The sequence below is a fragment of the Pseudorasbora parva genome, chromosome 23 (assembly GCF_024679245.1).
Source record: "Pseudorasbora parva isolate DD20220531a chromosome 23, ASM2467924v1, whole genome shotgun sequence".
Classification (NCBI taxonomy): Eukaryota; Metazoa; Chordata; class Actinopteri; order Cypriniformes; family Gobionidae; genus Pseudorasbora; species Pseudorasbora parva.
In genome coordinates, this window is record NC_090194.1 from 28,266,887 (window position 1) to 28,327,834 (window position 60,948).

The 60,948-nt window shown below is 38.8% G+C and overlaps 2 protein-coding genes across 5 annotated transcripts in view; one reads left to right on the forward strand and one right to left on the reverse strand.

Moving 5' to 3' along the window:
- dscama (Down syndrome cell adhesion molecule a) overlaps window positions 1-6,662 on the forward strand; it is a 140,922-nt gene extending 134,260 nt beyond the window's left edge. For all 4 annotated transcript variants that reach the window (XM_067432777.1, XM_067432776.1, XM_067432778.1 and 1 more), the window contains 2 exons: window positions 1,156-1,458; window positions 4,985-6,662. In XM_067432777.1, the coding sequence (XP_067288878.1) occupies window positions 1,156-1,458; window positions 4,985-5,334 (653 nt within the window). In that variant the 3' untranslated portion in view covers window positions 5,335-6,662. The remainder of the gene's footprint in view (window positions 1-1,155; window positions 1,459-4,984) is intronic.
- A 16,650-nt stretch (window positions 6,663-23,312) lies between these two features.
- Window positions 23,313-53,281, reverse strand: pcp4a (Purkinje cell protein 4a). Its single transcript, XM_067433829.1, has 3 exons — window positions 53,125-53,281; window positions 27,686-27,734; window positions 23,313-24,087 (listed from the first exon to the last, which is right to left on the reverse strand). Exons 1-3 carry the CDS (start codon window positions 53,131-53,133, stop codon window positions 23,954-23,956), a joined length of 192 nt encoding a protein of 63 aa, XP_067289930.1. The 5' UTR covers window positions 53,134-53,281; the 3' UTR covers window positions 23,313-23,953.
- Between the last annotated feature and the right edge of the window lie 7,667 nt (window positions 53,282-60,948).

Consider the following 60,948-nt stretch of genomic DNA (forward strand, 5'->3'; position numbering starts at 1 on the left):
TTTTTAAAGAAATTGTGATTACTATTACTATTATTCTCAGGAATTACATTTTAAAATGTATTAATATAAGAAACCATTTCTTTCAAAAAAAAATCTTACCAGCCCCAAGCTTTTGAACTGCACTGTATCTCTGTCCTTATTTATTTTGAAAGGAAACAAAAGGGATAGTTCACCAAAAATGAAATTATCTCATGATTTACTCATTCTCAAGCCACCCTAGGTGTATATGACATTCTTCTTTCAGACGAATGCAATCAGGGTTATGTCAAAAAATGTCCTGGCTAATTCAAGCAAAAAAAAATCTTAGCCAAAATAAGTGCATCTATCCATTCTAAAAGTAATCCACACGGCTCCGGGGGTTAATAAAGGCTTTCTGAAGTGAATCGATGGCTTTGTGTAAGAAAAATATCCATATTTGAAACGTAATAAAGAAAAATACTTAGCTTTCGGCGAACCACCTTTGGTATTCAATGCAGTTCTCTTGCGCTACGTCCGACATCATCGTCATGCCAGTTACGTTTTTTTGTAAGTTAATACGGAAGGTGATCCACCGGAAGCGATATATTTTACTTTACAACATATTAAATATGGATTTTGTTCTTACAAAATTCCATCGATTCGCTTCAGAAGGCCTTTATTAACTCCTCGGAGCTGTGTGGATTACTTTTATAATCGATGGATGCAGTTTTTATACATTTTTTTTAAAATATAGTTTTGATTGTATACGTCTGAAAGAAGAATGTCATATTCACCTAGGATGGCTTGAGGGTGAGTAAATCATACATGGGGTAATTACATTTGTTGTGATCTATCCCTTTAACACTAATGGTTCACTTTATTTTACATACCTGTTCCATAGTATATACTATGTACTTATTATAGTTATAATAGTTATAATATTATAGTTACAATAACTGGGTAAACTAAAGTTTAGGTACTAAACCTGAACTTACCTCTAAACACTACCTTAACCCATGTAGTTACCTTATATTAACCAGTACTTATAAGTACACGGAAGTGCTCGTACTATAAAATAAAGTGCAACCACAATAATAATAAAAAGCATTTTAATTTAGCATTATTAAATTATGAGATTGAAATGACAAAGCTACGTGTTAGTACAATTTTTGATGAGTTGTGACCCACTGTGTTCAGACCGCGCTCGCAGCAGCATGGTCTCCACTGAGAGCGCGTCTTCTACGTACGAGGAGCTGGCCAGAGCCTACGAACACGCCAAGATGGAGGAACAACTACGACACGCCAAGTTTACCATCACAGAGTGTTTCATCTCGGACACATCCTCCGAGCAGATGACCGCCGGCACCAATGATTACACGGACAGTCTGACATCCAGTACACCGTCAGAATCAGGCATCTGCAGGTTCACTGCCTCACCACCCAAACCACAGGACGTCTGCAGGGTGATAAACATGGCCGTGCCAAAGGCCCATAGACCAGGTGAGACCACTGGTGGGAGGTAATGACTCTGAACTCTATTTAGAAAAAGTTAATGGAGCTAGCATTTAGGAGCAGCATTTTAAGTACTTATATGCTCCCTAAGGCTAAATAATGCTGCCTTGTAATGGTCCAGTCATATTAGCAAAATTTTGGTGAGATTTCGCTGATTAAAAAAGGTCCATTGTTAACACTGTGGCAATTAATGAAGCACAGCTGACATAGAAATTACTCTCGAGCCAGGCATCTTTCTGCTAGTGAACATGGCAAAGTCGTTTGATGAACTTGAACACATCCGAACATTTTGTAACTGCTGACCGCACAGATTCATAGTGAAATGTCTGGATTTTCACTGAGTAATAATATACATTCTGACTGCACTTTAAGACATATCCAAAATTGAAGGTAGAACCGGCCTAGACCGCTCAACGAGAAATATGTGAATTATGAGAATATATGAAATATTGTTTTAATGAAGTTGCAAACCTTATACACAGCCCAAATGCAAAGTATACATCAAAGTTAAGAATGAAGGAGACAAAACTGAAAGGGAGTGTGGAAAAACTGTGTTTTCTGATATACTAACAGCAAAGCTCTTTTTCATTTTTTGCTTCTGGATAAAAACAAGTTTGAAATTGCTTCACAGCCTGTACTTTTAACAAACATCCCACCGTCCACACTGATGACAGCACCGTTTAGATGTATATGTAAAGATGCTGCACGCTTTCCTTTCAATAACACATTGTAAACAATAAAATAAAATAAAAGACAACAAAAATAACAGCGGTGAGAAAACAGCAGTTAAGAAATCATCTGATCATAGTGATGTGGATATGTTTGCATGAGCTCAGCTCGTGCCATTTCATTTATCTGCTATTTAATTTCTTTATTTAAAAGGATAACACACATTAATCAACATTTCTGTAAATGTGCCAGTGTTAGCCAGCTTGCTAATTTTCAACTTTCAATATCAGCACATTAACACAGTAACAACAATATACTTTTCCACACAAAACCTTATGTAGGTACATGCAGGAATAAACAATAAACATACATAAAACACAGCCAACATAATGTAAATTTTAATAAAATAATAACAGGTTAATAAAATGGTAACTTACACCTTAAGTTGTTAACCAGCAGTATAGACTGTTAATGAAGTACTAATAGAATATTCCAGAATATTCCATATATACAGCTGGCTGCCTGGCAACAAGCAAAGGACATTGAGCATGTTAATAGCAGGTTAAATAATAACAACAGTAATAGTTACATGAGCAATTAACTACATATACTATATTGCTAAAAGTTTTGGGATGCCTGCCTTTGCACATGCACATGATCTTTAATGACATCCCATTCTTAATCCATAGGGTTTAATGTGGAGTTGACCCACCCTTTGCAGCTATAACAGCATCAACTCTTCTGGGAAGGTTTTCCACAATGTTTTGGAGTGTGTTTATGGGAAATTTTGACCATTCTTATAGAAGCACATTTGTGAGGTCAGGCATTGATGTTGGACGACAAGGCCTGGCTCGCAGTCTCCGCTCTAATTCATCCCAACGGTGTTCTGTCGGATTGAGGTCAGGACTCTGTGTGGGCCAGTCAAGTTCCTCCACACCAAACTCACTCATCCATGTCTTTATGGATCTTGCTTTGTGCACTGGTGTGCAGTCGTATTGGAACAGGAAGTGCCCTCCCCAAACTGTTCCCACAAAGTTGGGAGCATGAAATTGTCCAAAATGTATTGGTATTCTGAAGCATTAAGAGTTCCTAAGAGGAACTAAGGGGCCAAGTCTAACCCCTGAAAAACCAACCCCACACCATAATCCCCCCTCCACCAAACTTTACACTTGGTACAATGCAGTCAGGCAAATACCTTCCTCGTGGCAACCGCCAAACCCAGACTTGTCCATCGGATTGCCAGACAGAGAAGTGTAATTGGTCACTCTAGAGAACACTTCTCGACTTCAGAGTCCAGTGGCGGTGTGCTTTACACCACTGCATCCAACGCTTTGCATTGCACTAAAAGATGTAAGGCTTGGATGCAGGTCTGTAGCTTTTGACTGCGCTGACCCCACTCTATGATTTTATGCGGCTGAGTTGCTGTGGAATCTTCAAGTATGGCAATGCAGACGCACGTTTTGAGGTGCAAGTTGAGGGAAAAACTTAAATTAAAGGTGAACAACTGCACCCTCTCTTAAGCATAGGCTATTTATTTACCAAAGTTTCAGCTAGTAGCCTTTGTCAAGGTATAATTTTACAAAATGGAGAGTAGTATATAGAGAGCAGATAATCATACACCGGTGAAAATAATGACATCCAAATCATCCAATAATGAACTAATTAGCAATGAGTTGTTGTTGTTCCAAATTTGTTTCCACTTTGTTATAATACCACTAATAGTTGACCTTGGAATATTTAATAGTGAGGAAATTTCACAAATGGACTTTATTACACAGATGGCAACCCATCACGGTACCACGCTTAAATTCACTGAGCTTCTGAGAGCGACCCATTCTTTCACAAATGTTTGTAGAAGCGTCCGAATGTCTAGGTGCTTGATTTTATACACATGGGGTCGTGGAAGTGAATGGAACACCTGAATTCAGGGATTTGGATGGTTGTCCCAATACTTTTGGCAATATATTGTAGATTAAAAATGTTCACGTCTGATTTTCTTGAAGCCAGGCTTTGGGACTTAGTGTAAAGGAGTGATATGTGGTACAGTTTCTTATTTCAGTTGGAAGTGTGTTCCACAACTGAGAAGCCCTTAAAGAAAAGCATGACTGGCTGAAGGAGGTGGAGCTAAAAGAGGTTACACAGTCCCTTCTGCATAGTAAAAATACTAAGTGGTGGAGGAGCTTTTCCATTTAGGATCTTAAACATCAGACTGGCGTCAGTGTGTTTTGTTAATTTTATCAGCTGACACTTACACATTGTAGGCCTGCTTATACAGGGAGAGAATGGGCTTCAGTGTTACACCTTTAGCCTGAGACCAACAGCCATACAGCAATATGTTTTATTTAAAGGAACTGTATGTAAGAAATGTATTTCAGTTAATCATAAAATGGCCCTGATATGTCACTAGACATTAAGAAATCATGTCAAAATAATCAAATACTTCTATCACTGACAACAGTAGTCTGGCCAGGATATTGTCATTTAAAAGTTGTTGTTGCAGCCCTCAACTGATGTTGATGTTGACATGTTGCGTTTTGGCCTGAAGCTCCGCCCTCCACCTATCGACCAATCACAAATTAAGTAGTGTTTCGGCATCCGGGTTGCCAGCTCTGCTCTAGTTACCACAGCTACAGCTACAAACGTTCCTGCTGGATGCTACAGCCTATCTGGCAACCTAGAGTCAGGGGGGAGGGGGAGAGGGGATACACCGCTCTACAGTCATTTAAAAGGGATCGCTATACCAGTTTTGGCCACAATCTAACAAACACTTCCTTTAATAAAACCATTAGGAAATCACAGATAAAAATATGCACTCAATGTTTGAAAAAGTGTATTTTTCTTGCAGGAGGGGAGCTGGTCCACCTGCCTCCATACCTGCGGATGGACTTTCTTTTGAACCGGGGTGCGTCGGGAGCATCTCGTGAGGCGGCGATGGGCCAGGCCTGTTTGGAGCCGCAGAAGACCCGTTCACTGAAGCGCCCCGGCCTGCTGGAGCCGACGCCAATGGAGGTGCCGACCAGCAGGGACGTGCAGCAGTGGCAGCCGGGCACGGCCTCGACGCTTCCGCAGAGAGAGGCCGGAACGGACTTGGCGCAGGCTGCCAAAATCAGCACCTCCCAAGAATCACTGCTGGACTCCAGAGGACACTTAAAACAGAACAACAATCCCTACGCAAAGTCCTACACACTGGTATAACAAAGACCGGACAAAAATAAAACATCAAGAGCAAAAAGCGAACTCTTCATGCGCGGTTGTATATATATTTCCACTTCTACTCCTAACAGTTTCTTTATTTTAAGCTTTTTTAAACAGAAAATTCACTTCTTAAAGACGACTCCACACCAAGAGATTGCCAAAATGATTTTATTCTTCTTATTATTAATTACGATGACTATGATGATTTACTAATTTACTTATTTTAGCAGTTAGTGTGCACAAACTAATGACTGGGAACCCATTTTAATATTTTTTTTACTGAAATTTCTTTGTGTAATTAGTTTAAGATAAAGCGTGAGAGTGATTTCCATTGGTCCAAAAGTTGTCACCGTTCTGCTTCGGAGAAGTCCGTTTCCTGGGAGTGCATGAGAAAGAACCGATTTAAGATGAAGATGACAGTATGAATATCGACCGCGGGTCCAGCCCAGAATTTTTTGACAAAAATAATCAAATGTGAAGATTTCGTATTCTTATGAGTATAAATATATAAAAAAAATATATATATAAAATGAGATTTTTTTTTTATTTGTGGGTATTACAGGGAAATTTTTTGATTTGGTTAATAAAGTCCTTTAGTCATGTTTGCACATATCTTGTTTAACCTAGAAAAGCAAGTCTTGATTGATGATTATTTGTGTTCCATTCTTAAATGGTGCAATATGAAAATCCATGAACCACGTTTGCTCTCTGCTGTACTGTATCTCGCCCATGACGTGAGCTCCTGAGAGCCGGAGCGAATGAAATGACAGATTCAGGTGTAAATCCGCTGCAGTGAAAGCAAGGGTTGATTTAGCAGGCTGCATGGGGGGAGATCGGACCACCTACTGCACTGACAGTGTGACTCTTTCACCCCCTATGTAGTGCACTAGAAAGGTGTCTTCAAGGGCACGCTCTCTCTTGTCTTCATTAGATTTATTTTTGCTGCATTGCAGAGATGCTGCACTACAGGGAAAACTGAGACAATCTAAAGAGATCCCCTAAAAGAATAACAATTATGATGATATTAATAAAGAACCACAAGCAGTTCTATATGATTATGGGCATATGGTGGCAATTGTTATTGTTGCCGCTCTGCACCAAACTGTCTTGCAGGGAGAGTTGTGATGAAGAATTGAGATGATATTTCACTATATTTGATTAGATAAATCTATTGTCCTCACTATACTCATTTTACAAATGTTTTGTTTTTTCACCTTTCTTTATTTTTTTCCCCTCTTTTTTTGACAGAGTGCTCACAGTTGTGACACTCCAAAAAAGATTTTCCATGATAATCCTGTCGACTAATAAAAGGTTGATCCCCAAACGTATCTGGCAGTTTGGTTAACGCTTTTCATTTTGCTCTGGGATATAAAGGGATCTGAGCGTATGTGATGAACGGTGAAAATGAACAGCTTAATATCTAAACCGAGATGGGATTCCTGCACTTAAAGTAATAATTCACCCCATTTATGTCGTTACAAACCTTCAACATTTCTCCTTTTGTGTTCCATGGTACAAAGGAAGTCATACAGGGTTTGGAATGACATGAGAGTGAGCAAATGATTTTCATTCAGGGTGAACTATTGCTTTAATCACAGCAAAGACAGAATCGCAGTTTATCGGATCATCTGGATGAATAGGCCTACTAGAAACATTTGGTTTTGAAAATCATACTTAAATGAGATCCCGAAAGCTCAGCAGGAACATAATGAAAGTAAAGCCACGCATCATTCTGAGAGGAAGCAGAACCTTTTCTTCTCCGTGTTCTTCTCCTCAGCTATGGTGGCCCAGGAGGGAAACAGCAGATTATTAGCAATGGTCCAAAAGGGTTCTCCCTAGTCTCTTAAAGGACAACTCCGGTGAGAAATGAACCTAGGGGTAATTAACAGATGGTTACCGAGTAGATTGTTCTCTGGGATGCGTTTTCATGGAAATCGAATGTAAAGAGTTTTATCTTTAAAAGCAGATTAGCTTATAACATTAGTCTATGGGGCACACAGGGTGGTAAAATTAAATCGCTACTTAATACCACTAACAAGGCTCAAAATAGCCTCACACTAACACAGTAGCATAATGCGGGTCCCTACATGCAAACCGAAGCATTGAGAACTTTGTAAGAGTACAAACAGTTTAATAAGACGACACTTTATAAACATAGTGCCTTACGCGTTCACGGACAGGCGCCATCTTGGAAAACAGTCTCGACTCATCGAGCCACGAGCGCTCTGCTAAGTGATGAACTGTGACTTGGAATCTCATATGGTCCGTTGTTTCCAGAAGAAAACACTGAACACAACAGAGAAAATAAATAAATAAAAAATAAAAATGTCCATGTTATTACATTTCACAAACTTAATTCCTATCGACCAGCTCACTTAGAACAGCGTTCTTGGATCGATTAGTCGAGCCTCTTTTCCAAGATGATGCCTGTCCGTGAATGCGTAAGGCACTATGTCTATAAAGTATCTTCTTATTAAACTGTTTGTACACTTACAAAGTTCTCAATGCTTCGGTTTGCATGTAGGGACCCCCATTATGCTACCGTGTTAGTGTGAGGCTATTTTGAGCCTTGTTAGTGGTATTAAATAGCGATTTAATTTTACCACCCTGTGCCCCATAGACTAGCGTTATAAGCTAATCTGTTTTTAAAGATAAAACTCTTTACATTTGATTTTCATGAAAACGCATCCCAGAGAACGATCTACTCGGTAACCATCTGTTAATTACCCCTAGGTTCATTTCTCACCGGAGTTGTCCTTTAATGAGTCACTGGTGTGTTTTGGGGGTAATGTGCAATAAACCAATCTCATCTCCCATTCCCTGTAAAAGCCAGTTGCGCTCGTGCCATGGTGGATTCGCTATTTACACTGGGAAATTTGCGAGCGAAAAGACTGAACGCTTCTCCAGAGAGGAATCCTTTTATTTTTTGAAAATTTGGCATGTTTGTGTGCTGCTGTGTGCATTGTGCAGATACATTACTAACACACCCTTTAAATAACACAAAAAATACTGTCAGTGGCACGGTCGATTTCAGTTGCCTCAAAATTAGCCTGACGTGGTCATACTCAATTCTAATCAGAATATGAGTCTGATACTGCTCTGTTGGGCTGTAATTATGGGGTGTGTTTCAACCGAACCAGGAAAGACATCAATTGAATAGACCTGCAACCAATCAGAGCAACGAAGCAACGCATAATGTTAGTTGTCAAATGTCAACAGAACTCAACTGCACTGTGTTGACAAGTCTGCGTTTTTTTATTTGCGTTTGTTTTCCATGTCCGCGGGTTGAAGCAACCTCAATTATGTGATATACAGGTCCTTCTAAAAAAATTAGCATATTGTGATAAAGTTCATTATTTTCCATAATGTAATGATAAAAATTAAACTTTCATATATTTTAGATTCATTGCACACCAACTGAAATGTTTCAGGCCTTTTATTGTTTTAATACTGATGATTTTGGCATACAGCTCATGAAAACCCCAAATTCCTTTCTCAAAAAGTTAGCATATCATGAAAAGGTTCTCTAAACAAGCTATTAACCTAATCATCTGAATCAACTAATTAACTCTAAACACCTGCAAAAGATTCCTGAGGCTTTAAAAAACTCCCAGCCTGGTTCATTACTCAAAACCGCAATCATGGGTAAGACTGCCGACCTGACTGCTGTCCAGAAGGCCATCATTGACACCCTCAAGCGAGAGGGTAAGACACAGAAAGAAATTTCTGAACGAATAGGCTGTTCCCAGAGTGCTGTATCAAGGCTGTATCTTTTTGTATTAAAAACACTTTTCTTTTATTGGTTGGATGAAATATGCTAATTTTTTGAGATAGGAATTTGGGGTTTTCATGAGCTGTATGCCAAAATCATCAGTAGTAAAACAATAAAAGACCTGAAATATTTCAGTTAGTGTGAAATGAATCTAAAATATATGAAAGTTTAATTTTTATCATTACATTATGGAAAATAATGAACTTTATCACAATATGCTAATTTTTTGAGAAGGACCTGTATATTAAAAAAAACACTTGCGCTGGGTGTATCATAGGGTCCTTCATACCCTTTCATGTGGAATTCTGTTGTATTTATTTCCATTTTTGTTGCAAACCTTTTTTTGTGATGGTAATGCAAAGATTTGAATAAGCAAAATGAAAAAAAAAATAGCAAAACAGGAAGCTGCAGTATTATCTTTTACATTTTGTATTTATTTTTACAAAATGTATAGGCATATTTGGTCACTGAATATTCTGTTAAAATACCAGTTACTTACTAGTGTTAAATTATATTATGGACTGCATTTATATATATATATATATATATATATATATATATATATATATATATATATATATATATATATATATATATATATATATATATATATATATATATATATATATATATATATATATATATATATATATATATTTTATTCCCGATGACAACCAGTAAAAACTGATAACACAAACTCATCCAGGTAACTGTCACTGAACTCCGTGCTTTATGCTTGCTAGGAACGATTTCTCCTCATGGAAGTTTTGTGTTTGGTGAGCTAATGAAATATGTGACCACTGGTCACAAATCCAGTCATCAGTCACACAGGTGTTTTTGTGGCAATAGCCAACAATAAAATGTATGGGTCAAAATTATCGATTTTTCTTTTATGCCAAAATTCATTAGGATATTAAGTAAAGATCGTATTCATGAAGATATTTTGTAAATTTCCTACTGTAAATATATATGAAAAAATATATTAGTAGTAGTAATATTCTTGTTTGCGGTGGTGATGGACAGGCTGACAGATGAGGTCAGACTGGAATCTCCATGGACTATGATGTTTGCAGATGACATTCTGATCTATAGTGAGAGCAGGGAGCAGGTGGAGGAAAGTCTAGAGAGGTGGAGGTTTGCTCTGGAGAGAAGAGGAATAAAGTTTTGTCGCAGCAAGACAGAATACAGGTGTGTGAATGAGAGAGAACCAAGTGGAACAGTGAGGTTACAGGGAGAAGGGTCAACAGTCCAGAGGAATGGGGAGTGTGGAAAAGAGGTGAAGAAGCTTGTGCAGAGAGGTTGGAATAGGTGGAGAAAAGTGTCAGGTCTGTTGTGAGATAAAAGAGTAACAGCAAGAATGAGTAGTGAGACCAGCGATGTTGTATGGTTTGGAGACAGTTGCACTGAGGAAAAGACAGGAGGAAGAGCTAGAGGTAGCAGAGCTGAAGATGTTGAGGTTCTCTTTGGGAGTGACGAGGATGGATAGGATCAGGAATGAGTACATCAGAGGGACAGCACATGTGAGATGTTTTGGAGACAAAGTTAGAGAGGCCAGGTTGAGATGGTTTGGACATGTTCAGAGGAGGGAGAGTGGATATATCGGTGAAAGGATGCTGAGGTTAGAGCTGCCAAGCAGGAGGTCAAGAGGAAGACCAAAGAGGAGGTTTATGGATGTAGTGAAGGAAGACATGAAGGTAGTCGGTCTGAGAGAAGAGGATACAGAGGAAAGGAATAGATGGAGGCAGATTATTCGCTGTGGCGACCCCTGAAGGGAACAGCCGAAAGAAAAAGAAGAAGTAATATGCTTTGCTATTTGGATAACTTTAAAGGTTATTTTCTCAATATTTATTTTTTGCACCCTCAGATCCCAGATTTTCAATAGTTATATCTCGGTCAAATATTGTCATATTTTAACAAAAATGAATGGAAAGCTTATTTATTCAGCTTTAAGATGACGTATAAATAATAATAAAAATGTACCCTTATGACTGGTTTTGTGGCCCAGGCTCACATATTACACCTCAATTAAAATCAATATTGTGTGTACAGTTTTTTTTTTATGATTTCATCCGGACTTTCTCGTTTCATACAAACCCAGGTTCGCTATGTTGAAAAAAAATACCAGCATTTGCTGGATAGGTATGTTTTTGAAGCATGGTAGCAGGTTTGAGGTGGTTTATGCTGGTCCTGATCTGGTTATAAGCTGGTTTCTTAAGACCAGCACTTGACCAGCTCATGACCGGTTAAAGGGATAGTTCACCCAAAAATTAAAATTATGTCATTATTTACTCACCCTCAAGTAGTCTATGTTGGCTCTATCTGCTTAGTTACAAACATTCTTCAAAATATCTTCTTCTGTGTTCAGCAGAACAAAGAAACTCATACAGGTTTAGAACAACTTGAGGGGGAGTAAATGATGACAGAATTTTCACTTTTGGGTGAACTATCCTTTTAAGGACCAGCTTAAACCAGCTGTCATGCTTCAAAACATACCTAACCAGCATATGCAGTTTTTTCAACAGATGTTTTGAATAAACAGAATAAACCCCTTCAGGGTGATGATCGCCCAGACCCAGATGTGATAACAACCAACTGGGTGTACATTATCCCTTACTTAATATGCAATCCTCCTTTAAACAGGATAAAGGTTTTGATAAGATTTGAATTTTATACCACATTAATATAAAGCAATTATGTCCTTTTTATTGGTTTTATTTATTTATTAGGCTAGAATACCGAGTTTGTGGTTAACATTATTTGATGAAACGTTGTTTTATGTCTACATCATATTTTACATATTTACAGGAAATTTATGAGGGAACCCTTACAGTATGTGGCTTCTTCTTTTTTTTACTTCCTAATGCTAATTCTCTTTCAGACTTTATAGGATTATAAACTCTACCTGAAGTAACATGGAGAAAAACAATTAATCACGTTGTTTTCATCTTTTGTTTTGCCATTTTAATTTTGTTGTGCCCCCCTAGACCACCGTAGCTCGCAGTCTGTCGTTTGGTGAGCGAATTCCCTCAAGGCCTTCAAAGAGCGCGAGCAACTCTCTTAAATTGCCGTATTGATTCAGAGGCTTTCAGGGAAGAGCGAGAGACAGCCGCTCTTCCTAGAGCCCTTGGACAGAAATTGGTTTTATAGTGCTATGTCAGCCCGGTGGGTATGGGGGAACACGTTCGTCATTGTGACAACTATATTCTCCATCTTCGTCTGAAGTGTGCAACAAATTAAGCGTCGCTGGCACATATTTATAGACGGTCTCGCTCAGCTGTTATTAACCACCGTCATAAATAAAGCTGCAGTGGGCTGAATTCTGATCTCCCTCAGAAACACACAGCTGTCAGCAACACAACACTGATGGCATCACAATCAACAGAACCGGGCTGAGTTCCGCTCCTGGTTGAGAATGCATGTTTACTTAAAGAATAAGCGCTCAATCCGAGGGGCGGGATAAACGGTTGTCTTTCAAACTCCCTCTGTGCTTCAACGAACGAGAGCAACGTGAAGCTTCTGTGTTTACTAGTAGCACGCAAGCGCAACTCGGCCGTCATTATGTTAAGCCCCGCCCACCTACTCTATACACGATGTGATTGGCCTGACCAGAGTTTGGTTTTTACAGCTCAGAAGTGTATTGAGAGTTGCGAGACGACACTCGCTGCAAATTAGATTTGCTGCCGCTAGGGTTCGTCTAGATTTCTAAGCTAACATTGATCAGGAAAACCTACAAAGCACTCAAATTTGGAAAACAGGAACTCAAGCATGCTTGATTGATGCGCAAGGACCAACGAAGGTCATTCTTGTTATGCAGCACGTTTGAGCTTCCCCAAGAACCAATGAGGTTCATTCTCCTGTGTTATGCAGCACATTTGAGCTTTGACAAAATAACAAATCAGGTCCATTCTCGTGTGTTACGCATCATGTTTGAGCTTCGAAAAAAAACAAAACAATGAGGTTCATTGTCATGTTACGCATCACGTTTGAGCTTCTTCAAGAACCAATGAGGTCCATTCTTGTGTTACGCATCACGTTTGAGCTTCTTCAAGAACCAATGAGATTCATTCTCGTGTTACGCATCATGTTTGCACTTCCCAAGTACCAATGAGCTTCATTCTTGTGTTACACATCACGTTTGAGCTTCTTCAAGAACCAATGAGGTTGATTCTCATGTTACGCATTGCATTTGAGCTTCCACAAGAACCAATGAGGTTCATTCTCGTGTTACGCATCACGCTTGAGCTTCCACAAGAACCAATGAGGTTCATTCTCATGTTATGCATCACGTTTGAGCTTCCACAAGAACCAATGAGGTTCATTCTCGTGTGTTACGCATCACGTTTGAGCTTCAACAAAAAAAAACAATGAGGTTCATTCTCATGTTACACATCACGTTTGAGCTTCCACAAGAACCAATGAGGTTCATTCTCGTGTTACGCATCACGTTTGAGCTTCCACAAGAACCAATGAGGTTCATTCTCGTGTTACGCATCACGCTTGAGCTTCCACAAGAACCAATGAGGTTCATTCTCATGTTATGCATCACGTTTGAGCTTCCACAAGAACCAATGAGGTTCATTCTCGTGTTACGCATCACGCTTGAGCTTCCACAAGAACCAATGAGGTTCATTCTCGTGTTACGCATCACGTTTGAGCTTCCACAAGAACCAATGAGGTTCATTCTCGAGTTACGCATCATGCTTGAGCTTCCACAAGAACCAATGAGGTTCATTCTCGTGTTGCGTATCACGTTTGAGCATCTTCAAGAACCAATGACGTTTATTCTCGTGAGTTACGCATCACGTTTGAGCATCTTCAAGAACCAATGACGTTTATTCTCGTGAGTTACGCATCACGTTTGAGCTTCCTCAAGAACCAATGAGGTTCATTCTCGTGTTGCGTATCATGTTTGAGCTTCTTCAAGAACCAATGAGGTTCATTCTCGTGTTACGCATCACGTTTGAGCTTCTTCAAGAACCAATGAGGTTCATTCTCGTGTTGCGTATCACGTTTGAGCTTCCTCAAGAAGCAATGAGGTTTATTCTTGTGTTATGCATCACGTTTGAGCTTCTTCAAGAACCAATGACGTTTATTCTCGTGAGTTACGCATCACGTTTGAGCTTCTTCAAGAACCAATGACGTTCATTCTCGTGAGTTACGCATCACGTTTGAGCTTCTTCAAGAACCAATGACGTTTATTCTCGTGAGTTACGCATCACGTTTGAGCTTCTTCAAGAACCAATGACGTTCATTCTCGTGAGTTACGCATCACATTTTCCACGAGAACCAAAGAGATTTGTTCTTGTGCGTCAAGCATGAACTGTTGAGCTTCAGATTACCATGTTGCCATGTTGGAGTGCTCTATGTATTATGCTGGGGTTTGGAGCGACATAAGGGTAAGTAATTAATGATATAACTTAAATGTATGGGTGAACTAACCCTTTAAAAAATGGAAAAGGTCAAGTTGATTACATCATGGGATACAGTGTTTCATAAAGTAAGGTACGTTGTATACTGCACATTTTGATAAATGTACTGGACCTAGGTCATCTCTGTATATAAAATAGTTACATACTGTGAACTGCAGGTAATATAAGAGTAGTCTGCTAGTTTGCTTTTTGGAACAAAACTTTACAAGTTAAAATCAAGGCTAATATATTACTTCCTGTTAATTAGCCACATTTTATCCAAGTGTTTTTCTGTGTGAGCAATAGCTTTGGATCAGTATGAATCCCTCAGTGTTTTCTTTTCTTTCCATGGTACATCAGAGTGTAACTCCCCCTTCCAGCGCAAACCTAATGAACCTGTCAGACCTCAGCATGTGGTTCTGAACAGAAAAACTCCCGTAATTAGACCCATGAGGAGGATTTTCTCTGAGCCTCTTTGAAGCATCCTATACATGACTCACAGAGCTCAGCATTTGCTGCACATACCGGAATGACACAATAATAGTCAAACACAGCATTTTATAAGATTGTGGTGGTTAGCAAGCTGTTGATGAGATGGGCTTCTGACTGATTGCTTATTCTATTTTAAATGAGTGTTAATTCATTAAAATAATTAATTGAATCATTTTCACAGATCAATAAACCAAGATTGGGATCCAGAATGTATTCATCACATAATGGCTGTGTCCGAAACAGAAGTAGTTGCCTCATTACCCAATCAATGACTTAACAGAGAACATTTTGTAATGAAGGTACCGCCTGAGGAACTTGTCAGCTTCTAATCAGGAGATAACCAAGCGTATATGTAATCGCCAGAAAAGACAGGGGACCGAATCATACCATCAGTATCTATCTGTTTTTTTTTATGGGGGGTTCGGACTAAGAATGGAAATCATAAATAAAGAATTTAACAATTTCCTGATTTTTCACTAAATTTCAGCTAAATGCCTTAAAGTTTGTCCAAGACTATCTGAATCAAAAATTCCTGAAATGCTGCTACACTATATATATATATATATATATATATATATATATATATATATATATATATATATATATATATATATACAGGTCCTTCTCAAAAAAATAGCATATTGTGATAAAGTTCATTATTTTCCATAATGTAATGATAAAAAATTAACTTTCATATATTTTAGATTCATTGCACACCAACTGAAATATTTCTTTTATTGTTTAAATACTGATGATTTTGGCATACAGCTCATGAAAACCATCAAAAAAAAAAAAAAAATAGCATATTTCATCCGACCAATAAAAGAAAAGTGTTTTTAATACAAAAAAAGTCAACCTTCAAATAATTATGTTCGGTTATGCACTCAATACTGGGTCGGGAATCCATTTGCAGAAACGGCGTGGCATGGAGGCGATCAGCCTGTGGCACTGCTGAGGTGTTATGGAGGCCCAGGATGCTTCGATAGCGGCCTTAAGCTCATCCAGAGTGTTGCAACAGTCCAGTGCTGCTTCTCTATACCCCAGGTCAGGCACTTCTGCCGCTGTTTCTGGTTCAAAAGTGTCTTGACCTGGGGAATGCGGCACCTATAGCCCATTTCCTGCACACACCTGTGCACGGTGGCTCTGGATGTTTCTACTCCAGACTCAGTCCACTGCTTCCGCAGGTCCCCCAAGGTCTGGAATCAGTCCTTCTCCACAATCTTCCTCAGAATCTGGTCACCTCTTCTCGTTCTGCAGTGTTTTTTGCCACACTTTTTCCTTCCCACAGACTTCCCACTGAGGTGCCTTAATACAGCACTCTGGGAACAGCCTATTCGTTCAGAAATTTCTTTCTGTGTCTTACCCTCTCGCTTGAGGGTGTCAATGATGGCCTTCTGGACAGCAGTCAGGTCGGCAGTCTTACCCATGATTGCGGTTTTGAGTAATGAACCAGGCTGGGAGTTTTTAAAAGCCTCAGGAATCTTTTGCAGGTGTTTAGAGTTAATTAGTTGATTCAGATGATTAGGTTAATAGCTCGTTTAGAGAACCTTTTCATGATATGCTAATTTTTTGAGACAGGAATTTTGGGTTTTCATGAGCTGCATGCCAAAATCATCAGTATTAAAACATTAAAAGATCTGAAATATTTCAGTTGGTGTGCAATGAATCTAAAATATATGAACATTTAATTTTTATCATTACATTATGGAAAATAATGAACTTTTTTCACAACATGCAATTTTTTTGAGAATGACCTATATATATATATATATATATATATATATATATATATATATATATATATATATATATATATATATATATATAATATAAATATATATATATATATATATTCCAGTGATTTGAACATTCCCATTTGGATGGTACCTGGAATCTTGGACAGTAAAGACAATCAACAATTGGATATATTGGCTGGAAGAAAAAGAGAATCTGAAATTACATTTAGTAGTAACAAATGTTATAATATACAATACGTTGCAAAATAATTACAGTTATTACAGTAATGCAGTCTTTTTTGTAATTCAAAAAAGAATATACAGTGCGTGCAAAATTATTAGGCACGTTGATTTTCTGATCCTTTTTTTTCCAGGCACATTTTACCAATTCCAAACCACATTAATCTTAATAACAACTATTATAATTTTGTATTTAATAATTTTTAAGTGATATATAATTGTTCATGAAGGCTGGAAATGAAAAACATCTTATATTCAGATGTTCACAGTTATTAGGCACGTTTTATTTAATAAGAAAATGAGCAAAAAAGAGATTTAACAAAAACGAAATGCTCCATAAGAAGGATACAATACTAATGCAATACTGGACATTGCAGGTAAGGCATGACCATTAGACAGTGATAGGCTCATTGGGCCAGCAGGGTCAGACAAAGAACAAGTGACAAAGAAAAGACACTTTAACTGCAAAAGAATTGAGGTGTAAAATTAACTGTGAAACCATCAGGAACCCTTTAGTCTCCAGCGCAACCATTTTCCAGCTGGAAGATTGGGTACCAAATCCTCCAATCAGTTTTGGTTTCTGATATTGTTTTTTCCTAGCCTGACAAGCCAGACCCACATCAAGATGTTTGGTCTGGAAGCTCACCCTTGACAGGGCTCAATCCGAGGGGCGGGATAAACGGTTGTCTTTCAAACTCCCTCTGCACGCGATGGGATAGCGCTACAACCAACCAGAGCAACGACGGTGAAGCGGAGCTCGTTGAAAAATAAAATTTTCGCCGTATCCGGTCGGCAAAACTCCGAACACATCTTCCCTTCTTAAGAATGACTTCAGCGCCGTTCTGTAATTCCTCGACTGGCCACTAGGGACAGGCTCCAGAAGGGAGCAGAATCTCATTGAGCCCCATGTTAAAATTCTCAACTTTACAGCTGAAAAAACATGTTTACAGCCTGGTACAAATTGTGGTTTTGGTCTATAAGGCTAATTTTAAATCTACATGACAACTGAGAGGGGGGTGAATTTTTTTATAACTCATTCGTTTAGGTTATATAAAGCCTTAAAGTTCTGCATAATTAAGGGCGTGGTTACAAGTGGATAGCCATTTATCCGCCGTCTATAGTCATTGCGTCACCTCAGCTCCGCGCACATCCCGCCTTTTTGCCCATTTTCTGTTATCCAGGAGTGACACGCGATGACTCGCTCACAAGATGGCAACGGCCAGCTCGACTCTACTTTAAGCTTCAGAACGGCTTATCGGAATCATATGGGTGACGTCACGGACACTACGTCCATATTTTTTTACCGTCTATGGATTAAAGGGATTATTTTGACTTGTTATGATTTAATAATTATGTAATATAATAGTTATGTGATAATTTTGACCCTTTTTTGGATTTCGATTTAGTTAGTCATAACTGACTTTGCCATAATTTCGAATTTGAATGTCAAAATGTCCATAATCATATCAACTTAGTATGCACTGTTGGGGAAAGTTACTTTTAAAAGTGACGTTACAATATTGTGTTATTCAAAAATAGTCACTAATTCCATTACTTTTTTTGAATGTAATGCATTGCATTACTTTTTATGGTAAACATAAAGGCCCTTTCACACCAAAAGTGAGTCTGAAGGTAATGCAAAATCACACCTTAATACAGTAGAGGCCAATAAATGGGAAAATTGTGTTACTACCAGGGCCGGATTGAGACTCATTTTCAGCCCTGGAGTTTCATGCCTTAGACCGGCCCACTTTAGTTCACGACAGACTATATTAAAATAATGTGATTCCAACCTCAGAATATAAGTCTGTATAAGGTACACTATTCTCTACAGCCTTATAATTATTTGTATTTTTGAAAAATATAATTTTCAATACAGTGCAAAAACAGTAGCTTAAGTTTTGTTTCACAGTGAAGATTTATTAGAACAGTAAATAACAGGACAGTAGAATCTCTTTTTTTAAAGAGATTCGTATTTTTTAAGAGATTAGTATAATTAGTATTCCTAAATATCCAAAAATTGAAATGAAGAAAAGATTATTTTTTTCTAATTCAGAAAACAAGTCAATTTCTTATGTCATTTCACTTGCCTAGTAAATGTATCTTGAATTAAGAATATTTAGATATTTAAACTGGAAACAAGTAAGATACTAAATCAGAAGAAAAAAAATTCAGTGATAATGTTTGCTTATTCACACACTATGGTACAATAGCAGTTTACCTGTGTTTCACAGTAAGAGCTAATCTCTTCACAACTGGGTCCTCGCTCGCTTTCTGACACTAAATTAAATTTGTTACATTTATTTCTCACCACAAATACCCCCTTTTTACAAAGCTTTTAAATCAAGTCACTCAGTTTCATTAATGAACCTGAATCATCAGGTATCATTATTATCTCAGGGCATTTTTCATTGAGCAGGGCTCTTCCTATTACTTCTGAATGACAATCCTACCTGCCCATTCGGGTGTGTTGGGCTCATGACTGGAGCTTGGTAACGTTACTGGGTGTTGCTCTTCACTATTAGCAGCAAAACGGACTAGAGGCGGCTGCTGCTGAAGGAAAACTTTGATACATGAACGTGGTTTGCAGACAGCATTGTTTTGCGCGGTCGCATCTTGCACTGCTCCTAACTACCTTAACGGGATAATTACTTACCGGCCTCGTCGTCATCATTTGTTTTTTTTGAGTAACATTGTGCACAGCTTAGAACATTTGGCCGCGTCAGTTTCCAAAGCCTTCTTTTTTTTTTATTATTCTGGCCTTTTCAGCGCCGCCTTTGCGCTTCGTATCACCCATTTTAATCTGACTTTTTTATTTTGAGCAACTTTCAAGGCGCTGTATCGGGGGCGGGGCCAGGGAGTCAAAATATAATCACGTCATCATTAACCTGCAGGCTGCACTCTGTGAGAAAAAAAGAGTGGAACTTCGGTAAAATAATAAATAAAAAGAGTTGGACCGCGGTAAAATAAAAAAGTGGGGCTGCTGTGAGTGCAGGTAGCCTGGGGACAGCATCCATAGTTCAACCAAGTGCCATGACAACAACGGCCCTCGCAGCCTCAAAAAGAGACCGGCCCACCGGGAATTTTCCCGGTGCTCCCGATTAGCCAATCCGGGCCTGGTTACTACCTTAAAAAGGTAACAGAAACCCTTTCGGTAACGCTTTAGATTACGGCCCGGAAAGTACTGTATAATTAAAGTGAATTTACAGCATAACTTTCTGTAATTATAGTGTAACTATAAAGTAAGTATATGGGAACAATATGTAATATTGGGGGAATAAAGGGGTAACTATCAGGAAAATTTATAAATTATTTATACTGTAAGTATTTTTTAATTAAGGGGTAATTATACTGTAAGTATTTTTTTTAATTAAGGGGTAATTATACTGTATTCTTTAATTAAGGGGTAATTATACTGTAAGTATTTTTTAATTAATGGGTAATTATACTGTAAGTATTTTTTTAATTAAGGGGTAATTAAGGGGTAATTATCCATGTAGTTATGGGGTAAGTATGGATGTGCGGGCTGTAAATTAAAGTGTCTCTTGTTCTCCTCTTGTTTCGTGTAGTTATGGGGTAAGTATGGATGTGCGGGCTGTAAATTAAAGTGCCTCTTGTTCTCCTCTTGTTTCGTGTAGTTATGGGGTAAGTATGGATGTGCGGGCTGTAAATTAAAGTGCCTCTTGTTCTCCTCTTGTTTCGTGTAGTTATGGGGTAAGTATGGATGTGCGGGCTGTAAATTAAAGTGTCTCTTGTTCTCCTCTTGTTTCGTGTAGTTATGGGGTAAGTATGGATGTGCGGGCTGTAAATTAAAGTGGCTCTTGTTCTCCTCTTGTTTCATGTAATTACAGGGTAAGTACAATAAAAACACATACTAAATCTGAAATCCCTCAGAAACCTTTATTTAAAAAATGAAAAAAAGAAAGAAAAAAAAACAGATTTAGAGCACATTCATTTCTCTTGCTTGGCTTCATCCTCCTCTTGTTCCTCTTCTTTTTCTTCCTTGCCACAGATGAATCTTAAGAAGGATCCCACATGTCTAGCTAGTATTCTGTAACTGTTACACTGAAAATACAGTGCGTGCAGAAATATCCTCACCGTTTACTCGTCTTTTACCCTCATGTAATCCGAGATGTAACAGCCAACGACTTTATTTCCTCAGGTGAACATAGATAAATAAATAATCTCTGCTAATTAAAACTCATTTGGGTTTCTAAGAGTTAGGCATCAAACAGCAAATACAGCAATAACTAGAGTAATCCATACGATCCCAATGGATGAATCAATGTCTTCTGAAGTTAAACGATGAGTGTTTGTAAGAAAAATAACAATAAATCGCATCCGACCAGCAGTTATCTGCGTGTGCATGCGAGGGTTGATTTTACGCTTGACGTAACTTGAAGGGTCAAGCGTGACGCCCGCGCGCCATAAAACTGGTTATGTGGATGTCTGATGATGTCGTTTTTTTTTTTTTTATGCTCACAAGTTCAACAGTATACAAACAATAACATAATATATGATGATAGCAATTAGAAACAAACAAGAATAAAATACAAGAAATGTCCGTTCTCACGTGTGTTTCAGATGAAACGTGCATGAGAACGTCATGAAAGCTTGCCTGTTACCAAGCGCGTGCATGAGACGCTTCAAGCTTTCATGACGTTCTCGTGCACGTTTCATCTGAAACACACGCGAGAACGAATCTATCTTGTATTTTATTCTTGTTTGTTTCTAATTGCTATTATATTATTATGTTATATATTATGTTATTGTTTGTATACTGTTGTGAGCATAAAAAAACGACAGCATCAGACATCCACATGACCAGAGTTTTTCGGCGCGCGCACGTCACGCTTGACCCTTCAAGTTACGTCAAGCGTGAAATCAACCCTCGCATGCACACGCAGATAACTGCTGGTCGGATGCTATATATTGTTATTTTTCTTACAAACACTTATCCATTGGGATCGTATGGATTACTGTAGTTATTGCTGTATATGCTGTTTGATGCCTTAACTCTTAGAAACCCAAATGACTTTTAATTAGCAGAGATTATTTATTTATCTATGTTCATCTGAGGAAATAAAGTCGTTGGCTGTTACATCTCGGATTGCATGAGGGTAAAAGACGAGTAAACGGTGAGGATATTTCTGCGAGCACTGTATTTTCCGTGTAACAGTTACAGAATACTAGCTAGACATGTGGGATCCTTCTTAAGATTCATCTGTGGCAAGGAAGAAAAAGAAGAGGAACAAGAGGAGGATGAAGCCAAGCAAGAGAAATGAATGTGCTCTAAATGTATTTTTCATTTTTTAAATAAAGGTTTCTGAGTGATATCAGATTGTATTTGTGTTTTTACTGTACTTACCCCATAACTACACGAAACAAGAGGAGAACAAGAGACACTTTAATTTACAGCCCGCACATCCATACTTACCCCATAACTACACGAAACAAGAGGAGAACAAGAGGCACTTTAATTTACAGCCCGCACATCCATACTTACCCCGTAATTACACGGATAATTACCCCTTAATTAAAAAATACTTACAGTATAATTACCCCTTAATTAAAAAATACTTACAGCATAAATAATTTATAAATTTTCCTGATAGTTACCCCTTTATTCCCCCAATATTACATATTGTTCCCATATACTTACTTTAAAGTTACACTATAATTACAGAAAGTTATGCTGTAAATTCACTTTAATTATGCAGTACTTTTACGGGCCGTAATCTAAAGCGTTACCACACTTTCATTTAGTGTCAATTCTCACTTTGAACTAGTTGTTTATTAGCATGCATATTAGGATATTGGCTGTTTATCAGTACTTAAAGCACACATTAATGCCTTATTCTGGATCAACATATTCTAAATCCCATAATCCTACCCAATACCTAAACATAACTACATTACTAACTATTAAAAAGCAGTAATTATGAGTTTATTGAGGAAAAGTCATATTTAATAGTTAGTTAAAAGTGATAATTGGACCCTAATCTAAAGTGACCAAAGTAAATTTAACAATTGTACATTTTTAAAGTAATCCGTTACTTAAGTTGTTACTTTAAGAAAGTAATCTGATTATGTAACTCAAGTTCAACACTGTTAGTATGATTTGCTAAAGCCTGATTTTGGTCGCTATTCCTTTTGTGGCAGAAATAGGCTTCCAAATGCTCATCAGTGAAATTTTATGCAACAAATATTACAGTACAGCGAGTGTTTTGCCCTATACCAACCTAGTTGTCAGAAAAATGCTATCAGTCAGTGTTGAGAGAAAAACATAAATGGTATTAATAATTTGTTGAAATAATCAATAAGTCAATCTTTGAATTCATCCTAATATTTATTCAGTTCACATATTTCCAACTGTTTGGTGTCACGATTATTACAACACAGTTTGTTGACAAAACATTGACTTGGTTAAGATGATAATGACACATCACAAACACGATATCAGTTCAACTATACAGACAAAAAAACAACAACAGATGTGAAAGATTGAATAAGGCTGTTTGAATCTTAATGATTTTAGTTTCAGATGCCGTAGGATGTTTCTCTTGAGCAACATTCGTGATCATTTGGCATTAAAAACCTGTGGTTTCTGGTCTTAAACACAGGGAAAACACTTTAAGATGGATGTTTTCAAACACCTTGATGGTAATGAGACAAGTCAGTCTATATTTATCAAAAAATAACAAAATTATTTTAAAAGGGAAAGAGAAATTTATTGAAAAAAACTATGTACTAAGGGGAACCAAAATATCAAATTTTATTCCTGACAAATGAAGGCAAAAGGCAAAAATTGCCTCTTCACCTTTCATCTGCCACCCCCCGCCCCCCGCCACCCCACCACGATCAACCCATGACCCCCACATGAGAACAGTGCAGTTTATCTGACATGCAACTCCCTGCCCTAATGTGGCTTTGGGCCCGCATGGGGCCAGGGATGCCCTACATGGGCGTGATTATGATTTCACCGTCTGCTTCTTCTTCTGGAACTTTCTAAACTGCGACTGGATTGCGACGGCAGCCTTCTCCGTCTCGGGGGCGCTCATGTCGATGTCAATGTCCTCAGCGGGGACGTCCTTCTTGGACGGGTCTGTGGAAACGAAACATTGTGTAATTGGATTGATACTGTGCACTGCATTTCTGTTACTGCAGTTCTGCAAGCAGGCTTGATTGCATTTTATACTTTATACATTTGTGCTCTTCACTCTTAGAAGCAAAGGTTCTATATAGAATTTTAAAGGGTTCTTACAGGTACATGTATCATATGTAACAATCACTCTGTAAAATAAAGTGTTACCGTAATAAGTAAATTATGCATAATTACATGCAACTAACCCTCAACCAAACCTTAATTCATCCCTAACCCTATAGTAAGTACATGTAGTTAATTATTATTACTCAGGACTTAAATATATTGTAACACTGTAACAATGACACCTTAAAATAAAGTGTACCCGGAACATTCTGTCACCATTTACTTACATTGGTCCAAACTCCTGACTTTCTAAAGTCAAAAATGTATAAATAATACCTTTCAAAATTTCATTTGGTAACACTATTTTAAGGTGACTCAGTTACACATTACTACATATACTTCTTATTGTAATAACAGTAAGTTATGCATAATTACAAGATACTAAACGTAACCATAACGCTTAAGTAAGTACATGTTGTTAATCACTATGTGTTTGTACTATGTCCCCTAAAAAATTAAGTTTTATCTAAAAGATTACACTTTAGTTTAAGGTGTATTTGTTATACTGTATTTATACATTTAAGTACTGATTAATATTTAGAAACTACATGGTTTCACTTATAGTTACACTTACTAACTATAGGGTTAGAATGAGGGTTTGGTTTAGGGTTAGTTCCATGTAATTATACATAACTTATAGTTATTACTATACATGTAACATATGTAACAATGACGCTGTAAAATAAAGTGTTACCAAATGCATCATTCTGTTCCTCATATAAAGCTACAGTGATCGTGATATTTTTCCCTTCAAAATAAGTATTGTTGGTAACACATTACATTGCATTCACATGGGGCGGTCGGCATCAACGCTTTTCATTTACTTCAAAGGGTTACGTCGTTGCATCATGTCATTGCCGTTGCTTGCGGCAGAAGTTAAAAACTTTTCAACTTTTCACCCTCCAGCGATCTCTCTTGAAGCCAATACGGAAGTAATGTAAACTGCAATTCCTCCACTAGAGACAGGCTCCAGAAGGGAGCAGAATCTCATTGAGCTCCATGTTAAAATGTACACTTTACAGCAGAAAAAAAAAAAAACATGTTTACAGCCGGGTACAAATTGTGGTTTTGGTCTATACAGCTAATTTTGGCCTTTATGACAACTGTGAGAGGGTGAATTATTTTATAACTCATTCGTTTAGGTTATATAAAGCCTTAAAGTCCTGCATAATTAAGGGTATGGTTACTTTGAGTGACAGGTGGATAGCCATTTATCTGCAATCTATAGTCATTGCGTCACCTCAGCTCCGCCTCCATCCCGCCTCTTTGCCCATTTTCTGTTATCCAGGAGTGACACGATGACTCGCTCACAAGATGGCAACGCCCAGCTCGTCTCTACTTTACACTTCAGAACGGCTTATCGGAATCCTATGGGTGACGTCACGGACTCTACGTCCATATTTTTCTTACAGTCTTTGGCGCCTAACGCAGGCATCAGCCAATCAGATCACCTATGCAAATACCCTAGCACAGATGCTAACCAGTTGCGTTCATGCAACACCACAAAATAACATGATTTCTGCCCGAGTCCTATTTTCCACCGGCTGTGAGGTGAAGACCACATGTCCCAAGATACTGCGCTCAAACTTTGCATCATCAAACGACGCCTTTGTTTTGAATAGGCGCCCTCTAGCGGACGGAATGTTGCATAGTGCACCTTTAATATTTTTAAAAAATATATTTGTAAAACATTTATTTTGAAACATTTAGTTAAACTTAGTACATTTATGCATTTAGCAGACTAAACTTAGTGTTAAAGACTAAACTTAGTACTAAACGTAGTGTTAATTTTTACATTTATTACATTAAAAATAAAATGTGCATGTGTTCATATTATTTAATAGACTAGAGCTAACATTAAATAACAAAGAACAGTTGTATTTTATTAACTAACCTTAATAAACCCCCATAAAGACCAGTCTTGGGATACAGGGTGATATGGCTTCTGGCCAATATAGATCAATGATTTTGATGACATAACTGCACATCTCATCAGATTTTCTGTCCAATCAAATGCTCTCTAGAATCTAAAGCATCTTGCCTCTTACATTATGAATGTACACTGAAGCTGTGGCTAAAATCAGTCCTTTTTTCACACATTTACTATTTTCAACATGGTGAATGGCACGTAGTGCTCTATATATAGGGGATAGGGAACGATTAAGAATGTGTACTTTGCTTTCCATTGGAGCAAATGAAGTCTAGTTTCACGTTATTGTCACGCGCGCACAGTTACACACTCCAGAGACACAATAGCACAGAGCAGATCATATTAGTGAGTCGGCGCAGACCAGAAAACGTATCAGACCCATTTGATTTCTGCACAGAATGCTATATTTTAAAAGCAATATGGAGAAGATTAGGAGGAGAAACGGTTAGAGATTAGGAGAAACTACAGCTTTATCATGCTCAACGGAAAGAGAGAAAGAGAGTGATGCTAGATAAAAAACAAAAGTATAAAATATATATGGAACAAAAGAAGGCTCATGATCAGGATCTTTCCAGCGTTGCAGAAAACTCAAGGAGCGCTAAGGCCTGGAATCGAGCGCTGAGGTTGCTTTTTTTCGTCTCGATAGGCGAGTACCATTGATTTTGCTTTGTTTCACAGAACTAATATATGCTGGCTTTTGCTTGAATATGCTCGTGTGTTATGTTCGCATGTTTGTTCAGGTCGTTCACTTCAGCGATGATAATGACCCATTCATTTCCACACCGATGAGCCTGGAGCGCCTAAACCTCTTCCACTGTTTCAAGCGTCAGCTCCCAATGTGTGTCCTAAAAGTACGATGATAAACTCTGAATATATGTTTGTTTTCTTTGGTTCCTCTTTTAGTGATCGATGTAACCCTCTTATATCGTCATTATTGTAATATGTTCGTGCACATGCTATCAAATTTTTTTATGAGAACTGTGTTTTTGGGACGGAAGGGATGACTTTTTCATTGAACATTCGACCTGGATTACCATAGTAACACACATTGCTTTCACTTATTTTATGATATAATTCCCTCGGCCGGCTGGCACAGCAGATTCCACCATAGTCGTTGCCTGCGGAGCGGAGCTATCAAAATAGGGGCGAGACCCTTTTAGAGGTAGGGGCGTGTTTGTTTTGGTGATTTGAAATATCAGCATCGGTTACCAGAAAGCATTTACCCCACCCTTAGCAGATTGTGTTACTGTAATATTTAATAAATAAAGTAATTTAGTTTAAAATGACATGAGGGTAAATGATGACAATTATCTTAAAGTCTCTTAAAGTCCGTTTCTTTACTAACCTACACTTACCTTACTGTCAAACATATATATTGCATTCTCTACAAATATTAGTTACAATGTGTACGAAAAATGCAGACTTAAAAAACATTCTATCGTGATTTTATCCAGATATAATGAAATGCGCCATTCGAGTATGGAGCAGTGAGTGACACTATACCTTGTCCACCTGAGGGTTTGATGTTTCCAGCTGATCCGGATTCTTGTCTCTGTAAACAAACAAAAATAGAACTGAGATTAATGTGTGTGGATACCTTCAAAAAAACTAAAAAAAATCCTATAGAGCCAGAGAATGATGAGACAGTCATTGAAGATGTCAGCTTTCTGTCTCATTAGCTGACCGCAATTTAGTCCTTCGCATCCTGAATTAATAAGTCAGTGTGTACAATGAATTTCAAACACTTCGGAAGAGCTTTGATGCTCCGACGCTAAAGCAATCTTCCTCAGCGTGTGTGTGCGCCGCTCGTTTTCTGCTGATGGCATTCTGTATGGGTCTAGTTACAGTGGAAAGTGTGTCATTATATGCAAGAAGGATTATTTCACACACATACACACAAACTGGCACAATTTAATCATATTAGTCTCTCTCTCTCTCTCTCTCTCTCTCTCTCTCTCTCTCTCTCTCTCTCTCTCTCTCTCTCTCTCTCTCTCTCTCTCTCTCTCTCTCTCTCTCTCTCTCTCCGTCTCCTTCTACCTCAATCAGTCCTCTTGCGTTCAGTTCTATCTTTGTCTTACAGCCACTGATAAACGTGTCGAATTTGCATAAGAATGTTTAGCAGGGGATATCTGTGAGCTCTTTACGTTGCTGGAGTTGCCAAAGCTTCAGATACAAACCGCTCGGTTATTGCTTTGCATTAAGGAGCCGACGCAAAGAAGTCGTCCTGCTGGATGGGCGAAGCTAGTTTGTGGCTGTTGTGGGGATGGTGAAGGGCGCTGCTGCATAAATTACAGTCATTTGAAATGTCATACAGCGAAGAGTTGAACGCACAGAGCACTCTGTGCTACACTGCACGATAAAAGCTTGAGAAATTAAATTGATGCGCAAAATGTGAGCCTTAAGTCCCAATAGGGAGGAAAGTTCTGTAAAAAGCAATCAGATAAGGAATGCAGGCATTTAGAATGATTAACATGATGTTAGATATAACAGTGCATGCTCATTTTCCCTATTTTTACATTTAGATTACTTTTGCCATAAAGCGCTAATAATTGAATAACACTGTGAAACATGTCTTTCAAAATTGCATGTTTAATTCAATGTGTTACTTGCCATTTCTTTGTAATTGTTTGTTAATCACATAAACGTCGCACACCTGTGTGTGATAGGTGCGTAGGAGAGCAGGACAAATAAGTCCTATTATCATCAATTGGAAAGGAGAAGTCCCGCACACTATCAACTTGCAATTAAAAAGATTTATTGTTTCATAGCAACGTTTCGATCTTGCGATCTTCCTCAGGCATGCCTGAGGAAGATCGCAAGATCGAAACGTTGCTATGAAACAATAAATCTTTTTAATTGCAAGTTGATAGTGTGCGGGACTTCTCCTTTCCAATTTGTAATTGTTTGTAAAATGTACTAGCAATTTCGGAGTGAAAATTGTTTCTACACCAATTTATTTTTTACAGCATCTAATGCAGGTTATTTAAAGGATTAGTTCACTTCAAAATTAACATTTCCTGATATTTTACTCAACCCTATCTCATCCAAGATGTTCATGTCTTTCTTTCTTCAATCGAAAAGAAATTACGTTTTTTTGAGGAAAACATTCCAGCATTTTTCTCCCCACCATAGACTTCTATGGCAACCAAAATGTTGAAGGTCCAAATCAATGCAGTTTCAAAGTGCTTCGAACGGCTTCAGAGGCACAGAGGAATAGGGTATTATCTAGCGAAACGATTGGTCATTTAAAAAAAAAAAAGAATAGACTTTTTAACCTAAATTGCTCATCTTGCGCTGCTCTGTGTGCGACATGCAGAGGATTGCGCAATCACGTTGTAAAGGTCATGGGTAGCAGGCGGAAGTAGCGCCCCCTTGTTAACAAACCGCATATGTGAAAACTAATACAAACGGCCTTTAGCAACAACAACAAAAAAAAAGGTAAAACAATGATGGCGGGCAATTTTGAAGTTGAAAATTTTGTGTTTTTGGTAAATGGCATTTGTATTAATCATGCACATTTGCTTGAGGCGGTACTTCTGCTTACATCTTGTGTGACTTTTCCGACGTGATTGTGCAATCATTGGCACGTCTCAGAGCACCGCAAGATATGCAATTTAGGTTAAAAAGTAAAAAAATATTTGGTTAAAAAAAATTTTTTTAATTGAATGATTGTTTCGCTAGATAAGACCCTATTCCTCATCTGGGATCACACAGTGCCCTTCGAAGCGCTTTGAAACTGCATTGATTTGGAATGTTCCTGGAATCCTGGAATGTTTTCCTCAACAACAAAAAAATCCTTTCGATGGAAGGAAGAAAGACATGAACATTTTGGATGAGATGGGGGTGAGTAAAATATCAGGAAAATATCAGTGAACTAATCCTTTAAATGTCCATAACAAATCAGTGCGCAAAGTGACACAATCGCAACCAATCCGCAAAATGTTGATGCTTGAAGTGCCCCATTATGCTATTTTAAAGGCTCCTAATTTTGTTTTACAGGTCTTCTACAATAGGTTTGCATGCATCCGAGGTGAAAAAACACATTGCCATATTGTCTTTTTTCAGTGTCTAAACCGCATAGACTGTATTAAACAAGGGTGTCCAACCCTAGTCCTGGTGAGTCCTGAATATTTTAGCTCCAACCTGAATCAAACACACCTGAACCAGCTTATCATGGTGTTCAGGATGCTAGCCAATTACAGACAGGTGTGTTGGAACAATGTTGGAACTGAAATCTGCAGGAAGGTAGCTCTCCAGGAGCAGGGTTGGACACCCCTGGTATAAAACAATGGACGTAGTGTCTCTGACGTCACCTGTAGGTTTCTGAAGAGCATTTTTTTAAGCCCAAAGTAAGCTGAACCGGCAATCGCCTACTTAGCAGCGAGTCACTGTACGTCCCTCTGGCTCTGAACTAGCACCAGGCTCATTCTGGTGGAAAATGGGTATTTGTCTGCTGTCTGTTAGTCATCACGTCCCCTCAGCTCTCCGCACGCCCCACCTCTTTGGCCATTTTCTGTTATACGGGAGTGACGCGCTGCCAAGATGGCAACGGCCAGCTCAACCCTACTTTACACATTTAATTGGAATTAACCCCCATAGCAGATCTATACAGGTGGACCTGGGGAAGGTGGAGGGTTTCTGAAAGTGCCCTGCATACTGCTTGTGAAACAGCTAGCCTGACAAGCCAGACCCACATCAAGTTGTTTGGGTTGGAAATTCACCATTGACAGGGCTCAATCCGAGGGGCGGGATAAACGGTTGTCTTTCAAACTCCCTCTGCACGCAATAGGATAGCGCTACAACCAACCAGAGCAACGTGAAGCGGAGCTAGTTGATGATTAAACTTTCGCCGTATCCGGTCGGCAAAACTCTGAATACATCTTCCCTTTTTAAGAATGACTTCAGTGCCGTTCTTTGTTCTTTTCTCAGAGAAAAGCTTTACTCCAAGTCTTCCAGAGTCACGGCCAAAGCTGATTCGAAAGACCGCCGTTCGCCAGTTTCTGTGTTTACTAGTAGAACACAAGCGCAACTCTGCCATCATTATGTTAAGCCTCGCCCACTGACTCTATACACGATGTGATTGGCCTGACCAGAGTTTGGTTTTTACAGCTCAGAAGGGTATTGAGAGTTGCTGGACGATACTCGCGGCAGACCAGATTTGCTGCCACTAGGGTGCGTCTAGATTCCTAGGCTAGCTAACAGCAATACTACCAGTATTTGTTTGAATGTTGAGCTGCTGCTCATTGGCCTCTGAAACTACAGCAACCAATCAGCATTGCTTTGCAGATAATAACGTGATCGCTACCAAATGAGTCAACCAATCACCCAGTGCCATCTAGAGTTTCAAGCCAGAACTAGGTAATTATTGTGCACTTTGATATATAAAACTTTGCAGACCTTTTAAATTCATACACAGGTATATTACACACTACATGAAAGGAAATACCTGGGGGGGGGGGAAACATAATAGGGGCACTTTAATGCTACATTTATATAGAGAAGGAATTTGGACCAATGGGATTTTACTGTGAGTTGGACTATGAGAAATGTGTCTGACAAAGTGGCTGGTTAGGACAAAAGCATACATTTACACTGGAAATAGCTTTTTATCCCTTTATTGTGATGCACCTGGCTAGGATGTGATATAAAGTTCAAGATGAATTAATGCTTCAGCACTTTTCATTTTCATTTCAGCACAATTCTAACCTCGCTGTAGGTGCAAACCCACAGTGAGACACCCATCCCAGTTCTGTTTCTGCTCGGAAAGGGGTGAAATGAGGGAAATCTCCTCACTGCAGCAGAGCGCGCTCCTGTTTCTAATCCTGTTTATGTGAGGAAACTCTAGAGTAAGGAGCAGAGGGAGACATTTTCCGGCAGCATCAATATCAGCACGGTAACATCCCTCTGTCCTGACAGACTCAAACCACACAGCCTCAGAGATAATACCATTAAACTTGGATTATTGCATTGGGCTCCGGGGAGGCACAAACAAAAGTATTAATTGGAGTAAAGTGTCAGTCAGTTGTGTGGCATGCTAAGATGAGAGTTTGTCAGGCTATCACTAGACCACGTTCAATTTAAAGGGTTACATCAACGATTAGCATATGGCTTTCTATCAGTAAAAATCCTGGAGTATATTCGAATGATCGTGCTCCCCCCGCCCCCACCACTTCATTTGTACATAGAGTCTGGCCACTCTCCATTGACAAGTGTTTACTTCTGCGAAGGCGGTACTCTGTTGAAGATCACGTGGTCCGTAACATGATTGTATGCTGTAAATAAAATGTCGTAAGCTTAGTATGATAAGAATAAATGCTGCCGTAAATAACGGCCCAATTCAAATGTTTATGTGATTTTACTTTCATTTGTTTGAGCGGTGATGAAATATGTTGCTCTTGTAAATACTTGCCAGCATTTTCAAGAAATACAAGTCTAGAAATGCATCCAAATAACAGCTAAGCGCAAACATACGGTGCTCTGCAGTGGTCAAAAAGAATATAAAGAGTGATTTTTAAAGTGATGTATTCTTGAAAACTCAGAGATGTGGATTCGGACAGCTATTACATCACCACACGACCTTGGTGTTTGTCAAAAGCAGTTGGTAACTCGGCTGAGGATTTTTACGCGGGTGGTGGGAGACGGACGGCAATAAATTAACTGACTAGCCCCTGTAACTTAAATGATGGCGATACCTTCCAACCCCATGAGAAAAATTTGCCGTCTGAAAAGGGCTTCAGCCAACTCTTTCACCACTAACTGAGCGAGCTGAAAAATCTAACTTTTCCCGAATTCACCCTGTTGGGGAGGAGGGCCACCACCAAACCTCAGCAAAGATTGTTATTGCTCCGGCTTTAACTTCTGGATATTCCGCAGCGGAGCCACAACGGACTGAATGGTTTCGTTCACATCTTTCTCCGGTTATTCGCTGATTGAACCGGTAAAATTTGTACGGAGTACTGAAGGAAAATGAAAATTGAGCGGAAGAACGTAGGAGGGCAGAGCCAGGCTAAAATACTACAGCCAGCAGAGGGAGCTATTTCTGCACGTTTTCAACCCACGCATGGGGGATGGGGGATGGGCGATCGCACTCACAGCACTCAGCTCGCAGCTGCAGGCATTCATGTAAACGGAGCTGCCGGTGGAGCAAAGTGTTTCAACTTCTCAAATTAATTCCTATGAAAGTTAAGCTTCCAAAGGCCTGAACTGAAAACACGTCAGACTGAACACGTGCTGTGAATGTAGCGTTATACCGCGAGCATGGACGCGTTTACCTCAGCTCTCCTCACGAGAGCTCATTCATGACGGTGTAATCTGACTCCTGCAGCGTTTGTGCTGTGACACTCCCTCAGCGGTTAAATCACATTATATTGAACAGACACGTTAAGTTTTTAATTGTAGTGTTGTTCTCTAACGGAACTGATTTTATGAAAATGAACGCGGTCGCGGTGGGAAAGTGAAAGTGATTCGGTAATCTAGTAGCAGTGGCTTTGGGAATGGCCTCATAGGGCAATGAAGCATGCTGGGAATTGTTGTCTTTCATCCCCATGGGACAAAAATACATTTTCTGTCTTTTCTCAGTCTAGAGGACACCAAATAAAAAAATTATTTCACATTTCTACTACATTAATGACCCAGCTTAAATACAGATTCATCTTCCCAGCGCTGAAGTACCATCGATCCATCATTGTGTTAAGCCAGTCTGTGATTGGTTCCCACAAAAGTGTAACAGAAGCAGTAGAAATGAATGTACGGGTTTCCAGACTGAGCTGCAGGGCGAAATCAAATCCACGGCAGATCAGGCTGGGTTTACCCAGTCTAGATGCGAGTCTAAGCATGGTCAAATACAGGTGGGAGAGATTTTTTTCAATTTATTTAGCTAATCAGATGGATATCTCCCTTTAAGGCCAGTCAGTCCACTCAGACTGGGGGAAAAAATCCTACATAGGCAACAATTTACCCTAATACATTATTTTAAAAGTTCCTAATTTAGTTTTGTAGGTCTCTTACAACAGGTTTACATGCATCCAAGATCAAAAAACACAGTTTTGATGCTGTTTAATGTTGATGATCATGTTATTTTATTTTATTTTTTTATTTTATTTTTTACATTTCACCTTTATTTCAATAGCAGAAAACCAATTATAATGGTTTTAGATTTAGTTAACAATAACAACACTGATTTCATATAAACCCTGTAGTACTCTTGTAAATAACTATAGCCTCGATCGCCCCCAGGTGGTTGGTCCCAGTATAGCTCATAACCCCCACTCCTTAATGGACGTCGGACAAACTAAACAATCAAATTACACTTAAAATTAATTTTTTTACAAAGTGGGTTCTGTCATTTCAGTCATTTTTTATCACAATGGTTTCATGTCAAGTGTTTGTTTTTTAATACGTTTCGTTTTAGTAACAGTTTTAGTACAGTTGAGATTTACAGCTTCTCTGAATGAAGTTGTCACTGAGGCACCAACAGACTTTTTCCATATTTTTTGTGAGGAGGTTGGAGCTTTAGCTTTAATTTCCATAACTAAATATAAATACAAATCTAAGAAAGTGTGGGTGGGCTTTTAAATGTGCCCTAGAATAAGATGAAACGATATGTTAAATTGTTTTCTGAAATCTACTTAGAGGGTTGCTTATGTAAGGGCAAAAATTGTCCAGATACAGTTTTACAGGTCCATTTATAACCCTAGAAGTTGTCCCTAGGATGTAATGCTCTGTTTTTGCTTTATTTGGAAGCCTCATGAATATTAATGTTGAGCTCTGCTCTGATTGGCTTATTTCAACAGCACACAGCAGTTCAGTTGTTCAGCGAAGCAGCTCGTCGTCCTGACAGAACACAGATCGACTGAATGACATTTTAAGCAGAACATCTCAAATGGAGATTGCTAAAATGCAGCCTACTTGTTTATTGTTTTTTTTTCAGATCATCCGCGTCAACCGCGCAAGAGAGAGAGCTTGTGTGCATATGGTTGCCAGATTGAACATGTTTAGGTAAAACACTGGATAGTATATGTATTCTTTAATTAGAAAAGCTCTAATTGGGGGATTTAAATGACTGAAATCTGGCAACCGCAAGCACGAACGCTCTTCTTTCCCTCTGACAAAACTGACGAAATCATTAGAAGCCTTGTCAAATGACTATCGTTTTAACTTATATGGTGGAGAAGGTGACGTTAGTAACTAAACGTCAACTAAACTAACGTAGTATGACATACGGTTGTATTTTGTAATACAAAATAATATTAACCTTTGTCATTAGACACACTATTTAGTTTTGTATGGTACTTGGTGTTTCCTATTGTTACTGTAGTAGCATCTTGCGTTATCTAGACAGTGCAGAAATTGAAACAGAAATTGTTTAAACAGTCAATATGTGGATAAATATGTATTAATGTGGGCTTTCAACATTTTTGCTTAAAATTGTCTCCAAATGTCTGTACTCATTTTTGCAGTTGGTCTGCTGCTAGCTTCCTAGTTCGCTTTCTGTTGCGCTTGGCCCCGGTATTGCTGCTTGCAGCTATATTTTAATTTTGCTTTTCTTTCTCTGCCTAGCCTTAAACAACCAGGAGGGAACTCAAATGAACCCTAGATCAAGATGTAATACTGTCAGGCTCACATAACAATGACAATTTCAGTTATCCAAAAGAAAAAGCAGAGACACAAAATCACGTTAATGAGAGAATGACTGCAGGAAATAATTAGTTAGTACTTAAAATGGAAGTGGTGAGCAGAGAGGTGCCGTTTTGGATGAAGCATTTTCAGCCTCCTCGTTCACTCTCTCTCTCTCTCGCTTTCCCTCCACCATATGCCTCCCCCATATTGTGTGCTCATTACGAACAATGATGAAAATGATGATTGTAATCATAAACTTTATTAGCTTCAGTGAAGCAAGGATTGGCAATGAAACTCATGTGTACATCACGGGGCAATTCACATTTTAAGAGAACAGGATGTTAGCTGCTTCTCCGTGGACAAACATGCTCAGATCCAAAGCGGGTGAGGAGAATTACAGCATGCATAAACAAAACAGAAATATGAATAAAAACCCTTTTACTTGGCTTTAAATGTCATCACTAGCAAATAAATCTTGACTCGGGTGTTGCAAAGCATCCTGGGCTCGCTGGCTTACGCAAATGCACTGCAGATCCAGGCTTTGCAGTGAATTGAACTTGATGCCACAGAGATGCCCTGAGCTCAGCACACCAGTGCCCTTCAGAGCAGCGCTTGGCACGCCACGACAGCTTCCCGCTCCTCACAGTTTGAGCAACGCTGCTGCGACGCTAATGAAGAACCTCATTTATTTCTACTCGCTCTGACAGCTGGATTCACTAATTAATAGAAATGCATTTTAAACCCCATTTACAGACGATCATTGAACCAAACAATTATAGCTTCCTCCTCAAAGGTGATTTATGGACAGCCTTGTGGTTTCCAAAAACCTTTTTCGCAGCTTTTTTCAGAACAACAGTGAGTACAAATCCTGCAGCTGATAGTTGTGCCTATAAAAGGCTAATTTTAAACCCCTACTAAAAATTCACACTTAAAAAAGCACCAAATTGTACACCTCTCCCAAATTCCTGCCGTGTTAAACGACTGGGGAATTTAGACAAAATAAATAAATAAATACTGTATTCTGTCTTTTTTATTCGAAGCCATTTGGAGAGCTATTTTTGATTCATTTGGCAGCTTGATATCTTGGAAAGGCTTCCATGCTGTTTTCAACGTCTATTAAGAATTTAAGGGAGAAACACACAACTAGGACACAGACGGCTAAAGAGAGGGGGGAAAGCTCGGATCCGATGCGTCATATTTGAAGGCTAACAGATGCTCAACTGAATGTCGGAAACAGGCTGGAGGATGGGAGCTCGAACGGTGGCTTTTATTTGAGCGCCTCACCACCAGAAAACACTGCAGGACGTAAATACCGAACTGATGAATGTGTGAAACCACATGCTGGTGAAATGATTATCTCTGAGCAGATCTCACTGCTGGAACGGTTTGCAACTTGTTTTTGGCTCAGAAACTTCTCGTATATAGCATTCATATTAAACATGGTCACAAATAATGAATGAACTGTGTACAGGATTGCTAGCCGCTAATTGATAATAGTTAAAGGTGCGCTATGTATTGACTGCCAGTGGTCAAAATCAGGGCCACCAATAACCACCATAGGCATTGAGGGGGACAAGTTCATTAATTGGAAATTGCCAAATTGTCCCCCCAATATTTGATATTTCTTAATGTTGCTCTCCATTACACACCACTCTGTTGTTAGGATGACAGACAGTTAAAAGTTACATAGGCTGGTCTGCCTCAGTAATCTAACAGCGTTAGTTAATGTCAAAATGATGGCTTAATGTTTACTAAGAGTGTGTGCGTGATAAGATATAACTAGCTAAACATTTATTATTTGACAACTGTTTTACGATAGATGCTTAAAGCTACACTGTGTGATATTTTCCCCCATCTAGCGGTGTAAAGGTATATGACCATCCAGCGAATAATAGTTTCTGTTCTTCTCAATTCTGATTTAGTTTCAACTCCTACGGTGGCAGATTTAGTCCAAGATTAACATGGCAATCCCCCTCTTCACATTCGACACGGTGCCATCGAGTGTTAAAACGCGAAAGGCGAAGCTTGAATTTACGGGTATGTCCCTCTTTGGCTAATGTACTTTCAAGATGGAGGGGCAACATGGCGACCGCCATCCGAACCCCTCACCCGTATGTATTTTCAATGGCATATTATAAACTTACAAGAATACTTTATTACTTGAAAGAATTAAATATACATTAATGAGCACATCTTTTTTTAAAGAACTAAGTGTTTTTAGCTAAGAATAAACTAAAAAAGTTACACAGTGAAGCTTTAACAACCCACAGTCACATACAGTGATGCAAAATACTCAACTTTTTTTAAAGCTACACTATGTAATTTTTACGTCTGCTAGAGGGCGCCTATTCAAAACAAAGTCGTAGTTTAATGATGCCATGTTTGAGCTCAGAATCTTGGGACATGTGGTCTTCACCTCACAGCCGGTGGAAAAGAATCAGGATAGGACTCGGGCAGAAATCGTGTTGATGGATGCGGTTATTAATGTTACTGTAGTATGAAGCAGAGCAGGACCGAGTGTTGATGGAGCTGAGCAAGGCCGCTGGAGCGATTGTTGTAAACACACGGCTCGCTGGACTTTTATTATGACGGGAAACAGTCGCCGGCGCAAATTCAATCACAATTAGTCAGTGAATTTTATTGCCATCCGTCTCCCACCACTCACCTAAAAGTCCCCGGATGGCATGACATACGTCACGACCAAACGTTAGCGATTGGTTATGGTAGATCCAGAGTGGCTCTGGGAAGATCCAATAGTTTTAAACTTCAACAGAGTACCGCCGTCACGAAAGTTAACACTTGTCAATGGAGAGTGGCAGACTCTATATACAAATGAAATGTACGAGAGTCTGGTAGGACCAGGCTAGGTCGAAACAGGTACTGTAGTCCAAATCTTAAAATATTGGAGTTCGTTGTTTCCCCCTCCCCCTCAGACTCGACGCTCACACGGGTTGCCAGCTTGAGGACACCCAGCAGAAGCGAGTACAATTGACAATGAAAGCCACACTGTAAATGGATGAGTTGATTTATCCACGTTTTAATGTGCTTCCGTACATAGAGATACTTAGATTTAGATTTTTAACTTTTTAGGTCGGGTAGAATCTGCATTCTCGGACCCAGTTTGTTTGCTGGCTTCCGTAGCAACAGTATGTTGTGTTTTCCACTGGCAACCTCGGATTTCACAATACTATTGGGTAAACTGGCAACATGCAGTATCGCACAGACCAAAACAAAAACAGACATTTCCTAAATATCTGCAAGCATATTATGGTATTTTTAAGCTTTAGTAAAGTGAAATACTTACATACAGCACCTCTGAGTAAGGATTTTTTGCACAGAAACTTCTTGTATTCCAAAGCATTAATATTAAATGCATGCGGTCAAAAATATTGAATACATTGTGTACAGGATTGCTAGCCACTAACTGGTTAAATAAGTATTTTTAGCACAGATACTTCATGTATTCTATAGCATTCGTATTAAATGCGGTCAAAAATATTGAATGCATCGTGTGCAGGATTGCCGCTAGTCTCTAATTACAAAAGGTTAAATAAGGAACTGAACTACACTTAATGTGTGTAGTATTGCTAATGGCAGTTGCTAATGTCTAACTGCTACTAATTAAATAGGAGTCCTCTAAAAATCTGCTAAGAATAAAACAATTTATGTTGAACAATATATTATAGTAATAAAACAATTTGATCAATGTATTGGTCCCCAGGGGAGCATAAATAAAATACTAGTTTGAAATATTCCTATTGGATATTTAAAATAGGTGCCCATATATCACTTTTAAAGTCAATTCATTGACTAACTATCAAAACGGTCAGTTATTCTTGTTCTGGCTCAAATTTACATATAGATACGAACATATATCTAGGAAAATCACTCTGGTGTCGTTTAAGCAATATTTATGATTAAGCTAAAATAATATTCTGCACAATGCAGAAGAGTTTGTGTGATTTACGATATTATCTCCAGGAATCTCACTAGCGCTGAGGTAACACTGATCCAGAAAGCCTAATGAATAAACATTACGATGGGGAAAAGAGAATGAGAACAAGAAATCAGGGAGAAAACATTGGGAAATCAGAGCAAGACAGGTGAATAGCTAATCACGCTTGAGGAAACGAGTACAAATGATTGATAGCTGCTTTTACTGGCCATCTTGTTTCATAGGCTTACTTACTTTTCCACCAAACATGAATTTTGTGATAATGGAAACTATGCTGGGATAATCCAAGCAAGACTAATGATGGCGAATACATGGACTCCTCATCAAAAATTTAGCGACATTAGCGGTGGCAGCAGCCTCTGCCTCCAGGCGCCTCCCACCACGCGCCTCGCTTTCCTCGCATAAGAGGAGGACACACTGCAGGGGTATTTCCTTCTGCCCCAACACGTGAAACGACATCCCCCCTCCCCCCGCACAGATTCTTGCACCCTGGAGAAACAGTTTGAAAAATAAAAAGTACACCACAATCCCCTTAGCCATCTTATGAGCGGTTTCAAATCATAGCACACCAACGGGCATGTGTACAGCAATATCACACTTCAACAGGAAGTGGACATGGCCGTTTATGGAACAGTCAGTGTGCCACATCAGTACTGCACAAAATGTTGTCTAATGCCATTAACTAACATGAACTGCTTCATAACAAAATGTATGTAGATAAATATTAACATTGCAGCAGCAATGTTTTTTATATTGGGTTTTAGGTATGCCATTTTCAAACCTCTATATATAATTTGGACTTTTATGTAAAAACAATTGTAATTTAACATATTTATTAATTTACCTATTAAATATAGTACTATAAAGATTTTATATAATAATGATTATATAGGTATATATAAAGTATAATATTATTATCATCAATAGTAATGTATTATGTATTTAAAATTACATATACATTGATTAATTAAATATTAGGATCAAATGTTATAATAATTTATAATATTAACCTACTTAAATTATGTCATTATTAATGAATTAATACGATAGATAATCGATTTACTTACAAATAAACATTTATAATATTCTCTTTAAGGTAATGTGTGTGTATATATATATATATATATATACACACACACCATTATCTAAATTATATATATATATATATATATATATATATATATATAGATGGCATTTTAGTAATGAAACTGCTTGCAAATAAACTGGATAATTATATAAAATATAAATATTTGTTTATTTTATTGTAAATAATTATTATTTTAAAGTATATTTTCTCATCCAAATAACCAAATTCTGTCAACCTAATTCTGTCAACCACTGTGTATGGACTGGAACACCGAAATAGGCTTGAGCCAGACACTAGAAGTGTGGGGTAAAATCTTCTTCATGGGCTCTTTAATGGTCTATTTTCTCTCTATCCACATCTAATCCTCCTCTTGCACTAATATGCCTTCTTTCATTCATCCCTTTTTCTATCCTGTTCAGTGACATTTCCCTTTCAGAACGGCTGCAGGGATTACCGCTCAACCGGGAATCGGGACTTTCTGTGGCAGTTTAGAGGGATTACCGTGGATCCGAGTGGAATCTGTGTGTGTGTTGTCAGAATGATTATGGTTTGAGGGGATGGTGAATCACAAACATGACTGTGATAAACAGCAGACATATTACAGTGGACGTAATTCATCACAGAGCGGATGCAGGTGATGCATCAGACATTATAAAGAGGGCGTAGAGATACAGGGACTGAATCACATCTGACACTGTACCATTTGACATGATGGGAGAGATTTATACAGCCTATCATATAACAGGGCCTGAGGTGCACTATACAATTTTTTATTTTATCTTTTGCAATGACTTTCACAATCATTCAAATTTGGGATGCAGAAAATTGTAAGGCCTCAAAATTATCAACATGATCAAAACTTTGCTGAAAAGCAAGTAAAACCCCGTGCAGGTCATTGTGCACTGACTTTAAAAGCTACAGAGATTTGATCATAAAACGAAGCATTTAAAGTCCATATGTATCATTCTTATCTCCGTGCGTGCCATAACTCTGTGTGACGCACCCACCGCTAGCCTAGCTTAGCACAAAGACTGGAGGTAAACGTCTCCATCTAACCTATTGCTCAATAAGTGACAAAATAACGGCAACATATTCATATTTACATCGTGTATAGTTACATCGTGTACTAAGACAGATGCAAAATGAAAAGTTGTGATTTTCTAGACTGATATGGCTAGGAACTATTCTCTCATTCCTGTGTAATAATCAAGGAACTATGCTGCCGTACCATTGATGCAGCGGCGTAGTGATATTACACAGCGCCTCAAAATAGCCCCCAGCCGATTCTCAGTGCAAGCAGGTTGTCATGTTGGTTATGTTGACAGAAGTTTGCCTATTTTTAGGTGTTGCGTTTGTCTGGCTATCACCAGACCAAGCTCAATTTAAAATTGAACATTGGTCTGGGGAGTCTGCTCTGTATTTTCTTCTACACAAGAGGCGTGATAAACGAGCATTATTCGAATGACTCTGTACGCAATTGGATAGTCCTTGAACCAATCAGACCACAAGAGACGTGATCAACAGGCAACGATCCATTGCTTCTCTATCCGTCATCGTGTTAAACCGACAATAGCATTCCAGGTGGAGAACCCAGTCTGTGATTGGTTCCCGCAAAAGTGTAACAGAAGCAGTAGAAATTAATGTACAGGTTTCCAGACTAAGTTGCCGGGCGAAATCAAATCGCCGGCAGATCAGGCTGGGTTTACACAGTCTAGTGTTGCGTAATATAATTACGCCACTGCACCCATGGTACGGCAACAATGTTCCTGGATTATTAAGCAGGAATGAGAGAGTAGTTCCAAGCCATAAATTATATATCAGTCGCAATATAAAATATAAAAGAATATAAAAAATAAAAAATATAAAAATAAAATTTGTCGCAACTTTTAATTTTCAGTCGGTCTTAGTACACAATGTAACTACACACATCACAACATGTAAATATGAAAATGTTGACATTATTTTGTCACTTATTGAGCAATAGGCTTAGCCTAGAAATCTAGACGCACCCTAGCGGCAGCAAATCCTCACTCTGGACGAGCCAATCACATCGTGTATAGAGTCGGCGGGCGGGGCCATAATGACGACGGCCGAGTTGTGTTTGCGTGCTTCTGTTAACACAGAAACTGGCGAACGGCGGCGGTCTTTCGAATCAGCTTTGACTGCGATGGCCGCTGGAGGGATTGTTGTAAACACACGGCTCGCTGGACTTTTATTATGACGGGACACAGTCGCCGGCGCAATTTCAATCACAATTAGTCAGTGAATTTTATTGCCCTCCGTCTCCCACCACTCACCTAAAAGTCCCCGGATGGCATGACATACGTCACGACCAACCGTTAGCGAGGGAGTTTAAAAGACAACCGCTTATCCCGCCCCTCGGATTGAGCCCTGTCAATGGTGAGTTTCCAGACCAAACATCTTGATGTGGGTCTGGCTTGTCAGGCTACAATAGGCTAGATGGAGCGGTGGTCAATTGCTAGCCTAGTTTAGCACAAAAACTGGAGGTAATATAGTCTTTGTGCTAAGCTAGGCTAGCGGTGTGTGCGTCCGACAGAGTTATGGCACGCACAGAGATGAGAACGGTATGTATATTTATCTATCTCTGGGGGAAAAGTCTGAATTCCAAAAAAGTTGGCGTTTCCTTTAAATATCTTACTAAGAAATAATATTTCGGAGATAGAGAGTGATAGCTGATATTTTTATTCATTTTAAGTAGTCAGCTATACTGTTATAAAGAGCTGCCCAGTTTACATTATATGCTATCAGAAGCTAATTTTGGCCATTCAAATATCAGCAACTGCACAAAATTGCATATTTTTGCCCAGTTTGAGACTGTTTTTTCCGCTTTAAGCTCCATATTCTCCTATCATACTATATGAACCAAAAAAAAAAAAGATTTATCAAATATGATAGTCAAAAAAAAATACTTTTTTTATATTTTGTATAAATGCCCAATAAAAAATATTTTATATGCCATGCTTTATATCTCATGCAATTTTGCTTCTTAAGAGATTTTTTGTTTAAATGTGTTTAAATATGTGACCCTGGACCACAAAACTATAAGATAAAAGGGTTGAGATGTAAACATCATCTGAAATCTGAATAAACATGCTTCCCGTTGATGTGTGGTTTCTTAGGATAGGACAATATTTGGCCGATATACAACTATTGAAAATTTGGAATCTGAGGGTGCAAAAAAATCTAAATAATGAGAAAATCGCCTTTAAAGTTGTACAAATGAAGTCCTTAGTTGGATATATTTATAGTAGGACATTTACAAAATATCTTCATGGAACATGAAATTTACTTAATATCATTATGATTTTTGGCATAAAAGAAAAATGTATATTTATTTACCCGTGTGACTGGTTTTGTGGTCCAGGGTCACACAGATTTCAGTCATTAGCTTCATAATTTATATACGAAAGGCGATGTCAACTGCTAAATGCAACTGCTAGTTGTTTTGTGGGAGGCTGGCTTAAGAACTACCTGATTTGTCTTCTGGTGTCAGCAACTAGATCAAATTTGCATGTGACCGTCTGTCTTAGAAACGCTGTATGGTCATATTTGTCCATCAGTGTTCTCCAAAGGTGGATGTAATTCACTTATAGACGCCTTTAATCTGCAGATTGGGGGATCAGAAAGGTAAGACGTACACAGTCAGCCAACCATCCTTTCTTTTGCTGCTATTTCTACGCCGCCGCTTTCCATGAATCAATATCAAACCCTTCAGACTCCAAGCTTCTTCCGAGGAGAGAGCGGTACAAATCCCTTTTTGCCGATAATGGCTCCAGGTTCTGACAGGCGGTTCAATACTGTGTACACATTGCTGATACATCAGGGAAACAAGTGCAGTGCTGAGTTGCAGGAGACTTCTGCAGGAGAGTTTGCTGTTGAGTCTGCTCAGGGCAACAGACCAAGGAAATAAACCGTAAATCTGCTCCCGTGCAATGCGGGATCCGGGATCTAGTGCCGCGCCGTCGGATGTTTAATGCGGCGAGAGGAGGATGAAGACATAAACGAGCAGAAGGAAAAGAACTGTGTGTCCCGGACCGCCATGTACAGCGTGTTTGGGGGGGCGGTTGTTTATGCGTGTGCAGTCTGGTCTCCCCCATGCACACAGTCGAGCGCGCATTTCCTCTTTATCCGTGTGGAAGACGCAGATGCGCTGGGCCGTAATGTATAAAAATCAATTGTCAGGCCTGATTACATCCAGTGTTTGCACCTCGAGGGCCATAAGTTGCTTTTGATCTCCATCAAGTTCATAGCTGTGGTCGCCACAGCACATGGAGCTGCTCAGTTCAGATGTAGCTCCAAACAATAGATCAAGCACATACAGGGGTACCCAAGATATTTTGTGTGATAAGCCAAAAAGTTTCGCAGCATTATTTTGAGCCCCGCAGCAACCCTACCACCAATGCCATCCCAATGCTAAAGCAGAAAATGCAAATGATGTGATTTTATTATTAAAATCACTTTCGCTTTGACGGACGTGCACCAATTTACTCTTTTGCCATCAACAACAGACTGCAAATATTAGCAACAAGGCTGTTATTGGCACAACGGCTTGATTGGGTCCCTCTGCTCGCTTCTCGCTGACTGGCATTTAACAGTGCAGTATTCCAACTTTGTGAATATTCATAGCTAATTCTCAATGGGATGAGTCTGAACCAATGAGATGTAATTTTCAAACCCATGCTGATGTAAACAAAACGTTCTTAGGCCCTGTCCCAAACAGCACCCAAAACCCGCACTCTCACATAATGCCGCTTTGACTGCCGGGAAGAAGTCCGCTGCGGGCTCGGCTAAAGTGCGCATCGAGGGCGCAAAACGGCCGCAAAGGGGACGCTCACGAGCACCCCACTGAAACCTAAAATGACAAATGTTACACTCTACAGTCTTGTGGACTTAACGGACACCTGCACGCAGCGGCCATTGTAAGTCCACAAGACCGAAAGTGCACATGAAGTGTGCCATTTGGGACAGGGCCTTACTCCTGCTGACTGGCAGATCCGACGCGAGCGCACAATTGTTTGCCTTAAACAGCGCACAATCCCCTCACACACAAAAAACGAATTACAGTATTTCAAAATTCCTGTCTTGGTAAATATTCACGCAGACATCATCTTTTATGTCTTAAAGGGGGGGTGAAACACTCAGTTTCAGTCAATCTCATGTCAATCTTGAGTACCTATAGAGTAGTATTGCATCCTTCATATCTCCGAAAAGTCTTTAGTTTTATTATATTTATAAAAGAAATATGGGCTGTACCGAGTCTTTCCGGAAGAAACAGAGCCTGGAGGCTTATCGTGTGGGCGGAGCTAAAAAATGACGAATGCGCAATAATAAACCCAAACAATAATAAACCCATGGCTATCGATCTCAGCTAATACAGATATGATCCAGAATATGATCCGGAGGCTGAAATAAATTGAACAGGAGAAACAGCAACAGCAGGACGTCCGTCTCTGTGGTATGTACTGTATTTAGTGGCCTGTCAACATTTCTGTGTCTTTACTCGCAGTTTATGAGGACATGATTCGGTTTATGGACTATTGTATGCGACTAAACCTTAGCAGTAGCAAGCAAAACGGTTTTGCACGTCAGACTAGTGTAATGTTATACATAGAACAACAATGGAGTAACCGTTAGCTCATTTGAATGACGAAGCACGCGATCGTGTCGTTTACTGATGTTTACTCATGCGACGATAGCCAACAGCACAGACATTTGAAGCAGTTTTACTCACCGGCTGCTTCCAAAGCAGGACCGAACCTTTATTGCTGGGACCGCTCCGTCAAAAACACACTTCTTTGGTATGATTTGGTGAAGTCGAGCCATACTCGAAAAAAACTCTCAGAAACTTGTGAGAAACCGGAAGGAGTATTTTTAACACAGAAATACTCTATCAAACGTCCAACATTATTTTTTCGAAACTTTGTCTATGTTTAGGATGGGAATCCAAGTCTTTAACAGTGTAAAAAGCTCAGCATGCATGAACGCCCCCCCCCCCCCGGTTAACTGTTGGGGAAAAACATCTTATGTGTAACATTGCACATCTGTACGATACAGTAGGCCTTAATATATAGGCTGTCTGTCTCATTAACGTTACTTAAACAATTGAGGTATCACGTGGGGGGGGGGGGGGGGTTCCTTTGTGTGCCAAATTTGGTGTTACTTCCAGTGATTTTAAGGTATGGTTGCAAGGTGATTTTGTTTCTGAAACTTCAGAAAACTTTAACTATTTAACTATTTTTTTTTCTTATTCCTACACAAATCATTCATCATTTTGAAGGTTTTTTTAACAGAGTTTTTGTTAACAACTTTTGAACATTTTCTCATTGCGACTCATTTTGGCAGCATAGGTTGTGTGTGTGTGCGTGCGTGCGTGCGTGCGTGCGTGCGTGCGTGCGTATGTATGTATGTATGTATGTATATATATATATATGAGATAGTATACACACACCAAGTTCTGTCATGAAACACTGAAAGAGATGGCAAAGAGATGGCACAAACTGATGGGTCCTTAAAGGAACACGCCTACTTTTTGAGACTTTAGCTTATTAACCGTATCCCCCAGAGTTAGATAAGTCCATATATACCATTCTCATCTCCGTGCATGCCATAACTCTGTCTGACACACCCATCGCTAGCCTAGCTTAGCACAAAGACTGGAGGTAAACGTCTCCATCTAACCTACTGCTCAATGGGCTCTATTTTAACGATCTGAAACGGAAGTGTCAAAGCGCGAAGTGCAAGTAACTTTGTGGGCGGGTCTCGACGTTGTTGCTATTTTCCCGGCGGGATAAATGGCTCTTGCGCCCGGCACAAATCTAAAATGGGTTGGTCTGAAGTAGCTTCATTATTCATAGGTGTGGTTTGGGCGTAACGTGAATAAACCAATCAGAGCGTCATCCAACATTCCCTTTAAAAGCAGGTGCGCAAGTTCCATTATGGATCGCTATTATTATGGCGTATCAGGCGCACGCCAGGAGCGGTTCACAGCCGACGTGACTGATGTTAAGAGCAGAAAGACAGAGAAGTTGTGTTGTATGGGGATGGGAGAAACCCACCCAAAATTGCGTCGGTTAAACAGTTTTTTCAGTCGATTTTTTTTTTCTGGTTCTTGACGGACAAACCAATTTGTCAGATGTCCTTATATACGTATATGTCTTGCCACTATTGGGCAAACAGGTCTGATCCTTAATTACTACAATTAGCCTGAATAATTTGTAAGCTAGATTTATGCCTATTTTTTCACATCTTCGTGGCACACCACAATGTGTTAATATTTTTTTTAGTGTAACAATTTATGATTTGCAAAAATAACTGTTGCATCTGTGTAGATTACATGAGCAAAAGTGTATGCGCGTTGTACACGCTATACATTATGGTCAAGCATGCGCCCTTAAAATAGCATAAGGAACAACTCGCAACGCGCCACTGACATTAGACTAGGTTTTTTCTGGTCAGTGGCGCAACTGTTTAATGGAACAGCAAAATAGCACCAGGGATTGTTTGCGCCGGAACACGCCTCCTTTTTTGCGCTAAACCGCCCAGGGAGCGCAAGTTCATTCACTAGTTTAGTGACGTGCTTCTGTGGAGGGAAAAGTGCGCTTTGCGCGGGTGCAAAATAGGAATGACACATGCGTCGGTGTACAAAGTCAATTGCGCTGGGTGCAAGATAGGGTCCAAAAAGTGACATTTTTATATTTATGTTGTGATGTGTATAGTTACATTGTGCCTGCGCTGTTGTGATATCATTGCACCGCTGCACCCGTGTTTTGGCAGCAAAGTTCCTTGATCATTCATCATCAAAGTAGACCATCTGTTAGTTAATTAGAATCTCTTGAAGCATTGAAAATACATTTTTTTCCAAAAGTAACAAAAACTATGACTTTATTCAGCATTGTCTTCCGTGTTTGTTTATCAATCCTCAAATAAAGATTCGAACAGTTATGAATCAGTGTATTGATTCATGATTTGGATTGCGTGCAAAACTGCCAAACTGCTGAAATCACGTGACATTGGGGATCCGAATCATGAATCAATACGTTGATTCATAACCGTTCAAATCTTTATTTGAGGATTGAAAAAAAACACGAAAGAGAAGACAATACTGCATAAGGTAGTTTTTGTGATTTTTGGACCAAAATGTATTTTCAATGCTTCAAGATGGACTACTTTGATGATGATTGTATTCCCTTTCTGGACATGGACAGTGTAGTGTGCATTCACTTTCATGAAGGAAGAGAAAAGCTCTCGGACTAAATATAAAAAATCTTAAACTGTGTTCCGAAGATGAAAGATGAACGGAGGTCTTACAGAGGTTGTGGAACGACATTAGGGTAATGACATAAATTTCATTTCATAACGGCAAAACCTCTTTTCATGTTGTCACAATGTTATATTGTCATGTTTATCAAAATAAAACTAAGACTATAGAAATGTAGACCCCACTTTATTAATTTTGTAGGCTTACATGTTGAACTTTATTCTTGTACAGACAGACGCTGGGCTGTATTAAGCAGTACATTAAAGTATTGTAAATGTCTCTGAAACGTGATAATGTTTGATAACTATGCAAACTCAGCGTGAGAAAGCAGAGAAGCAGAAAGTGTCCGAATTCTCGTCTCAGTTTTACAGCTCCTCCCCGCCAACACGTGACTACTCTCGCCGATCAGTTACATCCAGCCGGAGCCGATGTCGAACACACTTTAGGGCTCTGCAGGATAGTAATAGGAGTTACCAGATCAGTGGGCGAGGCCATAAACAGAGGGGGCATTTTCCACTGCGTTTCCTCATTTGCCCACTTATTCAAATAAACATTTTTAAATATAATAACCTTTAAATATGATATGCTAAGATATGTTTTAATTAATATTTAACCATGTTGAAATGACTATGCACGTATACAGGAAATGAGAGCACAGCTTGCCAAAAATACTGCAAATTTAGCCTGAAAATGGAAAAGAAAAAGTAAATTTCCCATGATTCCTCTTTAGCATTTAAGATGCTTTCAGTATCTGTAAATTGAAACAACAGAAAAAAACATGATACTGCTCGAAAACCACTTGAGCGCACTCCACAGTGCAATTACGACTTCCAGACTCGCATGCGAGAACTTCCCAAGAGCACTTGAAGCCAGCCTTTATTCCAGATGTCAGAAGACAACCCCTATTATGGTCCAGATACAAATCCATCTTGTGTTACATAATCCTACACAGCAACATCTACAAATCCGCTTAATATCTCTGTGTGGACAGCGTTTCAATCTCTGCTCTGCACTCCAAAACTGGACCTTTTGGATGTATTACTATGATCTCATTCTGCAGCTTTGTAATGTACAGAATGTGCTTACCAATTGAACAGCAGTAGCTTTTCTGGGAATAATGGGAAGGCAATGAGAAAAAGTGATTTCTCCACTCCCAAATGTCGGAAAGACCAATCAAATCCATACCGCAGTCAGTTGAGGTCATCACTGATTGTGTCTAATCCTCATCTCTTTGTCTGAACTCATCACTCTGTGCTGTGGATTTTCAGGGCATATTAAATGCCTTTTTAAACAGAATGACTCAGATAGCTAATCAGGTAAAAGTCCCAGAGAGCCCATTTCAGGCATAAGAGATTACACTCCAAAACATATCAAATTCTAATGCTGAGGCTCACCCTCTAATTCTGCTGTTTGGACGCGTCGTAATTTTTAAAAGCATTACTTTGTTTCCACCTTGAAACTGGGAATATCAAACCCCCAGATGAGAGTAAATATGTTATAAAAGTGGTTCATGTGATTTGTGCAAATTCAATTCAAGCTGCTTTTCACTCAAAATCTGACAATCCAGTAGTAATCCAGATAGATAGATAAACACAGCTTAACCAGTTGTGCAGCTTATATATAATATATATATATATATATATATATATATATATATATATATATATATATATATATATATATATATATATATATATATATATATATATATATATATATACCCTGTTACATAAGAATTTGTATCATAGCAAGCTTGAAACCGCATGAAGGTAAATGGTAAATAATTATCTTATAGAATTGTAATTTTTTGGTGAACTATTCCTTTAAGGTGCACTTTTTCCTTGTTCCCACTCACATTCTGGAAGTCCACTTCAGCTCATGTAAAAGCTAAATTAGTAAAAGACTAAAAAATCTTTCCTTTGGCTCTTCAGTGAAAAGGGTAGCCTTCTAATGGGACTGCTCAAGGGAAGATCTTGAATAATTCAACACTGTTGTATGAAGTCCATACTCCACACGCACCTGCGTGGACGAGTTCCCAGCTTGTGTTGCTCTATCCAGCCTTTCTGGATTCCATATCTTCCCCTCTTTTCATTTAAATGACAAATATTCTAGAATGGGCCAACATACTGATTTGAAGATGCGCAGAGCACCACAAGCCTTATGGCAAATCCTAGCTTACATTGGCATCTTTTTTTAAACGAGACCGTAATAATAATTTATATAACATTCCCTGATCCTGCTGTGCCTGAAGCGGCTCCTCGTCGTCTGTTGCTGCAGCAGTGGGTCGGCGCGCACTATGCACACGCGCACGCGCTCAGTATCAAAGATATGACGCGCGCGCGCGCTTCGGGGATTTCGAGTGCGCGCAAGGCAGTATATGGTAAGTCCGAACCATATTTGCATATTGGTTCTCTCGAATTCGAACACTCAAAGAAAAAAACGATTTACGTCGTCACGTGGTCCCTAACAAACGTTCTGAAGTCACAAGAACACAGGTCTTTATTGGGATTCAGCTCATAAAAACAAGAAAGCATTTACGACCTAAATAGCCAGATGCTAGTAGACTAAGAACACCGAGATGTATAGGCCTATAATGTATTATCTAGCCAATACCTAGAATTTTAGAGTACAACGTTTTTACTCGATTCAATGAGTCATTGAGTTCCATGAGTAGGCAGACGATTTTCGATATGCTAAATATAATTAATAATGGACAAGTTTAAAAGAGTTAGCCAGTTGTAATCCCGGATCATTATGATGATCTGCCAATACAGCAGCAAATGCTGGAAACACCTCAATATATTATATATACTGACACAAAGTGCTTGATATTTACACAGATTAAATCCTTAACCCAAGAACTGCCATATCATTGCTAAAGATGATATTCATTCATATTCACATTCAAGTGTTATTTGCTCTGCGCAAAAATATAATAAAAGAGATCCATGATTTATTTTATTTTTTTTAAAATGTGTGCACAAAAAAAAAAAAAAAAGGTTCTCGGTTCAATGAATCGTGGTGATTGTTGATTCAGGTTGTTATGTGAATGAATCGTTTTAGTTCTGTAAACCAAGTCACTTTATTTAAAAATACCCAAACTATGATTTATAGGCTGAATATGAGTTATAGGCTGTGAATGCGTGTTGAGTTTCAAAAGCTCCAATTTAAATTCAGATAAATTTTTAGCCCCAATTTAAATCCTGAAAATATATAGTTCTAGCGAATCTGTAAGATGTCTGCTAAAGATCTGTTAATCTGGAAAGGATCTGCTCTGTAAAAACATCTTATAAACGTCTTGGAAAAAGCAGTTTTACATACGTTCTAAATCTTAAACATTAAGATATCTTATATATATATATAGCTCGCAGATGTAAATGCAGAGACGTCTCGAATCTACTTGTGCTGAAAACGAGTCCAATAGGCGACAAATGTTTCCAAGCGTTAAACAATTTTAGGTGGCTCCAGTGTTAGTAAAAACTACAACAATTGAATTTTCACCTAACTGCTAGCCTAGTTTACATTTAAAAGCATAATCAATTCGAATTAAAAATCATGAGAGCAAATAAGTAGCTTATCATCCATAACCCATCTCCGTGTCATCCAAGGTTAGGGTTGAGTCTTAACTGACAGCTGTCATTTGTTGCATCATTAATCATCGCGTGGATAATGCTGATTCGACAATCTGCCTGCGCGCGCGCTGCAACAAACCAATACTCACAATCCGTCGCGCTCTGATACTAAGCGTGGCGTTTTGATGGCTGGTTGGCATTTCAGTTTTTAAAAGGGTTTGCTGTTGTACTGAAGGAAAAAAAATGCGCTCAAACTCAGAAAACATGGAAATATATGACTGCAATCAACGCAAGTTCAAGGCATTATCCTAGTGGTAGTATTTTCAATTCTAGCCAACACTGAAAGAGAATTTCCTCCTAGGGAAACCCCGTTAGCTCGTTACATTAGAGTGATGCGTCGTGCATGGATGGTTATAGTATGAGGAAACTCACCTCACTCATGCTGGATGATAAGTATGATGATGATGGGTGAATTCGGCAGAAGAGCAGCAGTGATGCAGTCCTTCAGTCCGCGCGCTGCGTGGGTTTGAGCGCCTGCTGGAGTTTTATACTTGGAGCTCCAACTCCCTTTCATGTCATCACGTTTTCACTAAACCAATGGAAAGCAGCCGGTGTCAACGCTTCTGATGTCACCACTTTAATCTCCCGAATAATCACTGAAGCGCACTATTGCAGCCTTTAGGGTTCCTATAGAAATAGGGCTATATATTAAACATTGATGCATAGGAATGCACTGACCATTTGTGTAGTGTGCACATTCCAAGGCATTAAACGTATTGGTTATTTCTGTCTATCTAGATATTTGAATGTAGCCTACTTCATTGCATCTTGATAAAATAAAGTAATATAGCCTATATAACATATAAAAGATGGGTTTGAAGCATTGAATGCACATACAACATAAATAAGGAGAATAAAACCTGAAATATTGAAAAGGCTTAGTAAATGTATTAATGCTTAGTAAAAAAAAAAAAATGTCTTAATGAAAATGCAAAAAGGTTTATGCATCAGTTTGAAATGAGGTTTTAATGTATTCTCTCCACAATCTGACAGCGACTGTGCTTTGTTTGGTGCAGACACGGCATCTCTCTCGTAGAGTCAGCATGCAGCTCTCAGCTCACTGATTCAGATGAACACCAGTGCAAAAGCTTCACTGCAGCAGTGGATCTTGGCATGAATGAAGTTTGGATCAATGTAATCTTTAAGACTGGAGCAGGGAGATGCCTCATCAGTAAAAGACCCAGTGAAGGCCCTGGTGAGGACCGATGTCCTTAATAAAAGGATATCTTAATAGGCCTACATAATTTGTTTATTACCATATGCATTTATTGTGCAATGTGTAATGGAGGCAGTTTTATCCTACATTGCTCCGTGTGAGCTTAGGGAGAATTCCTGTTTGCATACTGCCACCCACAATCTAACACAATTTCAAACCGTTTTGGGGCTTGGTGCATCCGATTCGCATATGGTCTTTATAATCGCTGCTGAGCAGCGAGTTTGGTTATTATCGCAGATGTTATCATCTCTCTCAACAGATGAGCTCCATTAAACACAAGCTATTCCTCTGGTGTGGGGGGAAACCAGCTAGAGCGATGCAGCTACCGCCAGATCATATAATTGTGTGACATCTCTGTCTTTGTTCCTTGTATTCCCATAACATTTTTTATTTGCTGGCTTGTTAAATGACAATCGATCGCGTTCCTTTAACGCAAGCTCGAAGACTCGTTTTAACAGACATTTTAATGGAGATTGGAAATTTAAAGGCAGTCCATGACATTCTCTATTGACTCACACCTGGTCAGACAGGGCACTTGTCATCATGGATTTTGTGACGAACTGTCCAAATGGAATAAAACCCTTTTTATCTCCTTGTTTTTTTTTGCATTTCCAGCACTTTAATTCAAATCACAGCCCTGCAGAAGGTCACTGCACTTTTCTTTACATAAGAGAATTGTGCTCGGGTCTCTGACTTTTTGCTCTTTCCTGAGTAAACAGTACTGCAGACAGCCCCTGTTTAATGGCGCTGCTTGGTGTCATATAATGTCTCTGCTGCCCCCGAGCTCTGAATTTGATAATGACCCACACTGCCTCAGAGTTACATTGCAACACTTTAGTAGGACTGGCTGTGTTTTCAAATTTTCCTGGTTTATGCATACTGCATAGTATGTTCGGTTATAAAAATCCAGAACGGTCATCCAGCCAAACCTGACAGCAATAGCACTTTACTGTACATATTCAAGCAAATGTTTAAATAAAGTCTGCTTCTTGTGATTACTTTTCAGCTATTAATTATACCGACGAGGTTTCAAAAATGCTTAAGCCTTAATTAAGGCTATTTCTGATAGACTATCAATGACCATTAGCAGAATCCTATGAATCATCTCAAGTGCACTGCTGGCACAGAAACTGCCTACACTTAGATGACCGCAGGACATTGAGGAGGAGGGGGAAGCATCCACTGGCACTGATACAGCTTGGCTTATATTTACCTACTAATGTCTGCGCCTTGTATCTACAGAGGAAACCCCTCTCAGACCTTCTGCCAGTTTTATTGTCATTGCTTCTCCCCATGTGTGCATATAGGCTACACCGATCAGGCATAACGTTATGACCATTTAATATTGTGTTGGTCCCCCTTTTGCTGCCAAAACAGCCCTGACACATTAAGGCACGGACTCCACTCCCCTTTAGGTGTGCTGTGAATCTGCAGTGGCAGAGCCAGAGCGGTGTCCAGGGTGGGACAACCCTTTTCCACCATATAAGTTAAAACGATAGTCATTTGACAAGGCTATTAATTTTGTAAAAATATATATATTTATATTTTTGAGAACTTAAGTATCATGTTTTTGCATGCTTGTATTTCAAAGTACATCACAGTCACTGCTTAGCCTACATTGTGAATAATGTTATATAAACATGCAATATCGTTGTTGAAAAAAGACAAGTCTAAAATCACTGATTTTGGTTTGGGAAAGAAATCGTTCATGCGGTTGCCAGATTTCAGTCATTTAGGGTGCGTTCACACTTGTCATGTTTGGTTCGATTAAAACGAACCCTGGTGCGGTTGCTCGGTTAGTGCGGTTCATTTGAACATATGTGAACGCTGCCATCCGAACCCTGGTGCGCACCAAACAAGCGGACCGAGACCGCTTAAAAGATGGGTCTCGGTCCGCTTCCAAACGAACTCTGGTGCGGTTCGATTGATATATGAACGCAACACGGACCACAGACCTGTAAACGGACCAAAAACTGGACGTAATGTCACAAGATGCGACGCATAGTCAGCTGATTTGACGACGCGGAAAGATCGGTGTATCCAAAATGAGTAACTTTAACGTTAGAGGGCAAACGTGGAGCAACGAGGAAGTGCCTCATCAATATTTGGTCTGACGAGCATGTTTCGAAAATGCTAGAAACAACGCACAAAAAGCATACCTGGCTCTTCTCATCAAAGTTCCTGTGTTGCCCATTATTAGCATTTACAGACGACAGAACGGCCGTCTCTTTTCTGCACAACGGAGGAAATCCTGCTGCTGTTTTGAATGTTTTGAACATTTTATGAGCTCTTCATGAATTCTCAGCGGGTAAAAATAATGCCACATGTACACGCATAAAATGATCGCGTTTAATCCAGCACACAGCGTTGTTTTGAATGTTTTGAACATCTCATGAGCTCTTCATGAGTTCTCTGGTAAAAAAATAATGCCATATGTAGGCCTACGCATAAAATGCCCGCGCGTGTAATCCGCACACAGCATTGTTTTGAATGTTCGGTAAGCAGCTCCTATGTCATATAAGCCGACCAATCAGGTTGTTGCCGTCTCCCTATGCCTTTGGTTCGGTAACTTTAGGTTCGCTGTTAAAAATGCCTGTGTGAACGCTAAGCGGACCAGGACTATTATGTTTTGTTTTTGTTTTTTGGTCCGGACCAAATGAACCAAACTAACTGAACTACAAGTGTGAACGATCTCTTTATAATCTTTTTGAAGAATCAAAGTGGTAGTTGACAGGTAATTGACTAAATTTGCATAGACTGTCAATGGAGGGACAGAAATCTCTCCGATTTCATTAAAAATATCTTTGTGAAAAGGTTTTGAACGACATGATGGTGAGTAAATGATGACAGGATTTTCATGTTTGGGTGAACTCCCTTTAACCCTATTTATTACAAGGCTCTATGGAATACTTGATTCTGATTGGTTGTGGCGTTCAGCAGCCAGATATTTCCTCATGCTTGCCGTTTTCTATGGAAGCTTGTTTCTGCCATGGAATTTATATTCCACAATTCTGACTTTCCTGACATTTATGAATTTATATCTCACAGTAAGTTTCTTTTCAAAAACTGCAAGTTATATCTCAAAATGTTTATCTTTTGATTTTTTTCCCCTCAGGATTGTGAGATATAAACTCGGAATTGAGGAGAAAAAACTCAGTTAAGTTTCATTGACACATGCATATGTATGTTTTATTGTACAGAAGGTTCTGAGACAAGAAGTACAGGTTAGTTTGTTTATTGAGCAGATCAGTAGTGCAAACGGGAGTGCGGGTGAGTAGTGCTGTAGTATCTTGGGAGTATGGTGAAGATATCCTGGATAACACTGGAGATTGGCATGCAGTGGAGGAGACAGAGGACACACACACAACGTTGGAACACGATGGAGACTTGGAGGTAACACGGGTTGAAGATAAGTATCATCAGAGGAGTCCTTGAAGTAAGCATAAAGGTAAGTACCTTATACAAACGAGACTGGAGAGTGACTGAGTGTGTGCTAGTGTATTTTGAACTGTGGGTGATTGCTGTGATGATGTGCTGCAGGTGCACGTGATGCGTTGTGATGGTCTGACTTGGGAGCCTGGCGTGTCTGTGACCAGAGGTGTAGTGGTAAAAAAAGTGGTGGGTAAACTATAAATTCTGGGTGACCGCATCGTGGTCACGGTAAGGTGGGTCACTGCCTACCGGTGTATGCAGCCCAATCTCATGGCAATTCGTACTAATTTTACAAGGTGGCTAATATGAGCACATATGAAAGAACACACTAGAACATATTCACATTAAACAAGTTGGAATCAAAGAATTTTACTTTTGTCTTAAAAAATTACTCAAGCCGACTAATCGATTATCAAAATAGTTGTCGATTTCAGTTTTTGCCAATTGCTAATGAGGCAGGTGCAGATTAACGACAGAAGGATGAATTTGGTGCCACATATTTTAATTTAAAGAAAACTCAGTTTCTGTAATTAACAGAAGATAGACAATGTAAGTTGCACTTTTTTTTACAGGGTTTCGACATAATCTCTACAATAAACCAGCTGCCTGTGATTAATTAATATCACAACAATGTCCAGAGTGCCTCTTTGTCCACTTGAAAAGTGATTGAAAAGTGTCACAAGCTGATTAAATGTACTACAAATGGATAATTATGTCATTTTGAAAATTGCCGGATATCCTTTTTTGAATCTTGGTTGCGTGTCGTTCATGAATGATTTGTTCATTTTGAACGAATCTTTAATATGACTCGGGACTACCGAGTTGTCTCAGAGAGTGATTCGTTCATTTTGTGTTGACCGCGCATGCGCATTACGCAACATATGGCTTCTGATCGTTCTGATTCTGAATCAACAGGTGAGATCAGAGTCTTTTGTTCTTCCTGTCAGTCCCATAGAGACGGAAAGAGAAAAGATTGGCTCATTTTGCTGAACGAGACTCAAAGATCCGAGTCAGTAAAATGATCCGAACTTCCCACTACTCTCACTGACAGTTGCAGCGCAATATGAAACTGTACAACAAACAACCAATGAAAATGAACAAATGAAACTGAAACGACATAAGCTTAATTTAAAATGGCTTATGAACTGTAGGCTATTTCGAGGTGGATAAACTCAATTTAGAGGTGGATAAACGCACTTTGGAGGTGGGTAAACGCTATTTCCACATTTTGGGAGGTGCGTAAACAGCGTTTACGGCCGTTTAGCCTCCACTACATCCCTGTCTGTGACAATATGGAGCTTTAGTTGAAAGCTGATTGTAGATGACATAATCAAAATATCAACATTACTCCGGTTTGCACAACTTCATTTGAAAAGTGTTTTTTTTTTTTTGTGTGTGTGTGTTCACATTTAAAAAAATATTAAAACTAACTAATATGGACCTACTTTATATTTGGTGGCCTTAACTACTATGCACTAACATTTAAATTAACCTTTTGTGTACATACATGTATTTTGTTGTACTTACATAAAAAAAATGCCTGCATGTAATTACATCTGTAATTAATTTCTGTAATTACATTTTTCTGTTGACACTTCACTTACACCTAACTCTATCAAACGTTACCCTTACCAACACACATGTCCCTAACTCTACCTGTACCCCACCTCAATAACAGCTCAAATGTTTTTCAATACAAAATGAACACAATAAGTACATGGTCCCCCCCCCACTTTATATTAGGTGGCCTTAAGTACTATGTACTTGCATCAAAAAATAAGTACAATGTACTTACTGTGTTCATATTGTATTGCAAAGCACTTTTGCTGATATTGAGGTGAGATACAGGTAGGGACAGGTGTGGCAGTATGGGTAAGTTTAAGGGTAGGGTTAGGTGTAAGGGAAGAGCCAACTGTGTAATTACAAATGTAACTACACTGTAAAACAATTGTGTTGGTTTTTGTTGGTTTAACTTAAAAAAGTAAGTAACCTGGTTGCCTTAAAATTTTGAGTTTATTGAAATTCAAAATTTGAGTTGATACAATGAAGGAAATTTGTTTAATAAATAGAAACTCAAAATAGTTTTGTATCTGAACCACATAAAAAATGTGATAAATCATGAAAATAGCACTATTTGGCATGTTTTTACTGCATCATCAGAAATAAAACACACGCAATTACCCAATATGCTTACAAAATCTTTTAATCATATTTTAATAAAGGTTGTCGAATCTCAAAAAATTGTCATTGTATTAACTCAAAATTTTAATTTCAATGAACTCAAAATTTTAAGGCAACCCGTTAACTTTTTTTCTAAATAATTTTTTACAGTGTACAAAAATTAATTACAGATGTAATTACATGCAGGCATTTTTAAAATGTAAGTACAATGTAAAAACAATAAGTGCATTGTATCAAATGATTAATTTAAATGTTAGTACATATTAGTTAAGGCCACCTAATATAAAGTGGGTCCGTACCCACTTTTTGATGTAAGTACACTGTAAAAAAATTGTGTTGGTTTTTGTTGGTTTAACTTAAAAAAGTAAGTAACCTGGTTGCCTTAAAATTTTGAGTTTATGGAATTTAAAAATTTGAGTTGATACAATGAAGGAAATTTGTTTAATAAATAGAAACTCAAAATATTATTGTATCTGAACCACATAAAAAAAAGATAAATCAAGAAAATAGCACTATTTGGCATGTTTCACTGCGTCATCAAAAATAAAACACACAATTACCCAATATGCTTACAAAATCTTTTAATTATATTTTAATAACGGTTGTCGAAACTCAAAAAATGTTCATTGTATTAACTCAAAATTTTAATTTCAATGAACTCAAAATTTTAACGCAACCAGGTAACTTTTTTTCTAAATAATTTTTTACAGTGTACCTAGTAGTTAAGGCAACCTATAAAGTGAGACCACTAATATGATATATTTAGAATCCCTTTCAGAGCATCTTTCTTTAGCTTATAAATGGAAAAAGCATTGACAGCCAATCAAAATCCTTGCATTCACAAACTTTATAAAATAGAATAACAATATAATCAATATTCAATGAAGACTTTACTGTGACCACACTAAACTTGGCATACACTTGCACCTCTCTTTGACCCAGCTGTGTGCCGTAAAGAAGTGTTCAATTCACAGTGGACTCATTTGAAGCAAATGGCTCTCTGACACTGAATCACATTGAATTATTATTGGCCTCCTGGATAACTTGAACATTTTGTTGGAAGAGCTTGCTCCTCGCTCCAGATAACTCCATGGAAGCATGCAATACATTTTTAATTGGCTCTAATTAATGATGCAAATTACTGAAATGGCTGAAATGTGTATGGAAATTGAGTGCTGAGGAGAGAAAGATCTTGATTACAGTATGCCTACATGCTAATTGGACTACAAACATTTTATGAAACCATAGAGTTTAGGTCTTTTTGAATGTGAATGCTGCACTACATGAAACTCCAAACAGACCAATGAGATCAGTGCATTCAGATATGTAATATATTCTCCAAGAGAGACACTAATGTAAAAGCTGAA

Bases quoted from the DNA above. Each gene is read 5' to 3' on its own strand.
- pcp4a (XM_067433829.1), bottom strand. The intron at 24,088-27,685 runs GTATAGTGTCAC...TCGTTTCCACAG, and splicing joins CAAACCCTCAGGTGGACAAG to ACCCGTCCAAGAAGGACGTC.